At 40.2% G+C, this 70,877-nt stretch overlaps 5 protein-coding genes across 11 annotated transcripts; 4 read left to right on the top strand and 1 right to left on the bottom strand.

Annotated features, from left to right (window-relative positions):
* Positions 1-10,554: 10,554 nt before the first annotated feature.
* Positions 10,555-14,656, top strand: LOC131699061 (uncharacterized protein C22orf15-like). Of its 2 annotated transcripts, XM_058994659.1 has the most exons (5): positions 10,555-10,729; positions 11,323-11,409; positions 12,842-12,964; positions 13,080-13,154; positions 13,667-14,655. In XM_058994659.1, exons 1-5 carry the CDS (start codon positions 10,705-10,707, stop codon positions 13,828-13,830), a joined length of 474 nt encoding a protein of 157 aa, XP_058850642.1. In that variant the 5' UTR covers positions 10,555-10,704; the 3' UTR covers positions 13,831-14,655. The 2 variants fall into 2 exon arrangements, with proteins under 2 accessions (XP_058850642.1, XP_058850643.1); XM_058994660.1 differs by lacking the exon at positions 11,323-11,409 and having other exon boundaries at positions 10,557-10,729; positions 13,667-14,656.
* Positions 14,657-16,583: 1,927 nt separating this feature from the next.
* On the top strand, positions 16,584-33,931 carry LOC117428154 (beta-ureidopropionase-like). The gene is made up of 10 exons (XM_058994657.1): positions 16,584-16,915; positions 18,335-18,506; positions 20,387-20,474; positions 22,537-22,631; positions 24,129-24,290; positions 28,910-29,079; positions 30,213-30,294; positions 30,962-31,004; positions 31,331-31,485; positions 33,604-33,931. Exons 1-10 carry the CDS (start codon positions 16,812-16,814, stop codon positions 33,685-33,687), a joined length of 1,155 nt encoding a protein of 384 aa, XP_058850640.1. The 5' UTR covers positions 16,584-16,811; the 3' UTR covers positions 33,688-33,931.
* A 107-nt stretch (positions 33,932-34,038) lies between these two features.
* On the bottom strand, positions 34,039-43,186 carry LOC131699060 (protein GUCD1-like). The gene is made up of 6 exons (XM_058994658.1): positions 42,731-43,186; positions 39,428-39,506; positions 38,722-38,887; positions 38,067-38,158; positions 37,295-37,536; positions 34,039-36,867 (listed from the first exon to the last, which is right to left on the bottom strand). Exons 1-6 carry the CDS (start codon positions 42,735-42,737, stop codon positions 36,776-36,778), a joined length of 678 nt encoding a protein of 225 aa, XP_058850641.1. The 5' UTR covers positions 42,738-43,186; the 3' UTR covers positions 34,039-36,775.
* A 430-nt stretch (positions 43,187-43,616) lies between these two features.
* LOC117963205 (small nuclear ribonucleoprotein Sm D3) lies at positions 43,617-46,044 on the top strand. Its single transcript, XM_034902393.2, has 4 exons — positions 43,617-43,759; positions 44,746-44,887; positions 45,172-45,364; positions 45,831-46,044. The coding sequence occupies exons 2-4, from the start codon at positions 44,762-44,764 to the stop codon at positions 45,893-45,895; spliced, it is 384 nt and encodes a 127-aa protein (XP_034758284.1). The 5' UTR covers positions 43,617-43,759; positions 44,746-44,761; the 3' UTR covers positions 45,896-46,044.
* Positions 46,045-47,356: 1,312 nt separating this feature from the next.
* Positions 47,357-70,488, top strand: LOC131699059 (calcium/calmodulin-dependent protein kinase kinase 2-like). 6 transcript variants are annotated; one of them, XM_058994650.1, is made up of 18 exons: positions 47,395-47,471; positions 52,414-52,430; positions 54,562-55,158; positions 57,177-57,224; positions 57,662-57,715; positions 58,361-58,412; positions 58,871-59,004; positions 59,761-59,797; positions 60,851-60,872; positions 61,196-61,284; positions 61,477-61,676; positions 62,239-62,292; positions 62,971-63,044; positions 63,880-63,967; positions 64,058-64,186; positions 66,213-66,313; positions 66,813-66,863; positions 68,845-70,488. In XM_058994650.1, exons 3-18 carry the CDS (start codon positions 54,586-54,588, stop codon positions 68,915-68,917), a joined length of 1,779 nt encoding a protein of 592 aa, XP_058850633.1. In that variant the 5' UTR covers positions 47,395-47,471; positions 52,414-52,430; positions 54,562-54,585; the 3' UTR covers positions 68,918-70,488. The 6 variants fall into 6 exon arrangements, with proteins under 6 accessions (XP_058850638.1, XP_058850636.1, XP_058850632.1 ...); XM_058994655.1 differs by lacking the exon at positions 52,414-52,430 and having other exon boundaries at positions 47,357-47,471; positions 54,562-55,035; XM_058994653.1 differs by lacking the exon at positions 52,414-52,430 and having other exon boundaries at positions 47,357-47,471; positions 68,849-70,488.
* The last annotated feature ends 389 nt before the right edge of the window (positions 70,489-70,877 follow it).

The raw sequence follows: 70,877 nt of genomic DNA, 5'->3' as shown, positions 1-70,877 counted from the left end.
CCATTCTACTGTGCCGAACTTCCAGTATAATGTTCAAGTGGAAACAGGGGTGTCTTGTCCAGTGTTGAAGGTTTCTCTGATTCGGGTCACTGTAGCACATCAGTTGCTTGACAAATCCATTGCAAACATTTCCACTGCAAACCCAGGAGTCTATCTTGAAGGTCACGGTGGTCAATGCAGCCACTGGGTTGAAGGATGAGCTGCTTGCACTGCTTAGTGAACTCACTGACCTCATTCTGAGTTCCCATTATTGTTGTTGAATAGTTGTACAGAACATCGCTTTTTTATATCTAGTGGGCACGGCACATACGTTTGTATACAGACTACAGTATGTTCTAATTTTACTGACATTCTCCATTAAAGCCGGTACTTGGATCTCCCTGAAATTGATGTTGGTGGTGTCTTCTTGATTCAGAATCAGACCTCCAGCCAATGGACCATGATGGCTGCCAGGGGACCGTCACAAGTGATTAGACATGGGATCTTTACAACACACTCCAGCACCAGCGGGAGGTTTCACACCTGTAAGCAAACGATGCTTGTGAAAGTCTGTGAAGAAGATGAATTCTCATAAGGGTCCACAGGAAATGATTGAAGATTGTTACACAACGCCAAAGAACAATCTTGAAGTGACAGCTCCTGCTGTTCTATGAAAAGACCCCTCAGACCCATCTCTATGACACTATTCTTTTCAAATGCCTGTTATCTGTTCATCCTTGGATATGAGGTTTCTTGTACTGTAGATGGTGCATTGACTGGAGTAAGCATAACTTATATGCTCAGCAAATGTTCTACTTACAGCTGTTTTGTGTTGTTCCAATGTACATTTTATTGCATGTTTTGATGGTTGCACTGTTGTTTACGAATATACAGAGAATATCAATGTGAAACATGCTGCCCTCCACTGTATACATCATTTCACAATGGACCATCATACCAGTGAATATTCTCAGATCAAAGGAAATAACATTATAATGCAGATATATATATTTTTTGCACCTAGGATATGTGTAGTCAGAGATTAACAATGGCTGAATATATATGTTGCCCTCTACTGGTTGACCACATTTCCAGGTTGAGACACCACCGTAGTACTGCTACAAACCCTTTCATAGCCTATCAAACATTTGGAAAAAAATGTTTGGTTGTAAACCTAACTAATAGCCACCCCTGTCCTTTCCTGGGATAGGATTGACAGCATCCTTCTTTTAGTCCTAATATTTAGAGTAACGAAACAAAAAACAGGGATTGACTATGGTGTGTATTCTTACATATGGTAATTTATAAATGCATTTCATTGCTGGGAGTTAATTATTATATGATTCACACTTCCCAAAAAGCTGTTATCGCATCATAACGTGTACACCTTGAAAGCTTAGTCATCCTCTCTCTTATACTGCCAGACACTTTGTTTTATCTCTTTCAAAAATATCTGTAAACTCTCACTCACCCTTACTGTAAGAAACCTTAACATGAATTTACAGCAATCTCAAATGGATCAATAGCACCATTCATCACTCTTCCTCTCATGTAGCCCTTTAGAATATACAGTAACTTCTTTTCTCTTGGGAAACAGCTATAGGGAAATGTTTCGTAAATTATTTTAACAGTAAAATCCAAAGGAAGCAGAATTGAGTTATCTGTCAAAACGCAGTGGTAATGTATAAAAAGTACGTGCAGGCATTCACAAGCCTGTATTAAAAACATCAATAAACTGTAGAAGATACTTGCTGAAAGGTTTTTCTGACAGATTGCATTTGGTCTTACTCACATTCGATGATTGCGTACTAAGGATTAAAACAAAAATGTTTTGCTTTCTAACCTATACAAACTGTTTAAAGATATACAGACTACTGCAGCAAGTAGTAGCTACAGCGTGTCTGTTTGGTTCTCAGTTACACAGTGGCAAGGTTTAAAATGGGACCGTTGCGTACTGATAGCTAAAACTACCTTTGTGAAAAGCAAGCAAGCTGGACTGTCATCAAGGACATGTTCATAAAACAGAGTGAAGAACAAGTTAGATTATGGAAGCATTGAATAAAGACCAAGGAATTATGTTATGTAAAACGGAATGGGATTGTGGGATGTTTAAGTTTTAAATTAAGTTTGGTTCACCTTTCTTTTTCTATAAAACTGAGGGAACACAAAGCCACTTTGTGGCTTGGAACTTGGTTCAGGAGACTAGAGTTCAAGCAACTGCCAGGCACACCAGGGGAGACTTGCCTCAAACTAGGTCTCCTGGTCTCCTGGAACCAGGTTTCAAGCCACTGTTCCTGATAAAGTGGCTTCGTGTTCCCTCAGCTTTAGAATGACTTCTCATCCATGCTGTGTAAACAGACCACCATTCCTGATGAAGAGGACCCAGAGCAAGCTCACTCTAACCAATGGATGAGAGAGGGAACTACATGCTACTTAGAGTCCCCCAACCTCCCTTCTCCTTGAAGTAAGCAAACAAACATTGTACAGCACATACTGGAGAATCAGGCCAAAACTTCAGTGTGGGAACGTATGAATAGTTCTGTTCTCATTCATTACGTTTTGCAGTGTTTCCTCTGCCTCTAAGCTAAGCTGTGACTCTCCAGTCTAATCTAGATTCATACCGCCTGTCTGGCTTTAAGACTATCTTGAGAGTCTGTCTACAGCAAGAATATCTGGAAACCAGCATGTGCGGGTTTAAACTTGTCACCCTGTAATACGGCTGCAAACAAAAAGGCTGCCCTTAAGAATGAATTTAGTTGAACCCAATGATCCTGGTGTTTGAACCGCCTTGAGAACCATCGACTCGTTGGTCCAACAGGTAACAGAATATAACTCTGTAAAGGCGAGTTCAACCCATCCTGAGCTTGTGACCAACCATCCTCAAACCAATACATCAAGATACAGCTACAGCATCATAAATATACACTACATAACATTCACCTCCAGCACAATAAAACAATGTGCGTATATGCATTTAAATATAACAAGTATTAGTCCCACAGTCAGGGGAGTGCGGCTTCACATTCGGGTAGTCTGAAGTCGCTGATCTTCGCCTGTGGATTTCACTGCAGTGGATTAAGATGGCAGGGCATCGGATTTAGATTTCAGTGTGTAGTGTTGTCTAGCCTCTGGTTTTGAAAAAGCTGGAGCTGTTAATGTGACTCAGCTGATCCAGTCACACAGATAGCGCTGAATCTACAATAAAAAAAATACCAGACCAAATTTTGTCTTAAAAGCATTTAGACAAAAAGCAACGTACAACGACCCAACATGGATTCCAGTAACCGTTGGTTCGCTGGTAAGCTGTGATAGGAACCAGAACATGAATTTACTGCTTTCTTGTTGAATTATTACACAGCAACCTAGCACTAGATACAGCTGCAGGAAATTGATTAATTCCTCAGCAGACAACATTAACATTAATGATTAAAGGGACTTTAAATGTATTTCCTTGATTTATATGTGTCATTATACAATGACCAGTTGAAAACCCGCAATGCCTGGTATGGTGTTTCTGGAGTTGAAAACACCTTGAAATCTGAACAAGTTGTCTATTGAGAGATGTCTAATGTCCTATGAGAAGGAGGTAGGTGTTCAACCACAGGGGAAAAAACAAAACATGAATATACTACCAGGAAATCATTTGAAGGAGGATAAGGAATGTGTAAACATGAAAGTGGCTGAGCTGTCTCCATTAAATGAATCAGACTTTTAAAACACTAAAAACGACCACTTACATATAAAATCAAATAAAGACTTATAAAAAAAGTAAAAAACAAAAAAAAACAAAAAAAAACAGTATTTAAGTAATTGCTATAAGAATGATTCTAAACATTAACAAAGGGACAGGGTTCCCCAGTGGAGGGGGCTGCTTTGCTCTTAGATGTGTCTGCACAACGACCCCCACCACGATCAGCCACCACCACTACCAGGCTGGGAAGTTGCTGTCGTGCAGATCAGAACGCTGTTTATGTTCTGTGCCTGCAGTCACTCTTCAGTTTCCACACAGACTTCCTGTGCGACTCGTGCATATCACTCCTCTACCCCCCCAAGGCATGTGTGCGAATTCACGTGCGCAACAATAATTCAATCTGTCCAGCCGGAACAGGATGCAAATTGGAACACCGTAAAAAACTCTGTAGCCTACTTTAATAACAGTGCAGCGATTACAGCAACATCCTACACAATAAATATTGCTGTATCATAGGAGTCGCATTCATAGGCTGTAACCGAGGATGGGGATAATTTAAAACCCCTGCTTAGCAGTTTGTGCTCATTCCAGGTTATTGTGTGTCATGCTAAAAGCTGGAATGGCTCAAGCTGCTGTGCAATGGGAGTCTTATGTTGATTTTGTTGGATTAAATAAAGTTTAGAACCCATTCAACTTTTTTTTACATTATTAAAAATAGTTTGTTTAAGGATTCTAAACCGGCTTTTAAAAATACCTCATTAAAGTTAGAACCTGGTCAATAGGGCCCATAGTACCACTTTAAAGGACTAAATGCTGATAAATGAAGTGCAAGGCATATATTTGCTAGGCTTGACTCAAATTCATTGGAGAAAGACAATTCGTAGGAAACATGCACAGCGGACAACTATTATGAGCACAGATAGGAAGGCAAATAGTGTTAATAGAGAGATAGTCCACCAAATCGAGGGAGCTCATTGCAATTGAAAGGGACTGACAGGATTGGTTAGTGTGCTCATCTGTCTCAATGGGGAGATTTATAGTGTTTACTATAACTGTTTTCAAGCTATGAAGCCCATGCTTTCGGATTGCCTGTGACTGATTGATAATAAAGTGACTCACCAATGCAGTCAGCCACCAGGTAATCACTGTGCTCCAAACTTTATAAACATGCTAGACAGAACTTGCAAATCCTGGATTTCAAGAGCTTCAAGAAGAGCACATCAATCATGCCCTGTCTTAGGCTCTCTTTATTTCTACAGTGGCCAGTTAGGTTGATGCTCTCAGTAAATTCAGAGCACATACCTGAAAGCTGTACTCCTGTTCCCTAATGCACAGTTTCTTTCGTGCTCATGCATTAGACAGTGTTATAGATCAAGGAAATCTCTTCTGGCTTTGATTCAAGGGCTTGGAAACACATTTGGAAACTGAAAAACATATTTGTTTACTGATTAATTCAAGCATATTTAGCGTAGTGAAAAAAAAAACAGTTTTATTGTGAATGCAGATATGTATTACTTTATTCACTCTTTCTTAGAATATATATATATATATATATATATATAGAGAGAGAGAGAGAGAGAGAGAGAGAGAGAGAGAGAGAGAGAGAGAGAGAGAGAGAGAGAGAGAGAGAGAATTCAAAAACAGTAAGGAGAATCAGGATCCAATAGTATCACTACAAATACTTAAGGAAATAGAAAAGTCATTAAAACACTAAAAATACTAATACTAATAGCAGCTAATTACTAAAATAGTGAGTTTTCAGTTTATCAATTACTTTTTTTGTCATGTTTTGGGCAATGAAAAACAGACGTGAATTTGTATTATATTCCCTCTAGAAAACGTGAATAAACCATCTGTTCATATTTATTTATTTTGTCAACTGGGGGGAAAAAACATTGCGAATCCTAGCTGGTTTTGAGTAGTGTCCCGGAGGAAATCATTACTACACTGTCTAGGGCCAATGCAACTGTTAATAGCTACAGAGGAAACATTACCTCGCTCCTTTCGTGTGACTGAAATGGAAACATTCTATTTTAGTAAAGGTTAGCTGAAGTTCCTGCTTACGGGTATCACTTGCTGAGAAAACCTTATTAAATTCCAAATATTTGTAACCAGTCTGCCCTGGATTAAAGTGTGTCTGCTGTGTATAGTGCTTACATAATTAGAGAATCAATATCTATGCAGTGCTTGGAAACATAAGAGTGCTATGGTAAGGAGCCTGCAGACAGGATGCTGTAACTTTAAGAGACTTCAGGCAAAAGTTTGGATCCTCAGGTCCCTGAAGCAAAACTGTATAGAAATGGTTTCTGAGCCCTGAGAGAGTACATAGCAGGGTTCTGGATAAATATTGTTGTGCATCTCAGTTTGTTACAGGCAATTAGTACAGCTGTTAAAGTAAATGAAGGCTTTATGAGTTATATGTTAGGCATTTATAGCAGAGATTGCAGCAGCCTTATCTGAGTGTTGTGTTTAAGAGCTGGGTTTTACTCTGCATTGTGATTCCCAGGAAAACGATCCAGTTTGATCCTGCATCAAAAGTGCATGATTTTTTTTTTTTTAATCTATGGATATATTAATGAAATGTGATGAGTGGATCTACATTTGTTTTTGTAAATATGTTTCTCTAATGTTTCTTTTTCACTCCAAATCAGTATATACCAGAGCATTTTACAACCACACAAAAATAAAAAAATCCTAAGAAAGATAAACAGTTTTTATACAGAAATGCGTTTTGGCTCAATTCAAAGAACACATCAAATCAGAACATAGGTGCTGTTACATATGAAAGGAATGTATTTTTTTTTTTTTAAGGAGCAAATGAAGACTATTTGAACACTTTCCACCATCTCATTCCCTCCCTTGCCCCTCATTCCATCCCTCTGTGCTCGTAACCTCGGCGTCATCTTCGACTCCACCCTCTCCCTTTCTGACCATATCTCAGCCATAACACGCACCTACCGTTTCCACCTATTCAACATCCGCTAAATACGCCCCTCCAGTTCCTTTTCTGCTACTAAACTCCTTTTCCACTCTCTCATTTTCATCCGTCTCGATTGCTGTAATTCCCTCTTCCTTGGCCTCCCCTCCTATGCTTTTACACCATTACAACAAATTCAAAATGCCTCTGGCCGTATCATATTCAACCTCCCCTGCTCCGTCCACACCTCACCTCTCCTCCTGCAGCTACACTGGCTCCCTTTATTATCGTTGCCTGTTCAAATTCCTTACCCTTGTGTACAAATTTATCCATGGTCTTGCCCCACCTTATCTGGCTGCACTGATCACCTACTATGTTCCTCCACGTCCCTTACGCTCTCAATCCCTATTGTCCCTCTCTGTCCCACCCTCACCCTGTGCCCAATCCCGTTTCTGTTCCTTTTCCCTTCTTGCTCCCCTTCAATGGAATAGACTCCCACTTATCATAAATCAGTCACCCACACTGTGTAGTTTCTGCTCCTCTCTCTAAACGCATCTCTTCTCCCTAGCCCATACTACTAATAGTCCTGGCCCCTGACCTCCTGCTATGACCCTGCTTGCCTGACCCTGACCTAGCCTCTGACCCTCTGCTTTCACACTAGTAATTAATCAGTATCTCTCCACCTCAGCCCAATAACTTGCATTCTTTTTTCACCCAGTATTCTTGATTGTACCATTTTGTCTAAATTTGTAAAGCATCTTGGTTAAAGGCGCTATAAAAAAATGTAAATAAATAAATAAACTTTCTGATGTGGCATCAGCCTTACTATCCAAAGAAACACTTGTATGTCAGTGACATAAGATTACCTGAACTGTGACCCCATTGATCTAAATTACCCATCTTAATGTCATATGAGCCAATGCTGCAGACAAGGTAACCTTATAATACAAATGGACAACTTTCATCAATAGTGTTATTATAGCTGGTACATCATCACTTATGGATATTTTCAATAGCCATTTGAGGATCATGTAAAACTATTTTATTGTATTTAATGGTTTCATATTTACCAGTAGATCTGATAATTGCATTACCAGTCATTAGGTATGCTGGTAGAGCATCTCTTCTGTCTGCACAGGAAAGGGCTGGATCTCTGCACCTTTTCCTTGCTTTCCAAATGAGGACAGATCATCCTATTGGAAAGCATGTAATCACTTATGTAAGCAGGCACAAATACCCTGAGCTGTGTTTGTCTTACAGCTTTCCTAGTCATTATGAAGCATCATTGGCTGCTAGTTCTCCATAATTATCAACGTTTGATTTGCATAGCGTTTAAGTTGATTATTTCTTCAATTCATTATCATACTGCACTTTGTTGGTAATTAGTTCTTGACATGAGTCAGTATGCAAAGCAACCAATGCCCATACTATTAGCAAAGCCATATTGAGCAGCAGATGCACTGCAGTGCATGTTAGTGACCTGTGCAAACCCTGGCAGAAGGTGTTAATTGTCTGATGTACAAAAAAAACAATTGTCCTTCATTTAGCCTTCTGTATGTGGGCTGCAGGGATAACAACAATCTATAAACCATATAATTGCTCAGAAAGTTTGCCTTTTGAAAGGGCTGAGGAATGAAGCAAAAGGCCACCAGAATCTCATTAATAATGCCTTTTGAGAAGCTGGCCAGTCATATAAACCATGAACAAGAAATACTGGATAATTGTTTCTCACTAATGGTAACTACAGCAACAGATTTTCCCCTCTAACCATGTAATATAATATGCCTGCAATACACATTTAAGGGATAAATAGGATGACCTTTTCATTAAAGTACTATCTGCCAATGATAATAACACTAATGGTACAGTGGATGTACCACATAACACTTGATGCTGTGGCTGATAACTTTTAACACTGTTGTTTTTTATGTTTACTTGAAATGGGATGGATGGAAGGCAGAAGGTCAAAGTAAAAAAAGCTGCCATCTGCAGCTGGAGGTAATTGGCACCTCAATTAGCCCCCCATCCTCTGACGTGAGATGAGGCATCAGAGGCTGTATAACAGAGCCTCATTAGCAGGGCAGAGGAAGATGGGCTGCAGCAATTGTCACTGCTGCCAGAAATACACTGAACTGCTCTGAACTGCGCCTGACCTTGACAATATTACTGAATCAGCGGAAACATGCAGCTGAAACATTATCGCAGCTTAAAGGTCTGCCTTGGAGATCAGCAATGTCCAAGTAAGCACTGTTCCTGATGAGGGGTATAGTGACCAGGGTCTTCTAAAGAACACAAAAGATAGTAAATATCATGGTAGCTGCAGAGGCCAGCTCAGAGTCATTCGACTGCTGTATTCCACAGCAGATTCCACAGCCTGCTTTGCACTCAGCAAGCCTAGACACTTTACTATGACTTGAAATACAAAGGGTGATAGTAAAAGGTAGTCTCTGTCTGAGACAATGGTCACCATGGATACGGCGAACGACAAGAGACAACAAACTCCTAGGCCCCGCTCAACTCAGACTCCACGGTGTCCCAGATCGAGGAGAGATATATTTTCTTTTAAAACATGTATTTGCAATTAGCACATTAGCCTCCAGTGAAGTATTGGGACCACAAGCGCCCTAATTTGAAGCAAGAGCAAAAGTAAATTTTCTGAAAGGACTACAACTATTTTTAATATTATAAAATTAGCAAGAAACAACTTGTAGGTTGTAGGAAGGAGCGGTATAATTATTGTTAGGGAGAAGTTTTTGTTGTTCTCTAAAGTGCATTCAAATTGATTTGCTTATGTGTGTGTCATACATTTGAGGAATGTAAACAAACCGTCAACAAGGTCTTACAAAGCACAGAGCTGAGAATGTGAAACTGTAAAGGAATGTAGAAAAAAAGACATCAAGGAATTCTATTTTAGTGGACTGGTAAAAGTGTAGATGATTGCAGAGCACTGTAGCTTTAAAGTGTCTGTTTCTAAGCTGCTAGCTAGCATTGCCGCTTGGATGTCATGATGAATTTTAATGATAGCAGTATTGAAAAGTGCACTTAGACTTTATTGTAAAGGTGGGTTCCTCCCACTAAGCATTGTTTAATTGCTGGCACCAAGACTGCCTCTGTGTGTGTCTGACTGATTCTAAAAAACAGTGCTCGCTTCGGCTGATGGAGCCAGGTCAGGCGGTAGTGGAGAAAAACACAAAAGACAGCGATCGATTATTAAAAGCTGAACAGCTCATTTAGTTTCTCCAGCCACACACTTCCCTCTGTATTGTTATTGTGAAAGCAATCTGTATTCCGGAATGCTTCTGCCATTATAACTTCTTATTCAATTCTTTTCACTCAAGAAACTCACACTGGCAAAGCACAGAAAGACTCTTTGGAAATATGTATCAAGGCCTTTTCTCAGAAATGAAATTCAAACTATTTTTGTTAAAAGGAAAAATAAAATAGTGTTTTCCAAATTGATTGTTACTAGTTTTGACAGTTTGGTTTGTGCAAGCGGTAACTTTGCGTCCTTTAATGGAAAATAAACAACTAACTGAGTTAATTTAAACATTTGCATTGTTTCTTTTTAGTTTTCAAACATAAATAAGTTCATTTTGTGGAACATTTGTTAGTACATGTATTAAAAATATCCCTTACGAAAAATCCTATATATTATTTGCTATTTTCATATATATATATATATATATATATATTACTTGTTTCTATAGATTTTTATGCTTTCTATAGATCTGTAAATCATGTCATACATTTCTTCAATTTTCTGTAAATTTCTATAGGATTTTTTTTATAAGGGACCCTAAAAAGTAATATTTTTCTGGAGGGAATTTGTAAGAATGCAATAAACTTCTTATTGTGCACACACACACACAAATACACTCGCTCACATGTATAATTAATCCTCTTTCACAATAACAAAGCTTTGTCACTAAGCATGGCTGTAGTCAACAACACTGATTTAAACCCCTTTTGTGAGCTGTGTTTAGGAGACTGGGCTGGATTTTGAGCTGGGAAGAAAAGACAAGAAAAACGTGCTGGCAGTCAGTGCAAAGGAACAGCTTTCTGAGGGAAGAAGTCTTTCAGCCTTGGGGAATTTTTTTTTATTTAAATCCTGGGGAGGATGTTTATCACAGTGAAGTTTGGGGGTAAGTTTTGATTGGAATTATAAAAGTTTTTTTTCGAATGAGTTTTTCCCCTCTGTCTTACTGTTTTAGGCATTGCATGTCTAGCTATCCTCTCCTCATGCTGTGTGGTTGTATAAGGCTTTCCGCGTTCAAACCAGGATTGCACAGTGGGCGGCTCCACTTAGAGAGCAGGTGTTTATTGATTAACAGGAACATTCTGTGTTTAAAACAACCCCATTTCAACTCTCATGTTGTAACACAAGACAATGTTTAAAAAAAAAGCACACGTGTCAGACCTATAGAACCGGGCATTTATATATACTGTGTAACCCTACCTGTGGAGCTGAAATCTAGCTCTGGGGAGGCAACATGACATTTAAATTATTAAATGAAATTAATGCCAGCTTTGCATCGTTCTATATTCTCTTTTGCAAATGCACTATAGAGCATTGGTGGATCAAAGGAGAACTCATGAGCTGCACTTTGCGATGTGTCAGTAAGGCTGTTATTTGTATATTGGACAGCTTTTATTAATAATTGACAGAGAATTAAAGTAAATACAGGTTTCTTTTTATAATAATCTATACCCCCTTGTTTGTTGCTTTTATCTACAGAAGACCAAAAGGAGATATTTAATCCAAACTGTAGAATCATTAACTTCATCCACTCATTGAAAGAGAGATGTAACTGTAAGGAAGAAGGTACATGTATTTCTTTGCCAGTGTAAAACCTTTTTCTTTTGTTCAAACAGCAACATTTATCAGGGGAGTTGATAGAGGAGGGTTGTGGGGTGAAAACAGACCCACAGTAAGTATTGATGTTTCCCTTATAAAGGTCACAGCAAAAGCATAGCAAAGTGTAATAAAGCACAGTGAAAGCATGGTAAAGTATAGGCAAGGATTTGTAAAACCAAAAGAGGTATGGTAAAGCATATTGATAAACATGGCAAACCAGGGTAAACTATGCATGGTATAACCATGGAAAAAGTATTGGAAACTACAAAAAATACTGTGCAAAAATGCAGCGGAAAGGGTTTTTATGGTTAGATTATTATAGAAAATAGGTGTAAACTGTCTAGGGCCTAGCAGGTAGCTATAGAGAGAAACTGAGATACAGTTTTGACTTCTATATTTTAACTTGCTGTATGAAATACTACTGTGTTAGTTAAACACCAGCTGAACACCTGTAGGTAGGTAAACCCTTTCCAGTGTTTTCAGGTCAGGTAGGGTTTGCATGCAAGCTATTTTAAATGTGATATTTAATGTTAAAAAAGGTTTACATGCTGTGAAAATCGCCGCAATTCTCACATCTTAGCAATGGCATGTTTATTGACCTGTGAAACTCACTCACAGCACCCACCACAGTAGCTTCACCTAGGTGTGTGCAAATCTTAAGCAAAAGGGATGCTGCACTGTGGGTTCACAGTGTCACAGTGGGTGAGATGGGATCTGAATCTAGGATCTGCAGACTCTTCCGAACCATCGCTTCTCAGGGCTCAAAGACAATGAGCCCTGTCACCAAAGCGATCTCCTGCTGATGTCACCAGATGATCTGACAATAGCTGCCCCCAATAATAGCACTTTGTTGCCATGCGATGTATAAAATCCTTTATTTTGAAGCAGTGGGGTACAACGCTTTTACTGTCAAGACTAAGCCCTTATTTGAGGTTAGAGGGATGTCAGTCTACAACTGCATTGCCCGCACTGTTGACATGATTGTACACACAGGAACTACTTTTAGGAAAGGTGCACAAAGAGAGAGTAAGCCCTAAAGGACTGAGGACAGAACATGGCAACTGACAGTATAAAGGCCAACACACTGTCTCTAATGGTCATTTAAAAGTAAAATCTGCTCAAGTCAAACCTGTAAATATTCTGGTCTTGGCTTTATCATACAATCCTCAATAAGAAAAAGCTATAGCACTACTTCTGTTAAAAATTCAGTCTTGTGTAATTAAATACTAAAAGAATGTTGCTTTTGCGCTTGTGACGTTACCGTTTGCCAAGCAACCAGAAAATGTGTTTAATAAACCATCCTGAATTAAAAATATGCAATGTGGGTTTGATTGTGTATCTGTGTATTGAATATGCTATGTTTCTGTTTTAATGAACCAAGACTCCTTCATTCCTGTAGTTTGCATTGACCTGCTAGATGAATCGGGAGCCCTGATGAATTTGAGCGAGCGTGAAAACTCGCCTGACTTCGCCAGCAGCTTCCTGAAGGAAAGGCACAGGTACATCCTGCTCAAAGTCATCAGTGAGTCTAAAATATAATCACTATTATATTTCTGTCTAGACTAGTAACAAGTGCCATTGTTTTAAACCAGTTTTCATTTCCCAGCTTTGAAAAATGCATTGTGTGTTTGTTTTAGGAGGAGATGGTGGTGAAGGGAACAAATATGAATCTCTCTTACTTAACCTAGGAAAATGCCACCCCGATTTAGCAGGTGAGAGCTTGAACAGGATTTTTTAATTTTTGTATTAACTTTCTACATTCCTTGTTATGAATCTGATGGATTATTCCCAAGGTAAATACAGTGGTGCCTGTTCACAGCATATGGCCTTAGTACATGAGTATCTGCTCTGTCTTCTATATAATTGCAACAATATATTTCTTACTGCATAAAAACGTTCTGTCATCTACCTCAATTGAATATATATATATATATATATATATATATATATATATATATATATATATACAGTATTATTGCTGGATTTTAATCCAAATTGAATATAATTCAAAGTTGTTTTGTCTGAATAATAGTGGTTTCTAATGCACTCTGAATCTGAAGTGAATAACAATCCATTATCACTCTAATTGCAAAGAAATAATTCTGAACATAGTTGTATTCTGTGTACTCCCCTACTGGCCATTCCATAGACCTACACTCTACTTTCTTAGTGCATTTTGTAGTTCAGTTTCAATGCACCCAGTAAATAAACCTCTGTTTCCCAGATGTCCTACAGAAGCTGTCAAACCCACAGAGAGACCGGGAGAGGAAGAACTGTGTCTCGAGGAAAGGCCGTCAGCACAAAGAGCCTCCGTCCACCCACCCCCACACTAAGAACAAAACTCCCTCCACCAGCAAGAAGAATTCCAATATCAACCACAGAACTTAACAAGAGAACTCCTGACATGCACTGAGAGGGAATAGACCGTATCTCAGAAATAACTGCTTAGAATGAGACATTTGCAAACAAAATGTTGCCTTCAAAGTCCTTACAATGTTACATATACAGTGTATATACATTATATATACACAGTATATATAATGTTGGTATTTTCTATTGCTCCAGTGAAATATTTCAATAATAGAAAATAACTCATGATTAAATGTATCGTGACATCACCTAAATTGTTTGCAACTAGTTTTGTAACAAGCTTCCTTTTTGAAACTTTTTGCTGAAAATATACAATAGTAAATGTATAGATACCCTTTAAGAAATATATATAAAAATAGTAGTTTTGGACACATAATAAATATATTTTTCATTTAAAATTGTTTTCATTATTTTTACATTGCTGGGGAAAAACTGGCATCCTCATATGAGGCTATCATACGTTTGCATCTTCCATACGTCCCCATACAAAGACTAGAAGAGATGTTTTTTTTATCCATCCATCTGCATTAAAAGGGTTAGCATTAACTGTGTCTGCAAATGAGCGAGAAGCAAAATCTGATGAAAATCAAGACACAGTGAACATAAAGCTGACTTCGAATCTTAAGGAAAATGCTGTGAACTGCGCAGTCACAAAACAGCAGAGAGACTGCAGAAGGATCATTTAGACATTTTTATAACAGAACCAACCAGTGATACCTTCTTTTTACAGCCAGAGGAAGCCAAGGCAAACTAGAATCTGATCCCAATGATGTGTGAAATAATTGCACTGGAGCACAAATCTGCCTAGTCTATTAAACATGAAATACTGGGCTCTGTTCATAAAGCAGAATGCAAAGTGTGGTCTTTGAGGATTACTGTGGGGGTGTTTGTAACCCACACCCCCCCCCCCCCCCCTCTTTTGACGCCCCTTCCTGCAGACTGCGTGACACTGAGCCTGGAACTGGTTTCCAGTAACACTCATCATGACCTCTGGACTACAAGGTCATCCAAGTGGACACAGTTCTGTTTTCAGAAACAGAAATATATATATATATATATTTTTTAAAACTGCAATGCTTTTCCAGATATAAGTTCCAAAAATAAAATCCTCCAGATCCGGTTTAAAAGTTCATGTGGTAAACAGGAAACTCTTGGAAATAAAAAGAGGAATATTCTCAAATATATCATTTTGATTCCTTCTCAGCTGCTAAGGGAAATGTTCTTGTACGTGATAAGCAAGCATAAAAACTGAGATATACACTTACATCTGATCCGTGCTTACAAGGGTCTATATTTATATTTTACTGATGAAAGATCTGTAAACAGGATAGCTCCACTTCAATACAACAGGGGTCATGCCAGTCTGATCATTCCTTTAGTAAATGTCACAAGGGCATCCAGCTAGATCCATTGTGAAATACATGCCTAAGCAAACTAACTGAGCATAGTAAAAACAACCTGCTTTTGAAATCCAAATCAGCTTGCTTCCCACCGTTAACCTGGACAAATCATATTTCATTGGATTTCATTGTAAACCAAGAAGAGATTGATTCAGGTTCCAAAGGAATGCGATTTGTCATTTGAATCATCCTTGAAGTGAAGGTTGCATGGTGAACACATGTGGAGGTGTGATTAAAGGTCTTTACTCTTTATCAATAACATGTTTAAAAGGCATTCAATCCCATCTGTCTGCATTTAGTGATAAATCAATGCCATGCTTGGTAGTTACAATCAGATAAAGATCTGGGAGTTACTGCAGGTACATTACTTCATTCCTAATGATTTCCTGCTGCAGTGATTTGAAGCACAACCACAGCGTGATGTGTAAAGTCTACTCAGCAACAGAAGCAATGTGTTTGTACACCTGTTGTAACTCAGCTCAGTAAGGAAGCAGATAATGTTCCATTCAAATTCAAGAACAACAACTTCCAAATCATTTATCATTAACATTATAATAAAAAGTAAATATTTTAAAAGTCATCATCATTATGATTATGATTATTATTGAATTATTAAATTCACTTTCTCATGATGTTGCCAATAGTTCCGATGTTCCAATACTGAGTATTACTCATTTTCCCCTATAACTGTTCTAAGAAGTTTTTACCGAAATTCACTATTAAGATAACATTATCTTTTGATTTCTTCAAGCCTGTAATTATCTGCTCAATACAATACAGTTTGCTTTATTATACTTTTACTGTACACTTATTTGTGCAGTACACAGCACAATTAGTAAGTAATATGCCTTAAAGTGTGTAGTTTTAGCTTTTAATAAACTAGAAGGAGAACATAAATAGAGTTACTGTACAGAGAATGAATTGATTGTGTCAGAGCAAGGTTGACATTATGGTCTAAGAGACAGGAGCTAGGGAAAGGGAAATGGGACAGCACGCTATCAAGCAGAACATGCACTCAGAAATGACAGCGTGCATGTTTGGTGTATGTTTTCTGCTGTATCCCATGGACTTTATTTGGAAGCGCAGTAAAACGAATCAAGTTACAAATTATGTCACAAGTGACATATAAATAAATATGCAGAGCATTGCGATAAAGTACACACAAGTCTAATGAGCAACTTGTAAACAGGCCCTGCAGGTGTGTCCAGACGGACGGCAACACTTGTGTCCCTTGTTATATGGGCTCATTTAACAAACCAATGTAGCGCGATGTTTAATACTCAACACTAATTAATTCAAACGGGAATCGTACTATGTGTACTATTTACCAAAATTATTAAATTGTAAAGATAATTGAAAAAACAAACAAAATACAAAAAACAAAAAAAAATTATTACAGATTTAAGAAGACTTTTCTTGTTAAAAACGTTTTAAAAATTCGCCCCTAGACATTGGGCCGCCTCTAAAATAGTTTGGGATATGGTCAAGTATTAACCAATGAAGCAAAGAGGTAGTGCCAGTTGAAAGAGGGTCGTGAAGTCAGGGAGTACGCGCTGGACTCGGCTGGTTAGACGAACCTTGTTGCAACCGAAGTTTACCATGTCTGCGACTCCGTTTGAATCACTGGAGAAGACGCTGGAAAAACACATCCCCCCCGAGGAGCTTAAAGAAGTCAAACGGATTATGTATGGGAAAGACACCAAGTAAGAGCAAACAAAACAAAGCTGTCATTCATTGCCTTTACTTTTTACGGGCCCGGGTTACCTCGCCTGTCACTGAGTGGAAAAAATAGACTACACAATCCCAGCACACACTGCGATGTTTTTCACTTGTTTAAATTGTCAGGACCTGTTTCGATGTCTGAGAAATGTGGTTGACTCCTGTAAGACACCTTCTTGCAGTTTGTAAACCTTTATGAAAACAAGCGTTTGTTTATTTATTTACAAGTAACGTTATTAAAATATGTTGTGCATCAAAATACATACACGGTATATACAAAACAAATACATTGTGTGTGTGTGTGTGTGTATATATATATATATATATATATATATATATATATATATATATATATATATATATATATATATATATATCGCATAATGGCTAGCCTGCCCACTGCAGCTTTAATACAGTATGTGAAAAAAGCGTTTCCCCTAAAATTTGTGCGGAGAATACCCTATTTTGCTATGGTCAGACATACTGCATTCCACCAGTCAATCATTTACAGAAGAGCTTAACCCTAAGGCTTGAGGTAAGACGCATTATTATAAAATAGTGTAAACTATTTACTACTGTATTTAATGTGTTTATGGTGAATACAAGTTTGAATATTTTGTCCAAATAATGAAGATAAATACATGTCATTCATATATAGTTTTCATTTGTTGTTTGTTACACTTTCCTGGTGAAATGACCTAGGAAGTAGTGTAGGTATAACATACTACCTAAAAGCAAGGCGTGCAAACTGAGAGATTATTTTATTTAGTATGGTTACAGCTATCATACATTGTATGATCTTACATTATCTAGCAAATAGACTGGCATTGCAGGTACAATGCTTGGAATTATTATATAGCTATAACTACTTTATGTTTTCCTACATTTGAAACATCACTGAGGTACAACACCAGAGCAAACCCAGTTCTTGGTCTATGGGCATTCACTTATGTCAGTGAAGCAGCATGGCATAGCAAGGGTTAAATGGAGTTCTAACTGGAAAGTAACAGTCCAGTAAATAAAGCTTACCGAAGGGGCTTTACTGGGGTGTGGAACAACATGGCGGAGGGTGTCTGCATACAGTATAGTAGGATAGTTCAGCTAAACAGTGATGAGGGGACCCATTGGAAAGAACATGCTTTTGCAAAAACGAATCTCTTGAAACTGTAGGAAGTGCCTCCCAATCCACCTAGTTTTTGATGGGGGTATATCTATCTACCATTAGACATAAGATCAAAATATAAATTCTCCAAATTTCTTATTTACCATAATGAATTATTTCAGGCCTATCAGAGTTGGTTATATCACAGTTTTTTTTCTGAAAATGACATGGTATGACCCAAATTCAATCAACTGTGTGTTATTTGTTTGTGTTTAACCATCTCCTGTAATTTATGTTTGAGGACAATAGAGTTGCCTCAATGTGCCGTGGAGGCTGCTGCAGAAAGGGGCTTCGATCTCCAGGGCTCTGCATTCAGTGCTTCTGTGGAGCAGCTGCGTCAGCCCCGCATCGTCCGTGTGGGACTCATTCAGAACCAGATCGTCCTCCCTACTGATGCACCTGTTATAGAGCAGGTAAGTGTGGCTCATTCAGAACCAGATCATCCTCTCTACTGATGCACCTGTTATAGAGCAGGTAAGTGTGGCTCATTCAGAACCAGATCATCCTCTCTACTGATGCACCTGTTATAGAGCAGGTAAGTGTGGCTCATTCAGAACCAGATCATCCTCCCTACTGATGCACCTGTTATAGAGCAGGTAAGTGTGGCTCATTCAGAACCAGATCATCCTCTCTACTGATGCACCTGTTATAGAGCAGGTAAGTGTGGCTCATTCAGAACCAGATCATCCTCTCTACTGATGCACCTGTTATAGAGCAGGTAAGTGTGGCTCATTCAGAACCAGATCATCCTCCCTACTGATGCACCTGTTATAGAGCAGGTAAGTGTGACTCATTCAGAACCAGATCATCCTCTCTACTGATGCACCTGTTATAGAGCAGGTAAGTGTGACTCATTCAGAACCAGATCATCCTCTCTACTGATGCACCTGTTATAGAGCAGGTAAGTGTGGCTCATTCAGAACCAGATCATCCTCTCTACTGATGCACCTGTTATAGAGCAGGTAAGTGTGGCTCATTCAGAACAAGATCATCCTCTCTACTGATGCACCTGTTATAGAGCAGGTAAGTGTGACTCATTCAGAACCAGATCATCCTCACTGATGCACCTGTTATAGAGCAGGTAAGTGTGGCTCATTCAGAACAAGATCATCCTCTCTACTGATGCACCTGTTATAGAGCAGGTAAGTGTGGCTCATTCAGAACCAGATCATCCTCTCTACTGATGCACCTGTTATAGAGCAGGTAAGTGTGACTCATTCAGAACAAGATCATCCTCTCTACTGATGCACCTGTTATAGAGCAGGTAAGTGTGGCTCATTCAGAACCAGATCATCCTCCCTACTGATGCACTTGTTATAGAGCAGGTAAGTGTGACTCATTCAGAACCAGATAGGCCACCCTCAATGCTTCTGTAATTTGGCATTACATAGCAAACATATGTAAGAAAGAAAATGTTTACTCTGAAGCCATGGTTATAGGATTCATTGTTGAAATGACAGATGCCTGAGAGTGGCACCCAAGGAAAGGATGCCGACCTGGGGCTTTTTGATTACGTCTATTGACATCAGCAGGTCCCTTTGGATGCATTACATCTTACTATTTTATTTGCAGCTATGTTATTATTACTTGTTCTTATATATTGCACATGCACTACATTTACGTATAGATTTCCCCGGACACTTGTAAATGAGATGTTGAATCTCAAGTGGTTCTTTTGTTTCTCTGAAAAAAAAAAAAAAACTTTAATAATAATATAAGTACAAATTTAAAATAGTCAATAAAATATACTGTTCAGAATAGAATCCCACAAACAAACAAAAAAAACATTTTACAAAAGGGAAGGAGGGATTCCATAGAGAATAGATGTCAACATTGAAAAACTGGATATTTTTTTCTTAATAAATTCAGTTCAAGTATTAAGACTGAAAGTATTCGTGAGAAGGATTCGAGAGATTTCTAACTTTTCAAGAAGTACATCTGCTTTAAATGAGTGTTTGCAATGTCTGGGTACAGAAACCCCCCAAATGGAAAATACTGTACAGCACTGGATACTGCACCAAAACATTTATACTTGAACCATAAAAACTTGAATAAAAATGTAATTGATTATTACATTAAATACATGCTGTACATCAAATGCAGCGTACAGTACAGTGTAGCGGGTCTGATTCTAATTGGGTGAATATCTGTCCTAAGTTCATCCCATAATAGGCAAAGGAGCTGTGACCGGCATTAGCAGTTGCATTGGCAGCGGCTCAGAGTCTGTAATTATTAATTATAAGTTCTATAGATACTATGTTCTGTAATCGCTCCCTGTGTTTCTTCTGCACAGATCACTGCCTTGCACAAGCGGGTAGGAGAGATTGTCGAAGTGGCCGCCATGTGTGGGGTCAACATTATCTGCTTTCAGGAAGCCTGGAGTAAGTACAGTGCGCTTACTGTACTGTAAGTGCAGCACAGACAGTCACGCTCATCCTTGTGTCTGCTGCAGTATATTAGAACATAGTAGTGCTAAAAAAAGAGAAAGATTTCTACATAGATCTAGAGAACCGCTAATGCAATTGTGACAGAACTTGGTTAGGACACAAATGAATGTGTCAGCACCTGGGGATATGTGGACTTGTCTGTCTGTCATGCTTACTTTTTTGTAAATACAGTCATGTACTTGTTACTGTATTTCGCAACCTGACTTACACATCAAAAAACTGTAAATATTGAAAACACTGTATGAAGGGCTCTGCACTAATTCACTGAAGTATAATGTCTGTGCAATTTACTTTCAGCAGCTGTGAATTAACTTGAGCTTGTGAATTATCGAATAATGAAATAATGAGAGGACACTGTACATATTTTTTTATGATTCTAATAGTGCTAATGTTGTATTTACCGCTGTGGCAAGGGATGTATTCAGTACATCTTTAGAAGTAAGATTGTAACATTTCAACCATATTTTCAAGGTAAAATCAATATGGCCCACTGAAAAAAAGGTAATGCAATATTCAGAGACAACCTTGTAGTTGCATCAATGCATTATGCAGCTTGTGTGGTCTGAACTATTTAGGGATCAAAGCCTGGTTTTCCTGTGTCCCTGGGGATAAGGCCAAATACTGTCTTCCAACACAGAGGAAGACAACGCTCAGGACAGAATTACTGGGAACCAGGAACCCTCAGCGTTCCCATCAGTCCCTCTGCCACCCAGGACCTTACAAAAATACCATTAAGATACCATTACAATACAGGTGCATTAAGCATTACCAGCAAGCCCGACACAGTGGGTGTGAAACAAATATTGCACATTGGTCTGGTACTACTAACATGGTACCAAGTGTGTGTGAAACTATTGGCATGTCATATGGAAATAAGACTCCCATTGTATAGAAGTGTCTTCCATTCCTGGTTTCACTATGAGTTAAATAAGACACACCTGAGCTTGTTACCTATACACACTGTGGCTAATCAAGCTCAAAATAAAACCTGCTATGGTTGAAACTGCTATGCAATAGGAGTCTTATTTCCATCCCTGTAAAATGGTAACAATTGTGGTGCAATTCTATCAGTGTCTCCTAGCATTGTAGCTGGATGCCCTTGTGCTACCATTTCCCATTAATATGGTATCAGTGATACACAGGGCACACTGTGTGTGTGCGTGTTTGTGTGTGTGTGTGTGTGTGGTTAATCAAATTGTGATTGAGGTGTTAGGGGGACCTTGAATTGACAGTCAATTCCTGATCTGAATGAACATGTTAGTTGGCTTGTGAGGATTAAACCAGCTATTTTACTCTCCACGGCTGCTCGTAAGGATTAGGGACTGCCCTTGTTTTGTATTTTAATGAGATTTCAATGTGCGTGCATAAGAAAGGTCCCATGTCCTTCTCCTATTGACTCCTGGAGCTGCCTCTGGAGAGCCACAGGACAGCAAGGCCTGAGAAAAACAGAAATCCCAAAGGACTTCTGGTATCTGGGATTTACAGTCCATAAAAAATCTTGTTTTAACAACCACGGGGGCTTGGTCAAGATTCCCCGAGAGATTTGCATTACAGAGGGTTGGAGTTACAGGCTTTCTCTGGATAAGGTTTGTGAAAATCCAAGGAATTTATTGTGTTTGCCATTGAGAGTGTGATAGACACAATCAATGGACAGGGGTCTACATTTTGAATGAGGACCCTAAAAACACTTTGTCTGTTGTTTTTAGAAGTACCTTTACTTGTGTTCATTGCTATCCTCTGCAGAGCAAGAGAGATACCATACAGTATTTGCTTTGGCAGCTTAACTGCATGAGAAACATGAACACATCTGTAGCTGGAGCCTGGGATATACTACCATTTTGAAAAAGCTGATAATATCTAATATAGCAATAAGGCTATAGTTTGTTGTATAAAAGCATATCTGTTGAAACTGTAGTAGTCCTTGTAAAAGGCAGTGAACCACTGTTTAAACCATTTGAAATCCCTGATTCAGGTGTTTGCTTCTGTTTTTGTGCAGCAATGCCCTTCGCCTTCTGTACCAGGGAGAAGGTGCCCTGGACAGAGTTCGCTGAGTCAGCCGAGGAAGGACAAACAACACGCTTCTGCCAGGAGGTGAGAGGCTGGAGGCTAAAGGTTAACGTGCAAGCTGCATGCATGCCGAGCACATGCCTGATTATATAAGAAATGAAGAAGAAATTAAATCTCCCGACTACCCACAATGCAACATTCTTTTTCAGTGAAGCCAATTTGTTTCTGCAATGGTTTATAATCCATTTATCAGGGTGCTTGTAGACAGACAGATCACAATAAAACAAAACAGATTTTAAGCATTCCTCTTTACAATGAAGTTGTGTTCATCTGAATAATGAGCATGCATCTGAGAGGCAACCTTACGAATGCATGTAGCTTTCTGCTCATAAAATCGGTTTAGCTAAATTCTCTAGGCGAGTCAGCTAGAAAGAATCAGGAACTGAAGAGAGCAGTTAAAAAGCAAGAAATCACCAGGTGCATTTTTTAGGAGATAAGTGCGATTTACAGAAGACTGGTTTATGGTTGTCTGTCATCGCAGCCACACAGATGGCATTTTATTGATCCACCTGACCTGTAAAAGACTCCAGGGTTAAAGTGGCCATGCTTCAGTATGTATGTGCGTCACACTTACTTTGAGTGAATGGAGAGAGCTGCTTACTCAATTGTGATGATCAGCTTGGTTTAGGTATTCTTTAGATGTGGATTACAGTGATGTGTTGGGTATTATTGCTTCGTTGTTGTTGTTATAATTATAGAAGGTTGAACAACATATTTTTTTACTAAGCATTGGCTTCAGTTTTAGTTTCATTTTTTCAGCTTCATATTTTGAGTCACTTGCAAGTCACTGAGATGTGCAAACATGTCAGTTTAATACAGTCAATTACAATGCCCGCACTATTATTGTGGGCTTTTTCTTCTTGGAGTAATGATTCAGTTCACTTAGTCTACCCTCCACAGCTACTATGTGCTATATCAAGGACGTAAATTATGTTTTGCTGCATTCCATCAGTGGCCGCCTAAAACACATTGAATTCCTAATGCCAGTATTAGGAGTGTAAGCACACCCAAGTGCAGGATGTGAATGAGTCTATAAATCTCAGCAAGCGTCAGAGCCACTGTTGTTGAGATGATTAAATCTTCATGTGACATTCGCCATCATATCTGAAGGTGATGCTTTTAAGGAAAGGTTTGTGATTCATATTACAAGTTATATTTCAACTTGCTTTGGTTCCTTCTGGCTGTAATGTATTTGTAAAATATGACAGCATGGGCAATAATATATAGGAGTAGGGGTTGGGGGTTTGGGTTGGGGGTTGGGGTTGGGGGTTGGGGGTTGGGGGTTTGGGGTAGGGGTTGGGGGGTTGGGTGTTTGGGGTTGGGGGTTGGGGGTTGGGGTTGGGGTTGGGGGGGAGGGGGAGTCCTTGGGGAGCAATTCCCCAATTATGACCAAAGATCAAAATTAAGGATTTTATGATTAAGAAGTTCTGCAGTACGGTATACAGGAGAAGTAAGTAGTGAGGCTGGTTTGGAAGTCAGAGGAAAACTCCAGCTGGCTTTGACTTTGTGTCTCAATTCCAGCTTGCTAGGAAGTACAATGTGGTGGTGGTGTCCCCGATACTGGAGCGTGACGAGGTCCACGGAGAGACCTTGTGGAATACCGCCGTGGTCATCTCCAACTCCGGCAGCGTGCTGGGCAAGACACGCAAAAACCACATCCCACGTGTTGGGGACTTCAATGAGGTAACAACTGTAGAAAACCACTTCATAGATAATATGTGACAGTGTTACTAAAGGCTGAATGAAACTTAAGAAAACAGTCCAGTAGACAAACGTTTTGACAAGGCATCTTATTTAACGGCATTTGTCATTTTGCCTTAAGTTTGCCATGGTAGATTGGCCCCGTATTTTTTCCCATGCTTTTCTCATGATTTCCCATGCTTTACCATATTTGTATATGTTATACTTTCTTTATATTACACTACTATCCTTCCCTATGCTTTTACAGCGCTGCACAGGGATCATGATTGATAGTCTAATTCATAGACACTTTTACAATATGGCTGATTCTCTATGAATAATTTTTAAAATCTCAAATAAATGGGTATACTTTCGAGATTTAGAAACACAGAATACACTGATTGTGCTTCAGAATCCACAGCAGCCATTCACCGGGGGCAGGCTAGTTCACACAAATCCAAAACAGGCATTCGTTGGAACAGAGCCTGTCATTAGGAAATTATACAGTATTTAAGAGAGCAAATAAAAACCGCAAGAACAATTTAAGAAGTCATCAAACGATGAGTAATTGTGCTTTAACAACCAGGACGAGCATTTTAGTGCATCATTCTGTGGGCTGACTTGAGATCTGAGCTGATTAGCTTTAAATCTGCTCTGTTTTACTGTGACCTTCCTAATCCAGCAGATATAATTGCATCAGGATGACAACTCAAGTCTGTTTGTCACCGCAGGATATATTGACATTATACAGAAGCTCTGTCTGTGTTGATCCAGTGATTTCAGGCTTGAGAGAAGGTCCTGTTTGAGGTGATCGTGTCCAGTATCAGAGGGGTCATGATCTGCTCCTTGGGGTCAGTGTGTCAGACTTGGAAACACCAAGGCGTCTGTCTGTTATTGGTGAGGGTTGATGGATACTGCTGTTTACGTATGGCCAAGTAGAACGGAAAGTGTTGACGGCTCAGTACACTAGAGCACAATGAAGGACTGGTAAAATGTGATCCTTTTTTAACAAGCCAACAGGATAGATATGCAGATTATGTTACTGATTTATTAATTGATTAAAGGTGTGAACGGATGCACAGTTTCACCCATTCCACATTTTTCTATGAGCTTGATTAGCCACAGTATACAGCATTGTATATGTAACAAGCTCAGGTGTGTCTTGTTAAACTCATAGTAAAATCAGGAATGGATCAAACTGATATGCATTGGGAGCCTGTGTGAAGAGTCTGAGGACATTTGGACATGTTCAGTCACTTTCTTGAGTTAAACTTGGAGAGCCTTGCTGTACATTAATGTTCATTGTGGTCTATGCACAGGCCAAGGCAAACCATTATTGTCAAGGCTGTCAAAGATACTAGAGTTTGCACATGGCAAAGACAATGGAAAACCATCACCAGAAAGAGCACAGACACCTACCTATTACAACAGGTAGCAGTGTTTTCAGCCGATTGCTTTGTTTTGAGCAATTGACGGCTTGCCTATGCGTCACACACTGCTGTCATGGCGACTGCTGACCCCTACAGATGAGACCAGATAACAGGAGCTTGGAAAAGTCACTCCTTTGGGGGCCGCGCCCAGCTTCTGCTTGTATTTTCGATAGATTGCATTGACCTGCTCAGTGATTGGCCCGATGATGTCTTGAAATCGCAGCAGAATTAGATTTGAGTTTGTCAAAGGCAGGATAACAAGCACGCACAGGTTCTGCGTGCTCTGGAAACAGAGTAAGTGACATGGCAAGTCAGAAAACTTGCAATCCCAGCGCTGTCACAGCAGGGAAAGGTGTCTGCATGCTCCTTAATAAAACAGATGCTTCATTGAATTAACAAGGAAGTGAAAGTAGGACAGTGTGCATGCATTTTCAGTGTCACTGTGCACCCAGACACCCTGATATTTAAAACATGACATTAAGAAAACCAGCTATGTACTCTTCAGGATTGTGACATGCCAGTAAATTCTGACAGTTTTGTGCATGATTCTACTGTTACCCTTGCTGTGAGAGGCAAGGCTTTTGAGAAATGACAATGCCTTGCTATCAGCAAAAAAAAACTTTTATCACTGCAATGAAGCGATGTGTTGACAAGACACCAGTCATTAACAAATGCACTAAATTACAAAGCCAGATCATTGTAATTAGTGCTTTGAGAGCTCTCCCATTCTTTGCAATGTCACCCTCTCTTAGAGCATTAATTTATTTGTCTAAATATTGCTGCACACCATCAAATATCTCCCTGGGGATGACAGACTAAGTTACGGTCTCATAGACAAGGGGAGCACTTGTCAGCATTGGGACAATGCAATACATGTGCTATATCTTGTGGTCCACGCCAACCGATAATCTGTTTGACTAATACTGTGACACAGGTTACCAATAAGCAAGCTCTGTATGTTATATCAGTATCCTTTTTCTATTGTATGTTCTCCATCTATAACCAATTGATGATGTATTTCTCAAACTAAAACCTGCAATTCTGCCTCTAGTGGTGTATACCGGACATGTGATTGATTGCTTTAATAAGTATTTCTTCTGTTATTACTTGTAGTACATACCGAGCTGCCTCTCTCTCCTCTGTCCTAATTCTCCTCGACCTCTCTGCTGCCTTTGACACTGTTGATCACTCTATTCTACTATCATCTCTTGCTGACCTGGGGATCTCTGGCACTGCTCTGGCCTGGTTCTCCTCCTACCTCTCCAACCTCCACACCTCACCCTCTCTTAACTGGAGTCCCCCAAGGGTCAGTCTTGGGTCCTCTCCTGTTCTCTCTCTACACCCGCTCCCTGGGCCCCCTCATCGCATCCTATGGTTTCTCATACCATTTCTATGCTGATGATGCTCAGATTTTCCTCTCCTTCCCCACCTCTGACTCCACCATCTCCTCCCGTATCTCTACCTGTCTGTCTGCTATTTCCTCCTGGATGCACTTGCATCACCTCAAACTCAACCTCTCTAAATCTGACCTCCTTTTCTTTCCCTCCTCCTCCTCCCCCTCCTCTGATCTCTCTATCTCTGTTCCTCTGGAATCTACCACACTCTCTCCCTCTTCCTCAGCTAAGAACCTTGGAGTCACCCTGGACCCCTGCCTCTCTTATTCCCAGCACATCTCCACTGTGGCACGCACTTGCCGATTCTTCCTGAGCAACATCCGAAGAATCCGACCCTTCCTCACCAACTATGCTACCCAGCTCCTGGTCCAGGCCCTGGTACTCTCCCGCCTAGACTACTGCAACTCCCTCCTGGCTGGCCTCCCTGCGTCCGCCACCCGTCCGCTCCAGCTCATCCAGAACTCTGCTGCCCGCCTGGTGTTCTCTCTGCCTCGCTTCGCCCACGCTACTCCACTACTCCGCTCGCTCCACTGGCTCCCGATCACCGCTCGCATCCAGTTCAAGACTCTTGTACTAGCCTACAGATGCCTTGACCAGACTGCACCCAGCTACCTCCAGACCCTCATCTCTCCCTACACCCCCACTCGACCTCTCCGCTCCGCCTGCACTAGAAGACTAGCTCTACCTCCGCTACGCTCCCCTGCCTCCAGAGCCCGCTCCTTCTCCACCCTTGCTCCGCAGTGGTGGAATGACCTTCCTACAGATGTCAGGACTGCCCAGTCCCTGACCACATTCCGTCGCCTCCTCAAGACTCACCTGTTCAAAGAGCACCTGTAGAACTCCTCTGTTTGTATCCTGGGACACTATCACCCTTCATGTAAATGTGCTTTATTTTGCTCTTATCTGCCCCCTATTTTACTGCATTTAATCCTGTACTTCAGAATACTGTAATCTGCCAAGTGTTTAACCTGTAGTACTTTGTATTTAATCACATCCTGATGTAACTATCACTATTTAATCATATCCTGATGTAACTATCACTATTATCTGCTGTATTATTGAATTGTGGTTTGTCACACTTGTACTTTGCTTGAACAAAAGTTATTGTATTTCTTGCTCTTATTGTATTACTTGTATTGTAACACTTGAAATGTATTTGCTTACGATTGTAAGTCGCCCTGGATAAGGGCGTCTGCTAAGAAATAAATAATAATAATTAAATAATAATAGTACGATTCATTTTGAGTGTCACAGCCTGTCGGACTGATAGGGTTTGTAACTAAACGGTGTGAACACCCTCAATCAATATCTTTTAGAAATACTGTGTCTGTGTCTTCATTGTCTTCCAGATCACACAAGGTAACCCTGCACGCTGTAAAAAACCGCTCTGCATAGCAAAGTTCATATTGGCAGATCATTCTGATGAACATCGTATCACTGTTGGTTATGAGGCTGAATACCTTTCGGATTACCCAAGCTGCTTTCAGTGTGACACTCTGGCTTAACAAACACGAGATCGACCCCCGTTTTCTCCTACTGTGTGCACCATGTAAATAAAAGAAGGTGAAATTACAAGAAGCTAAGTCTAGTAGATAGGTTAACGCCTTAATCAGTTAGACTGAAACAAAACACTGTGTAAGCATGGGAAAAGCATGGAAAATACAAACATTACCATGCAAACTTTGGATCAGTAATAATATAGCAGTGACGGTGATGTAAGCTTTTATTAAACAATAGTTGCATAGTTCTATAGCAAGTCTTTTTATCCCTTTCCAAATTGTTTCTCTTTTTTGTGCAGTCGACCTATTACATGGAGGGGAACACTGGACACCGAGTGTTCCAGACCCAGTTTGGGAAGATCGCTGTGAATATCTGCTATGGGCGGCACCATCCACTCAACTGGTTCATGTACAGCCTGAACGGGGCCGAAATCATCTTCAACCCCTCCGCCACTGTCGGGGAGCTCAGGTACTGAGGTGGGCAGGGGGGCTGTACCCAGAAACTACACTGAGTGCTGCTACTGAAGCCCGCAGTGCATAGCTACTGCCTCATTGTTTCGAGGGGAAACAGGCATGTCTTGTCCAGTGTTGAAGATTTCTGTGATCTGGACCTCATGCTTTCCCATGATTGTTACTGAATAGTTGCACACCGCTCTCACACACGTCACCACATTAGTTTGCATTAAATTTCAGACTAGAAGATTTTATAATTGTATATTTTCAAATTCTTTGGTCTGTTAGTGTAGGATAGTATAGGACACCCCTTGATTCTCTGAAATAGTGCCAGTAATCTTTAATGTACAAAATAGTAGTAGACCGTGCCTTTGTTTGAAATCATACAAAATGTAGCCTCAGTGGCCCCCTATTTGTTAAAGCTTCATTACTGTGAAAAATAAACCTAGTATGATGATTTAGGAGTTACCAAAGCTGCCTCATTTCTAAATTAACTTTTCAATATGTATCCTTTTACTCCTTAACCTTTGCCTTAAAACAACTGGGAACAATGCTAGTTAATTGTAGTGTTGGTGAGTGGTTTGTCTCAGTTGTGTCTTGGCACTGTGGAGCATTTCTTCAGTGCCAGCTGGCATTGACGCCCTCTCTCAGAACTCTGGCATATTGCACAGGAAGACTCGTACTGTACCCCGTTATTGCCATGTGATATACAAGCAAGTGGATTGAGCTGTCCAGCTGACGTGCAGCCAGTCTTGTCCTTGAGCACGTAAGCCTGTTTTGGCCTTGTTTAGAAATGCAGTTGAACAATTTGAAAGCGTTTTCAATCCTGATCGGCTTAAGTGAGGGTGAAAGGTGACGGTTGTTGTGGAATGTTCCACTGCCTGGGCCCTAGTGAGCTGGAGTTTCTCCAGATCAGGAGATGTATTTTAACATTGTTTAAAACAACAACAAACAATGCTAGCCATATTGTAATTATTGTAATAGGTATGCTCTTGTCAAAGCCCCACAACAGTTCTGACTGGACTTATAAGGGTCCTTGTGGCTCTTGTGGGTTTTTATATCACCAGGATCCCTCTATGGAATTGGTGTTACTATATACAGTTGGACTGGATGTACATTATTTCCTTTTATTATTATTTTCTCTTTCAGTGAACCAATGTGGCCAATCGAAGCAAGAAACGCAGCTATCGCCAACCACTGCTTCACCTGCGCCATCAACAGAGTGGGAACGGTGGGTAATTCACTGTTAGTTCTGACTAGACCGTGATGGCAAACATGTTTTCATTAAAAAATATATATATTACTAGGTTAAAACAAAGCTTTCGGTTTTACAGGGTCTCTTACACTTGCGCTCCATAGATCATTTCACTTCAGCAATGTCAGAGCATGTCACAGGCTGCTGCAGGTGTGCTAGGTTAACCTACAATGACCCTCTGCCTCAGAGAGAAGCCCTTGAATTTGACAGGCTTTTCGCTTTCTGTACATTGCACAGTTCTGGTTGGTTTACATACAAATTCCAGATAGACTGACAGGCTGTGTGTCTCCTTAACATCTGACGAATACCAGGTTTGGAAGTCCTTGAAATGCAAAAATAAAAGAATAATTCCAAGCAGTATTCAGTCTAAATTCCATGTAGACAAGTTTGTTTTCCATTACTTTCATGTGAGTGCAGCAGCTTACTACTGTTGCTGCTGCTTGTGGTGATACAGTGCCCTCTACAGAATACAGTGGGCTAGACTCACCAGTGCAAAATCCTAAGGAATAAAATGTTTGTTTCAAAACTAGAATTTGAAATTAAAACATAGTAGATCAGTATGTCAGGGATCCACTGACTTCATCTATCAAATAGCTAAACAATGTTTTTTTCTGGTTATTCTGATTTCTGTGCCTATCTACAGGAGCATTTTAAGAATGAGTTTACATCAGGAGATGGAAAGAAAGGTAAATATCAAGTACTTAAATATACTTGTCAGTTGGATGATACAGTACTTAAATAAAAAGAGGCAATACAGGCAGAGTCACCAGGGATTAGGGGTCAGTCTGTCAGTAAGGGTGTATTATGACAAACGAATCTATTAATTTTGTTTTTAAAGCCAAATTCGATCAACTTTTTAATGGGGAAAATCGCAAAATGCTAATCCAATCACAACACACATTTGCTCTGCATCTATTGCATGAATGTAAGATTATCCAAAATGTTGCCCAAGAAAATACATTGAATGTGCCCATTTGCACTGTGCACAGCATGATGCGTTTCTGTTTTTCAGCACACACGGATTTTGGCCATTTCTACGGCTCTAGCTATGTGGCCGCCCCTGATGGCAGCCGCACCCCTGGCCTGTCCCGTACACGAGACGGGCTGCTGGTGGCTGAGATGGACCTTAACCTGACCAGGCAGATCAGTGATAAATGGAGCTTCAAAGTAAGGAAGCTCACACTGCTTTTCTTTCTTGCATATATCATATTAATACCCTTGTTGTTCGTATCTTTTTCTTTCTTCCAAAGAAGGTATGTAAATCTGGGAAACAAGGAGAAAGCAAGAATATATATATTCAGTATATTGAAAGAACAAAACTTGCATAAGTATTGTGGGCTGAATGACTGAGTTTGGACTGAATGGGGGGACTCCCGTGATCTCACCTTCCGGGGTGCCAGGAGCCTCCCTCAATTGAGGTGCGACCTCTGACACTGTCAGGGGTCAACCAAGGTTGGCTGGTGGAATGCCCTTAAAGGGAAATGCCACTGCAAAGGAGGCGAAGGGGAGGAGAGGAGAAAGAACTTCAGGACGATTTTATGAAAAGCAAGCTCTGTAGGAGTAAGCAGTATAAGTAGTAATAGTTTTCGCCTCTAGAATAATGGCATGCCTTCAATGTATTAATTGTTTGTTAAGTACTTTTCAAATTCTCAAATTAGCACCCTTGTTATCCGTCTTCACCCCAGTTGCAGGGACTAATTGCACAGCGGATATCCTACACTAATAACATTTTACAGAAGGGAGGTGAATTGATCCGCTCACGACCTCAGATGCGCTTCTACAGCGAAGTCAGAAATATGTAACGTGTCACTTTTGTGATCGCTCTATATACCCGGTATGTTGTCCAGAGTACCATGGCTGGGATTACATTTCAGTTACGGCATCGCTATCAAAACAACGGAAACTGTAATAAAGATGATTGCATTTGAAGCCTTGAGAGCAGGTACTTCAAAGTCACACTTATTTTGATACTGGGGGGAAAAAAAAAACGGTTTTTAAGATCTTGCTTTGACATGAAAAAACGTGGAATTGATGTTTTGTGCAAGCCAATTACTAAGGATCTTTATCACAGTTCTTCTTTGCAGATTTATACAGTCAATTCTTTAAAGCTGCTAGGATATTGGCACCATAATTAAAATGTAATCCCATATAGTTTCAGCCTGTGCTGTTTATAGACATATTGGTCTTATTTTCTCTTTTGAACTTGCTAAATAATTCATTGCACTGTCATTTTCACAATGGCTTAACATTTACAAAATGGAATGGTTTACCAGGGAAATGCTTCCTGAACGACTATCTGTCATGTTAAGGGCATCAGAATCATCCTTCACTCCGGACAAATAAATCTTCTGGAAGCTGGCCTGTAAAATTCCACCCGTTTGTTTTCATACAAGGTTTGCACAGAATTGCTGACTTTGTCAAAGGTTTTAGAGAACATGGATCTACTGTGTTCAGTCTGTCTGTCAATCTTAACAGCTATGAATAAATAATCTAAATAAGCCTGCTGTTTAACCCTGTATTGAAGAGCTGTCCAACTATTTTGGTTAAGAGACAAACCAATTACCATTGGTTTCTTATACTGCACATATAAAGTTTAGTTTACGAAAAAACCTGACTTAGCAGTAGAACTACACTTAGCCAGTGCTTCAGACAAGATTATTATAGCATCCCAGTACCAATAAATGTGACCTTCCACCCACTGTTAGTGAGGACTTGCATATACAGTGGTCCCTCATTATTTTACAATTCCATAATTCACGATAAGGCCATATGGTCACTGTATTAAGCCCCTTCCATTAATTCACAGTTTTCAGTATTTCACTATTGTTAAGCCATTATTTAAAGGCTTAATAGTAAGCACTACACAAATAGACAGCGTATGTGGATGAAAGGCTGCTTATTATTTTTTTACGATTTATTACAAATAAATTGACAGCGAGCAAACTTTTCACTCCTTTCCAATTAGTTTGGGACAGCTGCTGTTTTTCTATTTATAAAACATACAGCAAAAGGAAACTGCACACAAAGGAGACTGTTTTAATCACGGATCTACAGCGATTCACATAGTTTAATTATTTTTTGCGGTAGGTTTGACAAGTATTTGTGGATTTAGCACAAGGGAGGATGGATTAGGCCATTCCCCAACAAGACATGTATTGTTCACTTTGACAGGGTCAAGCTTTTACTTTGACACTCGCTCTCTCGCTCGGCAGAAGCAATCTATAAAACGTCCCTCAGCCTTCCCAGCGCACTGACAGCCGCGTGATTCTTCTGTGTGTTTTCCAGATGACAGGCAGATACGAGATGTATGCGGAGGAGCTGGCGAAGGTTGTTCAACACGACTTCAAAGCGAACATCATCAAGGAGTGATCACACGCCCATGGCTCTGATTGGATAGCTACCCAGGACACACGGCCAAACCTGCCTTTTACAAGTGGTGTACCGCACCAGTTGTGCAATGACCAACTAAAAAGGTTACAGAACATGTACAGTTTACCTTTGCCGTGTACTGCGTGGTCTGTATCGTAGTAATATTTGTTGTAACATAATGTCACGGTTGTCTTAAAGCAGGTGGAATGAAACCAAACAGAATAAAGAGTTGTTTCCCAAGTTATTTAAAGTCCCTCTGCATCATCAGTGTTACAGAACTAAGAACAATTTGCCCCATAAAACTGGGTATTGAGCACCCTCTAGTGTACAAACTGAAGAGCTGGACCAGAGTTGAATACTATACTTTATTGATTACGTGAATATAATTCCGTTACATTTCCTCGTGTGCTTAGATTCAAAACGCTTTAACTTTTCTTTAAAATTTACTGACAGCAGAAAAAAAAAAAATTAAATAACATACCCATTTATGTGAACTTATGATAATGTGCATGTAATACAGTACAGTTATGGCTGTCGAAAAACCTTATGGTGTAATACCTTTACTCACTGCATAACACTCTGATGTATAGAAAACCCAAAACACTATGCTACAGATACTCTATAATAAGGAGTGATAAGCTGGTTTTGAAAAGTCATTATTCTAAAATGATGAAGAATAAAAAGAGCTACTTTGTTAAGGGGTGTGAGATACCCCTGCAGTGTTTTAATAAATGCATTTGTGACAAAAGTGTGTGTTCACTCCAGTGCAGTGTTTTAACCAGTTTGTTACCATATACAAATCTGAAAAGTCCAACACTGAAAGTTTCTCACACCCCTGACTCTATTAGTGATGTAAAAACAAAAACATTAAGGATGTGATCTGGAAATGTGTGCATGTTTATATCCCAGAATGGGATACACTTCCATACCATTTGAAGAGCACAAACATGAAAAGATCAAATCTCTCTGATCTCAAAATGTACAGTATGATTCTGGATTGCTTCAGTTTCTTAAATGGGCAAAATAGAGGATTCTGACCATTATCAGGTTGCACTCACTTCTCCACTCTAACACTGGTCAATCACAGGGCATGCTTATCTTCACTTCCATTTGGATCTTTTCACTGTTGTTCTCTTCATTTGTTTACAGACAGTCATAAACTGTACTTGCAGTCTTCTTTTCTAGCACCAGCCAGCAAAACTTTATATATAGCTGCACCTCCACTGAACTTTGGGGCAAACTTTCAAAGTATCGACTCCAGTGTCAGGAACAACACACTTGAGAGTGTTTACGAGATCTTCAGTTATATTCTTTCTTTGTTTTGTAAAAAGTGTTTGCATTACGACTGGAGTAGATGCTTTGAAAAACATGCTCTTTATGGTAATATTATGGTTTCAGGGTTTAAGGGATGTATCCAGATTTGCCATTTGGGGTCAATTCACAAAGCTTAACTAACAATTTAATGAATCAAACAAACTGTTATTACCATGAGACTGTTGCTGGCTTCTTAAATAACATTCAGAAAAAGTTTGACGAATGTTAACTTTATTTTATAAACTAAGCTTTGTGAACTGGGCTCCAGGATTCTACACTGATCCCAAATCCTTATTTTAGCACTGCTTTTGTTACAATGAAAAACATGCAAGATAATAATAACACACTTATTAATGAGAAACAGACATTTAGTCTTACAAAAAATAATAATAAAAATAATAACACCTTTATATTGCATAATCCCCGGAAGTTATGAAGCAGTTGATTAAACAAAATGCATGTTAAAATAAACACATTTCATTTCAATTTCATCTTCAAGGAAAACTGATTACCTTTACTTTTAATTTCCTGTAAGTGTGACTTGAGAATGGATGAGCCATGAGTAGACAACAGGGGGCGCCGCTAGCCAGGCAGCTGACCCAGTCAGTGTTCCGGTCCCTGTGAGGTCACTTTGTATTTCCTGATGTTTTACACCATTTTTCTTCCCATGATTAGATAGCAAGTTTCTGCACAATCTATTCCCTCTAAAGCTCTGTTGCGTGAACAGAAAACACTACGTTCCTTGAATAGTATTTATAATGCACTAGTTACCTAAATGCAGTACCTGAGATTCACAGTGAGGATTTCCCCAAATAAACTCCGCTCCAATGCAAAAAAAAATACAGATCTCACAAGATGTTTTACCTCCCCCCCTCCCTCCTCCAAAAAAATAAATAAATACAATATTGCCCTTTTAAATCTTTATCACAGCACAGGCGGAGGTCTCCCAAATCTAAAGTGCGGATCAAAATGGAAAAGAGAAAAAATAATCTCTCACTCTTCTCAAAGATCTTCAAACGGTTGCTCTTAGAAACTGCCTGACACAGAAACACCTCAGACTTCATGCCGTGTCTCCATTGTGTCTCCAGAGAGGTGTCGGTATTGAATAAACATTATAGGACAAGGCGGTGAAACTTCGGGACTACAGTTTCCTACCTTCCACTATTTTACAGTGTCCGATAAGCCAGGCATCAGATGTTCTCTATTAAATTGGACGGCCATACCCAGTTGACTATCTGAACCACGCATCAAAATTATCTAAAACCTGAAAGAAAACAGAGAGACAGCCAATATTAACAACTATGCAAAAGGATAGCCAACTTATGGGACACCCTGTATTTCTATTCTTGGGGTGCACAACTGTCCTCAAGGCCACCCTCTTGGTTATCCGGTTTTAAAAACTGTGTTTGCATTCCTTGGCTGTGGAACGTCACAACCTGGGTGATCTGAACAGTAGCCTGTTAAGGTAGTTCATTTAGTAATCATTCGACTTGTTAGGCTTTAGATTTAAAACGCTGGTTGTGTTTTTTTTCCCCCCACGTCTTGTCTTTAACCTTAAATTTTCCCTTTTTTACCCAGAATTGATGCGAGAGAGAAAGAGATGAAAAGAGAGACAGTCACGGATCTCAGGGTCTCAGTCCATTGTACAAATTTTTTCTTTGTTTTTTTTTTTTTAAGCTGTTGTGCAAGTCATGGTTGAGAGCCACGAGCCCTGCCGTGTCCGGGGCTGCATAGACTGGTGGTCACAGTGAGTGTCCAGTGCTCCGCGCGGATATCAGCTCTCCTTGTATACAAAGAGAATGTCTTGATCCGTCCCGTAGCTCATCCGTGCCTCCTCAAAGGTGCTGGTGCTGGTGCTGCACACTCCTGGGGGACACACAGCACACAGGAAGGGGTTTTACAAGAGTGCAGCACGTGATCCATGAAATGAGACCTGTGCTTTTCTCCCAAATGTGGTACTTCTGATAATACAGATTAGTCTAATTTGGATCCGCTAATGGGGGGAGAATATCCCAGACAGCAAGAATACTGTAAACATAGCTCTTTGAAAGTCATAAGAACTGAATCTTGAGAACTGAAATAAAGCCTTCTATTTGCCGACCTCTGTAGCAAATCAGCCTCAAAGAACATCTCAGCATTGCACATGTTTTACATTGTGTGCAGCTGGCTGGATCTGTTATGTTTCATTATGGCCACAGGGCTGTTGTCTACAAATAAAATTCTAATTGATTGCCTCTGTCCTGGACAAGGTTTTGCAAACCAGTGCTCTTTGCTGTCTGAATGGATAACTCACGGTCAGAGTAGGCAGGGTTGTTGTAGAAGATGCAGCCTGTGGCCCTGTTGAAGCCGCAGACCACCACAAAGTGCCCCTGATAGTCCGGCTTCCTGCAGAAGCACTTCTGGCCGACAGGAAGGAAGCAGCAGTACTTGACAGGGGTCGAGCAGAGGTCACAGACCAGCAGGACCGCGTTCACCAGCACAATCGCCACGTGTCCTTGAGCCAGGTGATTCTGGATCTCCTGAATAGTTACAGAACTGGGCGAGACGAGAGCACACAGGAATTAGGAATGGTAACATTCAATTCATTTTTGTATGTAAAGGAGGCAGCAACAGTGAGAATGCTGAATCATGACACAGGGAACATGTTATTCAATGGGCTTAGCTCATTGTTAAGTGTTGAATGGGTAAGGACCTAAACAGCAATATATCTAAATACTGCTGTTGTTTCACTAAATATTAATTGCTTTCACTTCAGCTGCAATTTATTGGCTTAGTTATACATAGAATGATAATATGTGGAAAGAGGGTTTAGGGTGGTAGTATTAGGATCTGCCACTGTTAAAGATAAATAAAATGACCATGACGTGTTCAAAACCAATAAATAAATAAATAAATAAATCTATTTACTATTATTTATTTCTTGGCAGACGCCCTTACCCAGGATGACTTACACTACGAGTACAGTACAATTAAGAGCAAGACACATAATACAATGACTTCAGTCCTAATAACAGCATATTTATATTAAAAGAAAAATGCTGAGTAACTAATAAAATGTTTCATACCGTTTCTCCACCACTACACCGTTGGCTTCGGCTTTGGCAAACAGCTCATTGACTCTGTCCTCTTCAGTACTGAAATGCTTCTTATAAAACGACTAGAGGTGTAAACAGAGAGATAATCAAATACCCAACACACACGTACAAGCTGAACTCAGACGATATCACTAATCAGAAACACATCACCACCTGGTTTCCAATCAATCACACTGTTTGGAGAAGATGTATCTAAATGTTTTGCTACAATGCTGAATAATGTATACAGTGCTCCCGGTTATAACGCTCCTACAGCATGTCCCCCAATTCCCTATACTAGTGATTCAATCAAACATCACATCTGGTTAGCACTATTATTATTATTATTATTATTATTATTTATTTCTTAGCAGACGCCCTTATCCAGGGCGACTTACAATTGTTACAAGATATCACATTATTTTTTTTTTACATACAATTACCCATTTATACAGTTGGGCTTTTACTGGATCAATCTAGGTAAAGTACCTTGCTCAAGGGTACAGCAGCAGTGTCCCCTACCAGGGACTGAACCCACAACCCTCCGGTCAAGAGCCAAAAGCCCTAACCACCACTCCACACTGCTGCCCCACTCCACACTACTATCAAATTAACAAAGACCGAAGGCTGTTGGTGACCCACTCGCCTGGTTTCGATAGCCCTTGTCCACGCCCAGGGTCTGGGTACAGAACCTCTGCCTCACCCCCAGCTGGCACATCAGATAGGCCAGGTCGATCGTCCACACGCTCTCCGTCAACTTGAGCTCCCAGCAGGCATTCTGGAACTCTTCCTCACTCACTGGATGCAGGTACCTGTGCAAGTTGATGGTGGTGGCTGCCATGGACAACAGGGGCTCCCAAACTACCTCAGCTCAGGACTCCCACCCATGACATTAGGCATCCTGACTGAGGACCCCCACCCCCCCCCCAAATTCTGATTTTACATTGCTTTCTTTAAAAGGTGTAACATGTTGTCCTCTGTCTTCAGTTCTACCTTATGTCTACAGCAATCTCAGGAATCCCTTTCATTTTGCTGGGGCTACAAAACTTATTACCACACTGTTTCCTGTCCAAGCTCAAGGTATCAAGAGAGAATCTGATTACACACACAGCCCAACTTGCACAAAAAAGTATTCTCAGTTGCTGAAGGGTATTGTACATGTGGCAGCAGTTTCAAGTAAAACCTGTCTCAGCATGTTTTCAAGGGTTTTCGTGTTCATTATTGGCATCTTTGGGTCTCACAGTTGCAGTTCTTTTGTAAATGTAATTCTGTGTGGACCCTATAAACAGATTCCAGGTAAGACGACATTATCTCTGCTACCCTAACGAAACAAGAACAGTTGAAATACTTACTTCAAAACCATCCTGGAACAAGCCAGCCCACAGTCCCAGTGATACAGCTGCCGAATGACAGGTACTTTCAGTTGGACATCTAGGAAACAAACCACACTATTACAGCACTGACATGCTCCGACTTGTGAAAAGGGAAAACCACACGTTGCAAAATTAAATAACAAACTTGAGTCCGTAAGAGATGTTAAGGTGTTTGGGTCTACTTTTGTAAAATGTAACAGTTGGAAACACACTTATTAGTTTAGCCAATAAAGCTGTGTATAATTTACGTTGGATTTGTTCTGCCGGACAGGGCATTACTGATGAAAAACTAAAGGGCACGGATCTTTCTCAAGCCCGGATTGTGATGAAGGACTTCAGAGGAACAGATAGCAATTCCGTTTTCTTATTTTTAGCTTGTGTACATTACAGTCTCTGGGAAAACTCTCAGGATAGCCTGGTGTGCCGTTACTATAAATGGTCAGACTTAACTTCTGCTGCTAGTATTACACTGTGTAACAATTTTTTTTTTTTTTTTTGTTCCTGGGTAGTAAGTGTTATTTCCTAATTGCTTATGCCTCAAAAGTATAGAAAATGGCTATTATTCCCCACAAACTTTGCTTTTGTGACCAGGACAGTGATATTTTGAAATTTACCTATTTTCCAGAACATTCCAGATAGATTCAGTGCTGAGTAAACTTGGAGTAACTTCTAGAACTTTCTAGAACTTTCCAGTAATATAAATAGTAGTATAAATACAGGGGCCTTAAGCCCACCAGTTCAGTTTAGTTCCAGCTGCCTAAGTGGATACATATCTGCATTTTTCTGAGATGGCATCAAGAGGCTGCAAGCATCCGGCAGACGCATTTTGCTATGTCTGCGGCCAATTTATCAAGACAAGAGCAAAAAAGTTCTCAGTGGAAGCATCTGCTAAGATGTGTGAGGCATACAAGGCATATTTCGGCATGCCTGTCGTGGATCAAGACAAACCCTGGGCACCTCATTTCACCTGCGAGCACTGCAAAAAAACTCTGGAAGGTAAGATGGACAATTGTTGCTCGGAATTTTATGTTATAAAATTTGTTAACATTTTTTAAATTGTAAAAGTTTTTAATTTTAAAATGTTTTACAATTTTCAATGTTATTGAAAAAATATATCATATATGAAAAATGTTGCGAGAATCTCTTACACATTAGTCATGGGTGAAATAAATGTATTTTTGTAGGGTGGTACAGAGGGGAAAAGAGAGCCATGAAGTTCGCTATCCGAAGAATTTGGCGGGAACCCACTGACCACTCAAGCAACTGCTACTTCTGCATGATGGACCCTTCCAAGCGGACTGAGTTCTCTGTGGGGAGGAACAACGTCAAGTGGGAGCCACTGGTGGACCCCCGGAAGGTGCTGATGCCACCACTGCCCATCAAATTGTGCTTTATGAAACAATTTGTCAGAGCTCTAGATAAGGAGTCGGCAGCCTTCAAGTACCTTCAAGACTTCTTCCCTAAGCTGTCTGAGGCAAAGGTCAAAGCCGGTGTCTTCGTCGGACCACAGATAAAGAAGATCCTGGAGTGCAATGAATTCCCCAAGAAGCTCACTAGTAAGGAGAAAGCGGCTTGGAACAGCTTTGTCGCAGTGGTTCGGGGCTTCCTGGGCAATCACAAGGCCGAAAACTATGTGGAGCTGGTTGAGACTCTGGTGAAGAACTACGGCACAATGGGCTGTACGATGTCCCTTAAAGTCCATATCCTTGATGCTCCTCTTGATAAATTCAAGGAGAACATGGGAGCGTACTCGGAGGAGCAAGGCGAGCGCTTCCACCAGGATATACTGGACTTTGAATGCCGCTACCAAGGACAGTATAACGAGAACATGATGGGAGACTACATTTGGGGGCTGATTCGTGAAAGTGATTTACAGTATAATCGTAAATCTCGAAAAACTACTCACTTCTAAATCTTTTGTAGTCATTTTTGTATTACTTTAGTATAAATACATGTTAATTTGGATTCATATGTTGTTTTTTTCTGACTTTATGTGAACGAAAAGACACAAATTTGCCCGTTTTCTCATTGGAAATTAGGTAAATTTCAAAATATCACTGTCCTGGTCACAAAAGCAAAGTTTGTGGGGAATAATAGCCATTTTCTATACTTTTGAGGCATAAGCAATTAGGAAATAACACTTACTACCCAGGAACAAAAATTGTGTTACATAGTGTTATTAGTCTCAACAATGGAGATATAATGGAAGCCATGTACACCCTAGCTATGTATGTGTTCTTTGCACATAGTTATTAGAAAAAAAAAAAAAATCATATTTATTTATTAACTTTTTTTTAACTGACATAAATACAATCTAATGATCTAACAAGTTGTGAATAGAATATCTTGAACATTCTTGATTCATGTATCAAACTACATTCAAATATAAATATGTCTTCCTTATAATACCTGTGATTTTAATATTTTGTTACAATCCCTATATTTCTACTTTGTCATGGTGCTGACACCTGATTCGTTTAGCAATTGAAGGATTTATCAAGGGAAACGTCTTCTTCTTCTTCTTCTTCTTATTACTACACTAGGCATGGGACCCTGGCCCTGTTTTTTCTTATGTGTTTGCTTTCAACTTGACCGGCTCCAGCTGCTTTTCTGTAGTGTTATTTGTTGCTATATGTCGTTCAAATACAGGCGCTACTACAGAAAGCTCACCACAAATACATACTGGAAATGGTCTCTACATTTGTTTTAATACCAGCCAGTTACACACATTAACTAATACAGTACTGCACCTAGATACTGAGTAACGTGAAAACAATCCGCACAGATGATTAACTGTGTTAAAATAACAGCACACCGCAGTCTATGAGCGAGATCAAAGGGTGAGCTGTACAGAAAAGACACCGTCCAAATAAACGTCAACTTATTATAGTTGTGGTCCAGCTGATATTAAAAATAACGCGACAGTTTTAACTATGAGACGTTCTGTGACAAGCATAGACTGTGGTGGCTAAGTCTTAATGAAACTGACATCAATCGCATTTTACTGTACTATACAAATATGAATTATATTACTGTAACCCCATATGAACACTGCGGTACAGCGTTACACCATGCAGCACCCCTACGTTCTGGAACTGCTAAACCGGCTATAGTTATAGCATGGAGATCTCAATAGCAAAACTGTATCTTAACTACATGGTTGCCATATGGTGCACCACAAAAAACTAAAAAGTAACGCAGTTTCAGCTGGCCCAACGACAGATGTCTTGCACTTCTATTAGGGAGCTTGTTTTGGTCGTAAAATATATCACTTTCTCTTACCTGTCATTCTGTGTTGATGTTGTTGTTGTTGTTATTTTAATCGTGCTATACAGTATCACTTTTGCTCGCTTTGAATGATTTGGATGAAGTTTTATTCATGCATGTCTTTGTTTTGTTATAACGGGAGGTTCAGGTGCCATCGTATCGATCTTATTGAAGCAGTTTTTTTTTGTTTTTAATTTCGGAAGTACCACTCTCCCTCCGGCATTTGCCTCCCCTCCGCCCCCGATTGGGATTTCCTGCACAACTTCCTCCTGATATTCGAAGAAGGATTTTTATAAATAAATAGGAAGTACTTCTAAACAGAGCTAGTGAGAGAAACAGAGAGAGTCTGGTTGGAAGTGTTTATCCCACAGTGCCCCCTAACCTGGATGAAGCGAAATAACAAGATGCCAAATCTCAATTTACTACTGGACTACCTCACTACCACCACAAATTAACATCACAAATGCTGTACATTGTACGGTGGGCTTATCTTGATATATTGCTTATGCTAGAGTCAAATATGTATTCAATGTACTACACGTGCTTAGCAAATGATAGAACAATACAATAAGTTTCATTACCATTGTGTGCTCAGCAGCAAGCCTGCATCTTTACCTACAACCTTGACCCGTGAACAGATATTCATTCGCGCTTATTAGGTAGCTGGTTTCAACTGATCAATTTGGAACATTTTCTAGTTCTGATAATTCCACCCTTTACCGTAAACTAAGGCGACTTTAGAAAACATTGGTTTCTGTAGATTGCCTAGCTATGCACACATCCACTAATGTAAGAGATATGAATTGACTATAATAACATTTTCTCCATGTTAAAAAAAAAACTCCTAGTCCCAACATGCATCACATTTGTCGTATGAGGGGGTGGGACTCAAAACGGAAGAAGTTTTCGAATCCAGGTCAACGTGGTGCATTGTGGGACGTGGGATACGTACAAGTTTGCTGTTTGAGGCTGTCTTATACACGCTGCTACCGAACACCGGATAGACTGAGAACAACAAAGAACACAACGTTTAAGGTTGAAAAGGTACGTTTTAATTCAATTTACAGACTTTAATAACCATGTAGTATTATTTCTTGCAAGTTGAATGTTTCCTCCGTTGGTGAAAATGTGTCTCTAACCATGAATGAACGGTTGTGTTTAGGCGCTTGTGTAACACCGGCTTACCCAGAAAAATTGAGTAAAATTAGTGTCTGGTAGGGTAGGATGTTAATTCAAAATGATGAATATTTTTTTTTCTAACACAGATAATGGCTTTAGAATTGTAATAGGTACTCTGCGTTTCGTATGATGTAGCGATATATAATCACATGCATTTTTATAGGGGGCGGGCAGATGAGGCCATAAATCCATACAGGGAAATATGTGCAGTCTGGGTGTAAATAAATATAGCACTTATTTTGAAAGGACACAGGTACTCTAATGTATCCTGCATCTACTAATCTAATTAAATAAAACTAACCCATTTGCCTTGGGAGGACTAATTGTATTGTTACCTGTGTTCGTCAGTGATCAGGTTGGGCCCTTTTATTAACAACAACTTGGTTCTTTTTCTTGTACCGGGAGTTTCGAACTTGCCTTGCAGAATCTTTTGTTGAAGCTGCACAATAAATCGAGTCTAGTAAGTTCAGGCTTGTAATAACACATGCAGATATGCTGGCTTTTTCATTATTATTTATATACACGTAAAACCCAGCAGTGGTTTTTCAAAGTGAGTAAGGCACTACAGGGATGGAAATAAGACTCCCATTGCTTAGCAGTTTCACAATGTTTAATCAGACACCCCATAATAAAAACTGGAATGGGTGAAACTGCTATGCAATGGGAGTCAAATTTACACCCCATCCATGCTCTAGCTGGAATATTTATCTAAGGTTATTTTAGTGGCTGACTTGCTGTGGGAATTTGTGTTTTGTGGTGAATTCTTTGCTCTGTCTGTTAAGAAATGCTTGCAGCTGTGTTTGTATTGGCACTATTTTGCTGTGAATCTAACCTTTACTTTTGTCCTGCAGCAATCGTAGAGGAAAGATGTCTATCGGAGTCCCAATTAAAGTTCTTCATGAGGCGGAGGGTCATATTGTTACCTGTGAAACCAACACCGGTGAAGTTTACAGAGGGAAGCTCATTGAAGCCGAGGACAACATGAATTGCCAGGTGAGGCAAAATAAAGTATTGTTGGTCCCCCTTGTATCAACAGCTCACTAATGTTATCCTGACTTGCATTTCAGTATTTCTGTTTTCTGTAAAATGGATGTTATCTGATGCACTTCAACAATGTTATATGCAGAACATAGAGAACAGCAGGGTCACGCTCCACAGCATACAAATAAGAATAAACTGCTAATTTGTTTCAAACATTTGAGAAGTGTGTAAGTTGTGATGCCTAGCTGCTCTGCTGAAGCATTTGATACGCTCTGACTTTTTGTGCTTGCTTACAGATGTCCAATATCACTGTGACGTACAGAGATGGCCGCGTCGCACAGTTGGAACAGGTCTACATTCGTGGCAGCAAGATCAGGTTCCTCATACTACCAGACATGTTAAAAAATGCTCCGATGTTGAAGAGTATGAAGAACAAAAACCAAGGTTCTGGGGCTGGAAGAGGAAAAGCTGCGATTCTCAAAGCCCAAGGTATGTAGTTGGCTTAAACCAGTTCTGCTTTCAGATTGAGGTTAAGCAAAGATTTGCACACATATATATATTAAATTGAAATTACTGTCTAACAGCACACTAGAAAACAATTGCTGCACATGTCTTGTGTGGTTGCTTTGTCTTATCAGGACTCTCCTTGTCTGGAGGCTGACTTGGTAAGGGTTTAATTGCATAGAGGGCTTGTAATTGGATTAGCTACTCTGCCACATACTGCATGTTTCATATTTACCTACAGGGCTACACGCAGCTTTAATGCCTGTCCATGTTTAAATTTATAATCTGAGCGCTTGCCTTCAGCTGTTCTGCTTCTTTGGTTATTATGCACTCCTGACTAGTCTGTTTTATTTACCATGTGTCGGTACAAGGAGTTTGTGTATCATTTACTTGCTGTTCAGGTCCACTTGTATGTGTGAAATGTTCAATAACCTATTTCTTTTCTTTCCAGTGGCTGCCAGGGGAAGGGGTCGTGGAAGTATGGGTCGGGGGAATATTTTCCAAAAGAGACGATAATCTTTACTCTCCAATTAAAATTGATTTCATGGAGTTTTGTTTTGATTCTTTTTGTACAGTTTTTATAATTGTTGGGTGCTTCTAGTGGGATTGCAGTTGCATGGAGGCTGCATTGACTGATGCAAGGCCATAATAAATGTTTTCCAACACCTGTTTGGCATTTTGTTTTTTACTAGCATGGATGATAAAACAAAGTCATGGTGGAACAATGCTGCCAAAATATGTACATACACCTACAAATCTGATACTAATCAATACAATTGTGTACCCCTAACATGTTTAGTATATTATGTGAGAAAGCAAATGCTGTGTTTTTGCAAGCAATGTTTGAATTTTGTCAGTTAATGTTCAGTATAGAGAGTGTAACCAACTTTCCGAAGTCTCCATATGGCTGCTAAGATTGTTAATGGTAAGCAAATGGTTACCTCTGTAAATGGTTATATAGTGATCAAAGTCTTTAAAACAAACATAAGATGTACTTGGCTGCCTCCCTATAGCTAAAGTATATTTAAAAGGTAACCAAAAAAATATCTTTGCTACTATAGCAGCAAAACAGTGTTGTATGTTATTGAATGTAAATGCAACCACCTGAAAAATGCATAAGTGTCTGTATTGGTTAAGCTACTTTTAATCAATTGATAACAGCACAGCACATGTATAGCTTTAGCTCTCTTAAAAAGCAAATGTTAGCCTTTCTCTATTAGTTGTACAGCTTTCAAAACAGGCTATAAACTTTGTATAGGTCTGCAACCTACATTTAACAAAAAAAAGTGCAATGGCAGGGTGTTCAGTATATGCTTGTCTTCTGTGCAGAATAATCAATTGGGCATTTAGCCAAGGCTGCATTGTTTACACAATATGAAGGTAGTGGTTTTTGCTAGAATGTTTTTGTGCATTTTGTTAAAAATGGGCAACACTGAACGGTGAAAGTTTTAAAGTTACGGGAAAAATGTTGTATTTATTTGTAACAATGTACTGTATATGGAAACACATGATTAAAATAGAGCTTCACGGTATATTGGTGTTTTTAACAAGCAAACGGTACGATACCTGGGCTGTTTAAAGTGTAAATGTGTTCTTTTTTTTCACCAGTTAATCATTTATAGTGATATGTTGCACAAGTAGATCAATATTACTGTTGCATCAAAGCCAAAACCCCAGATGCTACTGTTAGTGGAATCAATACATTTATTTTGGGCTGGAACAAATTAGTGTGCCCTAGTTAAACTATTATGATAATAGTCGTGCATGGTTTCTTTAAAAATATATATATATTAAACATAGCAGTGCACCATTCTGCTGTTAAGTCAAACGAGAGGACCCTTTCTTTTGCATTATTACACATGTACTTGGACTCAAACACGGCCACCTTTTTGTCAATATATGGTATATGATGGGGAAAATGTGAACCTGATTCATTTTTAGGATTGGTCTGTCACTTCTGCGCTCCAGCCAATCAGCGCCGGGAGTCTTCTCCCCGAATCTGCAGCTTTATTTGCAGGCAAAAGTCGAGCGGAAGGGTAGAGAGAAGAAAGTGAAGAATGCTTGGTATCCTGTTCACGTGAAAAATGAAACGGTAATGGCTCATTGTTTTATTTTGAATCTTGAAATTGGAAATAGATATAGGAAATACAAAATGCATTTTGTAAGTGCAAATGTTCATATGTTTAGATTTTTTTTTATTTTATTTTTACAATGGAAACAGCTGTTTCTTGTTCATACATTTATGTACACCTTTTTTCGAGAGAAAAACAGGCACATGTTCTGTTTCTGAATGCACAGTGTATTTGGCACACATCGGATGTCTTTTCTGGTAGACTAATATAAAAACATACTTGTATTTATTGCGGTATGTTGCGTTTGCTATAAGAGAAATGTCTATACATGATAGTATGCCTCCAGGGAGAAGAATAACGTGGCCTCAATTCGTTTGCAACCGAAGAGGCATTGGTTGTAATGGAAATCTAGGGCAGATGCATGATATTTTATTTCTGGTGATAAGCACAGTGAATCAGTCGTCTGCACTAAAATGGTGTTTTCTGTATAGCAAGGGGGCTACAAGGGCCGCGATCTAGTACATTAATATAAAACCGGATAATAAGAGGCCTGATCTTTTCCAGTCTGCATGTTTTGCATTATTAATAAGCACGGCCCGAGTTATAAATGTACCGCGGAGCAGACACACTATGAAGGTTATCCTTTGAAAACCAAAAGGAAATTAAAAGTGCCGTGTGTCTGCATCCCACTCGAGTTGCTTGTTTTACTATTGCTTAACTATTTGTAGTCCGCTGGGTCTTAAAGCCGTGTGTGTTTGACATGTGCAGAAGAAGCGGGTCATAATAACCGAGCCATGTAAACCCTCAGTAATCTAAATGTACCATGCCTCTTTAAAAACCTCTAGAACCGAGTTCAAAACGGGTATCTGCAGAGTCGCCTGTGAGAGGTCTCAGTAGGAGACTCGCTCTGCCGCGGAAATGATACTTTTGTGTAATACTGTACGGATGGTCAACATTTAAATTCTATATTTATTTGTTACAGTATTACATATTTTCAATGTGACGGTAATGATCTGTAGTGATGGAAATTTACGCCTATTACATAAGTTTCAGCCATTCAGTAAATAAAATTAAACAGGAGTCCGTCCACACATGTTAGCTGGGTTGTGTCTAATTAAGACCTGAAACGATTTGACCTACTATGCAATGAGTGTCATTTGTCCACTCACGTTTTGCAAAACAATCTGACTATTTGATTTGCTGATTCTAACATGCGATTCAGAATCACAGAATATAATGAATGCTGTGCTGTAATTTTACATCATTATATGATGGATATAATGTGTGAGCTCTTGTCACCACAGACAAATGCCATACTGGTTGCAGAATACATACCAGTGCAACAGAAAGAGGCAGGTTCACTACTCAGTGACATCCAGAAATGACAGTCAGGTTTTGTCATTTGAGTGTACCTGTTGTAGTGGAAGTTCGCTCTTGGATCGAAGTCTAAAACAGAGCAGTGGGAGGCTGTAAGCATAAGATCCTGACTTTGCTCCACCAACACACCACAGCAGAACTAGTTATAGGAAGAATTTTGTAAAGGCAGGCAAGTACAGCTTTAAATGAATTACATTTATTTCTGTGCTTTTGATATTGTGCATGCATGTCAAACTGCTGTAGATACTAGAGTCCAGATGGCTTTGATTGCTGTTGTATTTTGTATTCAGCCCGTTCCAGTGCTTTCCAGGGTGATAAAGGCTGGAGCATGTGACATTGTTTTGATTCACAAGCCCTGGTATCAGGAGCCCCATAGACCGACATGATGGGAACATCTGTTTGTTTCTGGGACAGTGAACGCTGCTCGAGTACAGCAAGCAATTCCCATGAGAGAGCAAAGCAGCACTGAGTTTGAGCAACTAATGCAATGCACTGGGCTTGTACGGTTTCTTGTATACAAGAAGAGGGGAGAATAGTGACTGTCAGCCAGCCATTCCAGGGTTTAATACTTTAATAGTTAGATTCTGTAAATGTGTTCAGCATTGCCCTTGGAGTTATAAACTTAAGTACTGCTTTATAGAATAGTTTCAAATGAAACAGCTATAGATCATTATACATTTTGGAGTATTTTTTTCCGATCATGTCTGTCTGTCTGTCGGTCACACTCCACATGGTGAACACAATAACTGCTTGATTTTGCATTGCTCTTCACCTGTCTTGTCCTGCAGATCTATCAGATTGCATTTGGTCCTTTCAGGTACTGTGCAGTTCCTAGGACCCTCAGCATGTGCCTGCACTGTGGTTTCTAGACCTCCTTACAGGTCTGCAGTGTTGAAGGAGTGTAACGGCTGTGTAACGTGTAGCATCCCTGTTTCCTACCGTGTGCAGTGTGTGGATAATTGGGAAGGAAGTGTGTAGGAGTTTGTACAGTACAAGCATCAGAGATATGAAGTGCTGGGACAAATGTTTAAACAAACTCAATGATTCAAATGTATTCAGAGGCAAAAACAACCCTGGTCGTGATTGCAACATACAAATTACCACTCTGTATTAGTCACCTTTTGACAACCTGGTTCAATGCCTGTTGCTGCATTTTCCATTTCGGCTGTGCCTTTATGCAACTAGATTCTGGCCAGCTATAATTGACCATTTATGGGAACATTTACTCACTCGGCCAGTGTTTGGAATAACAAGTTGTTCCTGTGATACATCACCCACACGTCAAAGATAATATTCTTAGATTCGGGGGCATTCCCTTGACCTAGCAGAGTCCTGCAAATTACTGGATTGTGATGTTGTGCCTGTGGTTGCCTAGCCATGTTTTTATTGTGGTTTAGCTATAGCATGAGTTGTGATCTGTAAATCTAACATTGGAAATATACAGGGCCTTGCCACTTAATTAGGAACGCATCCTGGAGATTTACTTTAGACGAGGGCCCTTCTGTTTATTCTGTATTTATATCTTAGTCATTACAGGGAAGGTGTATCCCTTTCCCTTCCAGCTTTGACGAATAACCCCCCACAGGGACCACCAGGGATGCTGAATACATTAGAAGCAGCTCAAAAGCAATCTGAAGCTCTGTTTCAATCCAGATTCATTGGCACACACACATTGTAGTGTGTGGTTGTATCCCTGAGTCCCTGTCATTGTAGAATTAAAATAGAAGCTTTTATCAGATGCCAGCTAGCCAGCTGTTTGCTGAAGTCTGTGGAATTTCTCCATTGGTAACTTCTACCATGTCATCATACACAAGATATAGTTAGAATTAAAATGTGTGTTTCTATACAGGGCGTGAGATTCCACCGCTTCTCCCATATCTAACCGTGCACGGCTGTTTTCATGCATGCAACAAACAAGTATGACATCATTATTTTAAATCTGTCGACTGGATTTTTGCATCTGTTTTGATTATACGGTATGTTCTTGTAAACTGGTTGCTTATAAAGGTACCCGTTGTCTTCCCCATCAATGATTTCAACACTCAAGAAGAAGCCCCCTCATCAGTCCCTCCAGACTATTATTTGCTTTGATAACTGAGTAATTACATGACTTGAGTCGTGTTTATAAATGTCTTCCTAAGCAGTTTGCACTAATTACTCCTGGTATTTTCACACTGGCAGAGGCGATTTCGCCAGTTCAGTCTTCTAGCTAGTGCTGTGTGAAACATGCCTTTCTTCATTAGGGTCTGTTTGTGTTGCTGGTGGGAAACAAAACGAACACTATGTGGCAGAGCTGCAGTCATTCATGCAGAAGGACTATTGTACAACTTACTTTCTAATCACCCTGTATGTGGATGTGGGTATCAGTTGGCAGTATTTGTGCAGTGAATGTACAATATGTAAAATAAGTGGCAGAAGCATTACATAGCAGATGTATCACATTTCCATAAAACACATTTCTTTGTTAAGGTAATTCAAGTCATCAAGGGAACAACTCCTTCAAATAGAGTAGGTTTTAGACATTTACTTGAACTGGATTCTGTTGAAGGAAAATGTGCATTGGTCCTGTTTATTCAGCCACATGCTTAATTTGTCCCAGGTTCTGATGAATACTTGTGTTTGATAAAGAAGATTTTTCTGGTCCTGTACATTAGCTGAAGCATCATCAGGACAAATGTGCCTTGCCAATTAGGAAAGATCATTTGTGGGGGTAGAAGCAGCACACGCAGCAGAGCACTAAGCCTGAAGCTTCAAGAGGAACGAGAGCACGGAGGAAGAGTGTGCAGAGCAGCACAGCGGTAATCGGCAGGCTGCACTGCTGTAATAAAAAAAACCAGCCTCCAGAACAATACATCACAAAGAGAAGTGCTTCCCACGCAGAGAGTGGCTGTGGGAGGCAGAACATCCAGGATGACCTTCTGTGAAGATTGTTGGGGCGGTTTACACTTAGAGGGGGTGACTGAAAAGAGCCAGGGGCATCTGAAGGGGGTGTGAACGCCCACAATCATCTATTTTAGACAGTGGGTGGTGGGAAGAGGTTTTACTGTGATCATGCTGTAGTTCAGCTGCATTTCTTTTGGAGAGATGACGCACAGGGGTGCATCGTTTGTTCTTTTTTCAAAGAAAAGCACCCCTTAAATGTGCATAAGCAGCAAGAACTAAAGAAAGTTTAGTTTCACTAGTTTTGTTTTCCTTTTCAACAGTATGGTGTAAATTGCACAGTGGATTAAAAGATGTGATCAGTACTAGTGACATTCTGTGAAAAAAATAACATGATGGAATACAGTATATGATACAGTATATGACAACTACAGAGGGTGCAGTTAACATACCCACCAGCAGGTAGTCTTGAATCGGGGGGCTTTTTCCAAAGCTTGCGTTGAATCTGTGGCACTCTCTCTTCAACTCTTACAGCACTCCCAGTGAAATGAGATCTGGACAATGGATTTCAATGTACTGTCAAGGAAAGGAAAACCAGAACAGTAATGAGCGCTCTTTCTGTGCAGCATGTTAAGATACTGTGCACTCTTAACTCAAGTGATTGTTTTTTCTTCTTTCGGCTTTGTCTCTTTGGCATTTGAGCAGCAGACTAACCGGGGCAGGTAGGCGATGCACTGCACCCCTCTTTCGCATGAGTCCCATCGCTGCTGCAGTACAGCATGGTAACCCTCTGCAGACCTGCACACTGAACTACTTGATAGCTACTGGTTGCATGCATGTTGAGAGGCATTATTAATAAAAATGATCCTTTCCCACAGGTGTGTGTACTGCTAAGCAGCCCTTGCAACATGAGCATGTGAACTGTAATCATTGACTGCTTTGTCTCTGGAATTGGCCCTCCTGTGTGTCTTCCTGCACTACTGTAGTCCAGGTGTAATGGTTCATCGTGTATCGATCATTCGTGATGCTTTCTTTACACGATATATCGTACAGTAACAGAGATATGTATTGTAGTTCACCAAGTGGTTCTTGAATGAATAGGTGTATTTTATAGTTAGTATAAATACATACTCTCCCTGACTCATTTAATTGGTCTTTTAATATAATAGTCCACCATTGATCATTTGCTCGTATTATACATCATGCAAGTACCCTATCCGGGCCATCACGTGTATTGCGTGTTGTGATACGTAGTGTATCGTTACACCCCAAGCCAGGGGTCTATCTTGGTATTTTCAGTCAAGGCTTTTGTTCCAGCCATGCTGTTTAAGAGTAAGTAGCTTCAAATGTCATGCTAATTGCTATTTTTACATTTCCCTTCCTACTTCAGGGTGTATGCCATCCTTCTTAGTGGCTCTGATTTATGGTGCTCTATTATTTTCTCTATATCCGCCTTAACCTAGATTTGAGATCGTCTGGAGAAAGTGCCTGCACTGAAGAGCGCTCCTCATTCAGTTTAAATCATGTGACAGTGTGACCTCTGACCTGCTCCACATTTATACACACACAGAGGAGTAGGCTGGGCTAGAAGAGTTGAAAGGTCACACCGTGACAGGATTTTAATGGCACGAGGAAGGCTATGCAGTGCTGGCATTTAGGATTCCCCAGACAAGCTCAAAGCAAGTTCACAGCCAGGTGAAGGCAGATTTAGAGAAATATGATAACTCGGTGTTGAAGCAACAAAACCCAGAACCATTCACAATGGTTATAAGCTCCAAATAGTAAAGGAAGTGTACAAAATACATTGCCATTTGACGCTGCAGTGAATTGGTTCAGGTAAATTTAGTTATTCTATTGGACCAAGTAAACCCCTGTCTAGACCCTAAAGCACTTTGTTATTGAATTGCCTATTAAAACCTATAGTGGGTCAGCATCCCAGCACTGGAGTTGTCTGGACTGCTGTAGACCATTCTGTACTCTCTCCAGAACAGGAAAGACAACAATGTAATTGGCTGATGAGGTTAAGAGATACTACGTTACCCCTAATGCCTTGCAAGTGAAGTGTTATCCCCGTGTCAGAGCTCATCATTAATTTGATAGTATCATAGACAGCTGTTGGGCACCAAGGCAATTTAAGGGAATGCAAGTTATGTTTTAAGGCAGCGCAAGGTTTGTGATTAGAGCCATAGGGAACATCACAGTGCCAGTCTCATGCACTGCAGACTTGAGATGTCAAACTGAAATATTTCTTTACTAAACTGACACTGAAACTTGCTTGTCATAATTCTATGGCAGGGGAAAATCAGCTGTACTTGCACACCAGACGGCCTGAAGATTATGTTTCAGGCACTGAATTCAGACAGAAATGGGATTAAAGGGGTAATGAAAGACAACTCTAGGACAAGATCCTATTTTCCAGGGATGACCAAAAACAGGAAATCAATTAAACAAAACACAGCATGGAGGCGTGTGCATCAGTCAGATACGTAGATCTGAATAAATATGCAGACAAGGGGTATCCACAGACACAAAGAATACATATTAAGAGAAATTAGAAGGATGGCTTTGAAAATGAGAATGCATTCTGAAAGAGATTTCAATAGCAGGAAGGGAAATATTGAAAACAGTTCCTTACACAGTACAGTACGATTTACTGCCAGCAGTGAATTAAACAAATATGAATGACCAATTATAGAATTGAGAAATAAAAAGTACCGTATGTTCTGTATAAATATTGAAAAACTGTCTTTTCTTTAGGGAGCGAGAGAGAGATAGCTATATATCAATTAAAAAATGTAATAATACAAATACATAGAAATGCGAGACCTGACGTTCTGCCTTTCCCTCTTACAGCCTTGTTGCCTGAAGGGCTGATGGATGAGCAGTCTGGCGGCAGTTGGGACGATCGCCATGTCATCATGTGTTTCGAGTCAGCCTGCTGCTGAGAAGACTCCAGTTTGCAGGGATGAGCAGAGCAGCACCAGAAAGACCAAGCAGCAGCAGCAGCAGCAGCAGCATCCCCCGGACCTCGTGTGCAGCATCTCACTACTGAACCTGGACGTCGGCATGGAGTCCCTGATTGTGGTCACAGAGTACGACCCAAGCTCGGCCGGGCAGGGTGACGGCAAGGACATGGACAGCTGCAATTCCCCCGAGCTTCAGCCCGACTGCGGCCAGCTCACCGAAGCGGGGGTCTCCGCGCCCCTCTTCAGGAACGAGCAGAACCAAGGGGGCCAGGAGGCCAGAGTCCGCCTCAACCTCTCCGACCGCAAACTATCCCTGCAGGAACGCTCCCAGACTGCCCAGTCTCCGGGCAGCAACCCAGGGGTAAACGGACGCTACATTTACCCCTCCCTGCCCTACTCGCCTGTCACCTCGCCCCACTCCTCCCCTCGCCTGCCACGGAGACCCACGGTTGAGTCTCACAGAGTCTCGATCACTGATCTGCAGGTAGGACTGGACCTGATGTGTCTGTATTGCTGCAGTTCTGTATTCCCAAGGAAACAGAAAACATGGCATTTTTGATGATGGTGCTTTGACCTTTTTTGAGGGTATTTATGGTTCTTCTGTATGCTTTTTAGTGACATTTGTAGCTGTTTTTTCTTTGGTTAGGTTCACTAAACTTGTTTCTAAGTTTCTAATCAGCCAGTACAGGATTTGGATCTATAACAAAATTAAGGGGTTTCAGACAATCTAGTTTCACAGGTTCAGGAACATGTAAACACACGTTAAAGTCTTGAGGTTTTTTTTTTTTTTTTTACTGCAGAATCAAGTTGATTTGTCACACCTGTCATGGTCATTTCATCTTTCTAGGGCATGTCGCTTTCATTATAATTATTATTTTTTTTAACAGAAGAGGCAATGAAGGGATGGGGTTTAGAAAGGAGGTGTGACATCATTCTGTGTGAAAAGCAAGCTCATGTGAAGTGGAAAGCTTTCAGTTTGACATCTCAAGCCCGCTCTTAAAACCAGAGAACTGTTTTAAAGCCTTGAAAGTGTGATTTGTGTGCTTCTTGCTCTTTATTTTATTTTAAAAAGGCTTGTCGACATGGACTGTAACACACACAGAGCTGTTCTATTTCTGTTCCAAAAGCAGCAGTTGGAGCTCCTTGCGTGTTTCCTGTGTTTCACTGGGCGCCAGTATTCGGTGCCAGTTACACAGGGCAGATTTCAATGCACTGTGGACTTCCATCTGTTGCATTCACAAATGCATGTCCCCCAAAATAAAAAAAAATTCCCTTGACGAATCGTAGCCCTTAAAACATACTGACATCATCATAAATTTGTCAATTTGTCATTTCTATAAATTCATCATCTGCAAATGCAAATCGGTTTATGTATCATCCCAATCCTGGAGACAGTAGTGCAACTGTCTTTGAGTTAAATATCTTTCTTTACAAGGCGGGATCTTGATGGCAGGCCAAAATGTTGGGAGCCCTTGAGCCAGCTACCCTCTCATCCTCCAGTTCCACCCCAGCTCTAACCAGCAGGACCCCACGAGCAGTGAGAGGCTGCCTCCCGGTTAATTAAATCAGGATTAACAGATTCAGGGTTAATGAAACAAAAGCACGGCTGTTCTGAGATGATTCAAGAGCTCTCAGCTCTAGCCAGAAGATAGTCAAAAATTAAAATAAAACTTGTGTGACTACAGTGAAGGTAAACATTATCATTGTTAATAGCGTGAGGCAAGAATAAATATTTAACATTAATATGGAGCTCTGTTAGTTTTATATTCTGTGGCTTGAGCAGGGCACTTTGCTTGTTGTATTTAAATTCGCAGTACTGTTAGATTTTAAAATCCATTTCCATGGAATTCCCACAGCTCCCTTTACCACTGTTAAGACAAAAGTTTCAATAAAATAAGAAAAGAGTATTTTCTTCATTTTGAAACGTCACAGGATGCAACACTGGAAAGCACTGTCTCTTCCCTGCTGGTCCTCAGCATTACAGTGAAGGAAAGAATGCCTTTCCAGTTGATCATAGCTTAGAGTTTAAACATTTAAGCATTGCATAGTGTGTACAGTGGACGCCACTTTATTTCATGTTCAGTATGTCTTCAAAGTCTTTGCCATGTATAATATGAAATGCTGTTCACATTCAGCTCTATACACAGCTTTATATACTTGCTTAGAAAGTGATTGACTTCTTGTGATGGCTTTTCTGGTTTGCAAACATTCCAAACAGATTCAAGTTTAAACCTTTAACAGTTTTAATACTAAGGTTTAAACGTTAATAGAGGCAAAAGAAGATGCGGTGAAAAAATAACTGGACGTATTTAGAGTTGAGAATAACTACACTAATCATACTACCTAAATAATGTTTTCATTCACTTCATTCCAAGTCTTCTTCTCCACATTTATTTGGCATTGTAAATAGTGTTTAAGACCATTACCATTACATTGTATAGCTTTCTGCTAAATTGCATACCCTTGTTCTCATTAGCCATGTTTTTTGTTTTGTTTTTACAGGACTGTGTGCAGCTCAACCAATACAAGCTGAAAGATGAAATTGGAAAGGTACAGTAAGAGAGAAGTTGGCTTCCGAGGCAGAAGGCAGAGTGGCTGAGTTGTTTCAGCTAAGGACCAGGGGTCGGGGGATTGTGATTTGGATTCACAGCCAGACATTTCACCTCCACAGTCCAGTCCAACTGTAAAATCAGTTACAAACCGCAAGCAGGTCCCCTGCTGCCGGTACAGTCTGGCAGCTCAGTTGGGAATGTAATATAGAACTGCCTTTCGGGGAACAGACTTGAGCACACATCACAATGACTGCGTGCACAGCAGTAGGAGCCATGTCCCGTTTTACTGCGAGCTTATACAGACAGATACGGTATCTTTTGTAAACCTGCAATAGCAGTACATGGTTTAGTAAGGAGCAGTTATATGTTTGTAACTGTAAATTAACTGACATGCAAACATGTCTTCCTAACGCTTGTCTGTCTTGTTTTGACCAGGGCTCCTATGGAGTTGTCAAGCTGGCTTACAATGAAGATGACAACACCTACTATGTACGTATGGGTGCATTGCATGGCTCGCATAGTGTGGATACATTATTTCAAAAAGATGTCCAAGATGGATATGAGATCATTTCTCATTTTAATCAATGAACATCTGAATGACTTCGTGGCTATTCTAAGAACTCGATTAACAACCTAGGGTTTATAGGCTTTTAGTTTTTTAGCTCTTTCACTTTGGAACTCGCTTACAAATTTCATCCGGAATGCTGAGTCAGTATTTTTACATCTAAGCTCAAAACATTCCTCTTTGATTTGGCCTTTCACTAGCGAGCTTGTGCTTGTTTGGTTTGCAGTTTATTTATTTTTTTTAATTTTTGGTTGCCCATGAAGGACACTATATAAATGAAATTGGTGTGGGTGGGTATGGCAACAGACTCCCAAAGTTAAGAAACGTTGTCCGTAATTGCATTATCTACAGTATTACAGTATCTACAGTGATGGCTTATGTGAATATGTAACACACTGCCCACACTAAGCACTCAATAGAGCTGTGAGCCCTGTCTGCTTCCACTCTGTTTTTGTTGACACAGTGGGGTCCCGCCCTCCAGTCCAAGCGAGTTATTTACAGTTATTTGCAGAGTATAAAAGAGGATTTACTGTAACTGGACTCTTTCCTGCTGTTGTTTTGTTCCACAGGCAATGAAAGTTCTTTCCAAAAAGAAGCTCATGCGACAAGCTGGCTTTCCTCGTAAGTGCTCATGTAAAACTTTAAAAAGATCAATTACACACAGGTGGTGAACCCTTAGCATATGTAAAGGGTTGTGTGACGCACCATCGTTACTGATGCTGATAGAATAGAGAGAATTGAAAATCAGGATCAACTCATCCACCACTGGAAATACTTCATGAAGAAGTAGTAATTAATAGACTGAAAATCCACTATTTTAATAATTTGCTGTTCAGCTATTAAAATAGTGATTTTTCACTTTATCAATATATAAAACATTGATGTAAAACCCTCTGTAGCCTCTTGAATATCCCACAGTCAGTGGGCTAAATAAGGTTTTTTAAAAACGTTTGACAACAGCTTCTTTTTTACTTTGCCCCTTTTGGAAATCGTACTGATAACATGGCTATCTATTAATTATTTATTTGGCAGATATTTCTATCTAACAAAGCCTGTTATAAACCTCTCCCTTTTTACAGGTCGGCCCCCCCCACGGGGTGCTAAAATGGTCCCTGAGGGCCCCCCTCAGCCGAAGGGGCCCCTGGAGCGAGTGTACCAGGAGATTGCCATCCTGAAGAAGCTGGACCACCCCAACGTGGTGAAGCTGGTCGAGGTGAGGCTCCCCTGAATGCAAGCGGGAACGATTTGGAAATGGATGGATTCAAAACACTCCAATTAGAAATCCTTCAGCACCGATATTGTTTTTTATTAGTAACACCATATTCACGTCAAGAAGATCCATTAACATGTACAAGAAAGAAAGCCTGATAAAGTTATTGTGTGAAGGACAGATGTCAATTTTGGGCAGAATTATGGGTTTTGGTACAGTATTTAAGACAGAGTGCCTCTTTCAATCCAGACTAAACTGCCCACACACATGACAGATTGTATAACACTTTTGCCCTTCCAAAACACAGACATGTGCTCACACTGGTGGAAAGTATAAAGCTCAAATTCATGTGGCGGTAATAATCATAAAAAATCCAGGCCTTACTGACGCCCACTCTTTCCCGCTGTAAACTTCAGAAAGGCAATATTCGATAATTGTAAGCGTGATTTGAAATGTGACACATCTCTGAGCTGAAGTGACAGTCCGTGCGCTCTTCAAGTTAACCCACGGCTCTGGGTCTGTAAACTGACACTTCGAATCAGTTCAGGGGCTGTTGTCAACATAATCAACGCTGCTTTTCTGCCCACTAAACCACAGCTCCCGTGAACCAAGCACGCCTCACACACACCGGCAAACGGCAGCAAGAATTCACGTTTATATTTTTGCATATAGAACGTCTGGTGGTGACGTTTGGATTTGTTAGTCAGGACACAGTGATGCTTTTGTTCCTCTCTCCCCTCTTCTCTCTTTGCTGACCAGGTGCTGGACGACCCCAGTGAGGACCATCTGTACATGGGTGGGTGTGCTTGCAGTACAGCCGTCTGTCCCGGCGAACAGACCCAGGCAGGGGCTTGTCGGTCCCAGCTGTGTCTCTGCAGTGTTCACACGCTGCAGTCAGGCTGCTCAGCACCAGCACAGCTTGTTCTGGTGACCCTAGATACAGCTTTAACACTTTCATGCAGGAAATGTTGAAAATTGCTGAAGCAAAAGTAGTTTTGGACACATACTGTAATAAATATAGCAACCTCATATGAGGTCATCATATTGGTGACTTTCATGTGTTCCCATATAAAGACTACATATGCGTCCACATATGAGGTTGCCATGCATGAAAGGGTTATAAAAAAAAGTCTTGTTTTGTTGCATTTCTTGCAACTGTTCCTACATTCTTAACTAAATAACTCTTGATACCAACATAAATTATAATGATGAATCTTTTTTTGAAATATTTGTGTTAGTTAAGACCAGAATTTCAGTCGTGTACAGACAGCAAAGTCAGTATTTTGTGAGGCCAGGTGAGTGTGAACCAGTGCTTACACATACCTCATAATGTAGCTATTAGTAAATCCACAGTTTATAGGGTTATACCATAAGATAAGTAGGAGGCTGAGAAGCTATGATAAACGTTTGGGGAAGATTAGCACAAATTCAAGGCAGTTATGTTTGCATGGTCAGTGCATAGGGGTCCACATTTTGAGGATCCTATAGTCTTCAAAGACAACAACCAGACTTGTATGTCTTCCTGATCACTAAGGGTTAAGCACCCACCCTGTGTCTGTGTAACTAGTGGTGTAGAAACCTTCTTACTGCCTTTTAATTCAATCTCGACTACCTTTACAAGTAATCTTGTTAGTCTTGTATGATCTCTTTCAAATCTATCTGAATCGGCTGTCACTAGCAGGCTGTCAGTCCGGTTCATTCAGAGCTTGTCGTCTTGCTCAATAGCTTCAAGCAATATTGTCAAGTCCCGCTGTCAGAAAACATTCATGCATTGACCTCTATTTGATGAAAAACGGTCCTGAAAAAAAAGCACCACCTTGTATTAATGGTGTATTTCTTTCGCTTGCAGTGTTTGAACTGGTGAAACAAGGGTAAGCTGAGCAATGTGCATGTTTTAATTCATATACATGAAATAGGAATTCAGTAAAACCACACCAGCAGTACCACATAAAGATATATACGTAGACAAGTTCAGGCTTTTGTAAACGTTGTATGGTATTTCATTTTTATACTACCAGAGTCGACAGGCTGCTTCTGTTATATCCCAAAGGTACTCCACTACAGTTTTAGATTTTTTTTCGCAGGAAAAAACCTGTACCTCTGCTATTGCATTCAAGCACAGCACACTGCACCAGCACACTGCACCAGCACAAAATAAGTACATTTGTTGCTCTTTTTTTATTTATTTTTTCAGTGCTGTAATGGAAGTTACGACAGACAAACCCCTAACTGAAAACCAGGCACGGTTCTACTTCCAGGATTTGTTGCGGGGAATCGAATTTTGTAAGTGTCGAAGCAATTTTTCAAAACGTAACCAGGCTTAGACCAGTACTTCTTATCATTTTTTTTAATATAAATAAAAACATTTTAATGACTAGCTTAAAGTGCAGTCTGGAGCCAACAGAGGTGAAAGATCACTATATTAGGCTTCCAAAAATGGCAGGACACCTGTGTTTTATTATTCCTCCGGGCCAGTGCACTATCAGAAGATAATCCACCGGGATATTAAGCCGTCCAATCTGCTGGTGGGGGAAGACGGGCACATCAAGATCGCAGACTTCGGAGTCAGCAATCAGTTTGAAGGCACAGACGCCCTGCTGACCAGCACTGTGGGCACTCCAGCCTTCCTGGCTCCTGAGACCCTGTCCGAGACCAGGAAGAATTTCTCAGGCAAGGTAACCAAGCGCCATTATCCCTCGGAGCCGCGTAAGGAACATACAATCACCTGTGCATGTTTCCTGGCTGTGTACAGGGTGCAGTCCGCACTACGGCACTAATTTATATTAACACCATAATGCAATTTGCCCCATGTTTCATTTAAGTAAAATTAAACTGTATTAAACAAGTAACAGATAATAAAAATCAATTTAACTCAAAAGTGCACCTGCAAGTTATGTTACATTAACATGTTTTATTTTTCTTTCCCCCCAAAAAATGGTGCAAATTGCTTTTTATGTGATTAGATTTGGCTCTACAAGTTATCATGTGAGCAAACAATATAATCTACCAGCAAACTGAGGATAGGCTGGTGGACCAGAATCGTTCAGTGCATCACAGCTATCGTTAATTTGCCTGTACAGTGCATACTGAAGTACATTATTCCTGTTGGATTGTGGTACCAGTTTGGTTTGGAACCTAAGATTCGTGTTTTGTTGGGATATAGGACTGTAACTGCTTGTGTTGTGTTGCTTGCATCTTCTATGCAGTCCAAACCATTTTCTTTGCTTCTCTTTCAAGGCGTTGGATGTCTGGGCCATGGGAGTCACTTTATACTGCTTCGTGTTTGGACAGGTAATAAAACATATGAGGTGTGTGCTGTTCTCATTCAAGGAAAGAAAGTGAATGAATGCCATAACAATAATCACAGATGGTGAGATCTAATTTGTTTAAGTTTCTCTCTTTATGTAGGATCTTAAACTAAAGCTACAGTAGCTTCCCAAGAAAAAAATAAATAAATAAATAAATTAATAATAATATATCGCATACAATAATAATAATAATAATTCACAAAAAAGTCCTATTTTTTCGGCAGACACCTGCTTCTGTTAGTGTTACATTGTTACTTTGCTCGTAGTGAAGATTCCTTGTTTTTCATCGTTCTAACCTCTTTTGTTGTGCAGTTAATTTCCCTTTGGAAATTCCACTTCAATAAAAGCTCTAGTTGTGTCCTGCAGGTGCATGGAGTTGAATATTTGAATGCTGTGAGTGGGTGTACAGGGACATCTTTGTGAGCTAGCAGACGATCAGCCTGTGCAGTTTCATCTGTTCTTTTATTGGCATGAGTGTAAAGAACCACACCTGGCATCCTGCACATCAAACCCTCTCCCTCAAATGGGGTTTGAAGGGTGGGTTAGAAATTTTGAGCGTGTTTTTCAGTCTTGCTTTAAAGAGAAACGTTCTTGTGAACACCTGTTCCTTTCATCTGCTTTAGCGCTTGTCACAATGTGCCAAATTCCATTTGCATTTCAGTGTCCCTTCATGGATGAGCGGATATTGAGCCTGCATCACAAAATTAAAAATCAGCTTGTGGAACTGCCAGAGCAGTAAGTGCCAGGGATCTGCGTTGTGTTCTGTACTTGTGTTTTATTTAACCCCTCACTCGCCCTCTAATTTACCCTTCCAGTGGTAACTCGCATATGGCATCAGTCCCTATAGCTATGAGAAACAGTTTTGCATCATCTAAAACTTTAGGATTGAGACAAAAAAAAAACAAAAAACAAAAAACAACACAGTACAGTATTTCATGTTAAATTTCAATATGTCACATTTTTTAATTTGTCAGTTTTTCGTTAAGTATATGAAACTACAAAGCGGTATGTTATTCAATATGTTAACGTAACATTATGCAGCAGATTTCATTAAACTTTATGAAGCAAAATGTGTTAATTTTATAGAGTGATACAAAACCTTTGGCCATAGCTGTAAACAGTGCCAGATACCGCCACTCTATATGAATCTGGCAGCAATGCGAGAGCTTGAGACCCATGTATGTGATGGATCATTGCCTAGGGTTATAAGTTCGTTTCAAAGACCTTTCAGGGATGATTTAGACCATTGGAGCCCCCTATTAAAACACATCTGAAGGCATCAGCACTAATCTTGGGCTACCTCACCTAATGTTACCATACTGGGCGTTGTAACATAATACAAGACTAGAGTTAATCAGGATCTGTAAAAACCTTCCATACTCACATGTGTAAAGCCCCTTTAGCATATAACTAGTATGCTAGTATGAGGGGTGAGGGGGGGAGAACAAAAGTTATACCCAGTGTAGCTAGGGAAATGATTTCCCCAGCAGGCTTTCAGTTCTGAGGGGTCAGGAAACGTCAGTAATTACTGTGCCTCAGAAGCGCTGGTAACAATCTTTTGGGATTGCAGACGAGATGTATCTGAAGATTTAAAGGACCTGCTATTAAAAATGTTGAACAAGAACCCGGAGATGAGAATCACAGTCCCTGAGATGAAGGTACAGTGTGCTATTCTGGAAAGTGCATTACTGTGTGTCCCGGACTGAGCCGCGCGGTGTGTAATGGCCGTCCTCGCCCTGTCTGTGCAGGTCCACCCCTGGGTAACGAGACACGGGGCCGAGCCTCTCCCCTCGGAGGATGAGAACTGCACGCTGATAGAGGTGACCGAGGAGGAGGTGGAGAACTCTGTCAAGCACATCCCCAGCCTGGCTACAGTGGTGAGAAGCAGCTCTTCCCCCACACTCATTCCTTTATACTGCAGGGCTGGGCAGTTTATAGGGTTGGATGATTAAAGAGTAAATACTGTAGCTTCAAACATCAATGCTTTTTTTAAAATCTGAAATGGAGTTGACATAGTTAACCCAGACTAATACTCTAAGCGCAGTACAGAAACCAGTTTCAGTGGATGCAGTTGGAATTGAAGTAGAGATAGTCTTCGGACAGAGAGGAGGAGACACTTCTTCACACAGAAAAATCGGAGATCAATCAACTACTAGGAACCAGACAAGCTTAGATGGGCCAAATGACTTCCTCTCATTTGAACATTTTCTTACATTCTTTATATATTGAAAAAAGAAGAGCTTTCACAGGTGAACATTATGCATTCCATCCAGCCAAGGCACTGCAAAATACACTTGGTGAACTTCAAGTCCATTTCCTACATTTTTGCAGAACTTCACATAATTAGCAAGTTGCTCCAGTATTGAAATATTTGTTATTTGTTTATTTAGCAGGCGCCTTTATCCAAGGCGACTTACAGAGACTCGGGTGTGTGAACTATGCATCAGCTGCAGAGTCACTTACAATTACGTCTCACCCGAAAGACGGAGCACAAGGAGGTTAAGTGACTTGCTCAGGGTCACACAGTGAGTCAGTGGCTGAGGTGGGATTTGAACCAGGGACCTCCTGGTTACAAGCCCGTTTCTTTAACCACTGGACCACACAGCCAGCCTCCATCTGATCATTTCATCTGTTGGCTGTGGCTGTTCAGTCTTTGATGTTCTCATTCCAAAAAGCCATGTGCTTCTGTGATCTTAAAAGGTCAAAAGCATCACTATATTGTCAGATCCTCTTACACATAGTGAGTTTGTTAAATGTCTGGGCAGCCAAAGACTTTTTTTTCTGTAAACGTTTACTATTATGCTGGTGTAACCTGAAAACCTGTGTCTCTCAACATGACTAGTGAAAATGTATGAAAAATAAAACAAAGCACCTGGATGTGTATTGAAGTCTGTTTAGAGGAAAGCAGGATATACATATTAACATTGGATTTCCATATAACGACATGTGCTTGATCGTTATCTCGTGACTGTTCTGTTCTTTTTAGATTTGTTTAATTCCCTTGAGGCCTTACAATCTAGCTGCTGTCGATTTGGTATAGTTTTATTGGAAAGAAAGATCTGTGTGTTGGTTTAATTGCTGTACTCGTACAGCTAAACAATGGTCAGATTGGTACACAGTCATAAAAAATAAAAATCTGGCACATGGCTGAGATTTGAGTAACCATTTCAATAAGTGATACCTTTATAACAGGAAATACATCTATTTGTAGTGGACATTACTGTAAAATAAATGTGTTTGTGTGCTTGAATAGGAAGTCCTGCATGCCAAACAGGAACAGCTATTCTTAATAAATTCAACATCACTGTACAAACAACAACATATTTTTCAAGTAGAGTACTGTGGCAGAAGTCCCTGCTCAATGAAACCAGGAAGCAAGGCAGCTGCAGTGAGAACACTTGTGTTAAAATGTTACAGACCCCCTGTAGTGTTTATAAGAAACGCATTGCTTTACTTTTGCCGTATCTCGCAGCAATATATATTTTTGACATTCTTCTGCTTTTTTTAATATATTTTTTAACATAAAATTTCTCAACTTTTACTGGAGAGTGTTTGCCAGGGGAAAGAAACTTTCTCTTATAAGCATCGTAGCGTGTCCGGATCATGCTCCCTCCTGAATTTCATTGTTTTCTCTCACTTCAGTCAGAGCACCAACATTGCAGCAGGAGAGTCTGCAGAAACTACAATGCCTATAAAAGGAATTCTGGTAGACACACTCGAGTAAAAAAAATATTTTCAGCTGGTTAACGTGTGAGTCAAAACCATTTTAAAAATACAAATATATTGGTGCGATACGGACAGCACAGGATGCAGCAACGGTAAAGTCATGAGTTTCTTGTCACCACAGCAGGCTGTTTAGCACGCTTGTAAGACGCACTGCAGTGACACGTTTCCTTTCTTCAGATTTTGGTAAAGACCATGCTTCGGAAGCGATCCTTTGGGAACCCCTTTGATTGGAGCAGGCGAGAGGAACGCTGTCTGTCTGCCTCGGGAAACTTGCTCATGTGAGTCTGAACAGAACTTGGCTTTTAAGAAACACACTTAAAAGAACCCATAGTTAAAGCAATTTGACACAGTTACACTCTCTTATCAGAGCCCAGGCTGTTTTACCGGGACTGTTGCCCAGCCTGAGCCCAGCCAGAAAGCGCTGGGCCAGATGTGTATGTCAGCTTTATGTGTTTATTTGTTTGAATTTATTCAGACAAATTCCACTGTGCCAAGAAAGAGGAGAGGATTCCAGATCCCATATATAGGGATGATAGCTGTGTTATTTATGTATGTATGTATTTATCCTTTACTCTTCCTGAGTGGTTTGTTTTGCTATTGCTCATATATCCCGCTAAGCCATAGGGCATTTCATTTTGTTTTGAATTTTTACTGAAACAGCCATGGCATGTTCTAATTATCTGACCTGGGTCATTGAGCAACTTCCATTTGATGATCTGCGACACCAGTAACAATACAGCTTATCTCACTGTTCCTTCTTACCTTCCCACTTTCTAGAAAAAACAAGTCAGGAAATGTGAAATACTGCTACATTCACAGTAGCCACAGGTAAAACCATTCCTCTGCTGCAAATCTCGTTTGCTTGTAAATTTGAATCCAAATGCAACTAACCGAGGTGGGTTGCTCGAGAGCTGTGAAGTGTGATCCAAGGTGCTGAAGGTACAAACTCCTACGTCTCTGTCTGCGTCTGCATGGCAACAGTGGGAGCCTGCTCGATTCTGAGAGGCTGCCGCAGCGAGCAGTGATGTAAGGATGTGTGAATTTCATTGCTTTTGGGAAACAGCTTGTCAGCTCTGAAAACGCATTCTGAAACTCAGACTACGCATGGAATCCCCATTGATGCAATGTGCTACGATACTTGAAGGGCACACACGTAAAATAATTGGTCACATCTACATCAAAACTGAGGTCATGAGACACCTGCAAGTGAGTCATTGTTTACTGTGGAGAAGGGTGAAAAAGAAGTTGAGTTTATCTGGAGTGAGGGGGAAAAAATGTTTACCATAGTAAAAGCATAGCAAAGTGTAATAAAGCATAGCAAAAGCATAGGTAAGCCTTTTAATGCCCAGAGAGGTATCGTAAAGCATGCTGTATTTAAAAGCATGGAAAACCATGGTAATTAATTAATTAATTATTTCTTAGCAGACGCCCTTATCCAGGGCGACTTACAATTGTTACAAGATATCACATTATTTTTTACATACAATTCCCCATTTATCCAGTTGGGTTTTTATTGGAGCAATCTAGGTAAAGTACCTTGCTCAAGGGTACAGCAGCAGTGTCTCTCACCTGGGATTGAACCCACGACCCTCCGGTCAAGAGTCCAGAGCCCTCACCACTACTCCACACTGCTGCCCCCTACAGATTGTTTTATTTTTCTAAAAACACAATTCAGTTGTGTATGCCGCCGCCTACTTTGGATCACACTTTGCAAACAGCAAGTGAATTTTCTGACGAGAGTAACTTGCTAAACGAATAAATCTCTGCATGAATCCTGATCTGCATGAAATATCTAATAACAATCATTCTTTTTACTGATTTGAACATTAAAATAGCATGAGAAAATTAATGCTGGAGTGCCCTGTTAAAAATACCCAGTTTATTTTGCATAGGCAACTCCCCACCTAAAGTTGAGAACTAGTTTGTGCTTTTGCCATGTAAAAAAAACATTACAATTGAACAAACTAAATCTGCATACTGCATTTGCTTATTCCTGTAGCACATGAACTTATGAGTAAGTATTATAGGTCAAAAACCCCTTGCATGGTGTCTTGAAATTATGACTTTACAAATGCTACTGACAAATAAGCAGAGAACTGATCATGCAAGATAAAATAGCTTTTAACTTTTATAATCATTTGTGTGACGTTTGGGAACTCCTTGGTGAATGCTGTATGCAGTTAAAAGACATGAGAGCAAGGCAAAATCTGGAAGTGCTGAGAATTTGGGTCAGGCCGGTTCCCGATATCAACTGTGGGTGCTCTGAATTCGAAATGTACAATTCATTCAGGTATTGCAGCTAAAGTGCTTCAGGGGCAACACAGTTTGAGTGTAACAGAAGCCTAGTTGAGCATGTGTTAGAATCCCAAAGCTAGGCTGCCTCCCTGCGGAGTTTCATCATTGAATTGTGACTGAGAACAGAGGTGTGAGCACACAGAGGCGGAACAGTATGAAATCCTCCTGCTGTGCTGCAGTGTTGACGACGGTGAGTTCAGATCGGCGCTGTTGCATTGGAATCCTGCCACGTGTGCATGGGCACTACGATAGGGAAGGCATGCTGTTAACCATCTCAAACCCACGACGACAAAATCACTGCCAATGCTGTCCCCATATATTTACAATTGGGTGCACCCGATTTAAAATAGATGAAATATTTCACAGCGCAGAAAATATTTCAGTCCAGAATTATTTACCGATTTTAACATTGATTTCCCCCCCTCCTCCTCACTCTAAATGAATGGAGAGCTGTTTTTTTTTTTCTAACTACGGCATCCCTGCTTTGCTTTTCTGTTGATTCTCTTTCTCCCAGGAAGCAAGGCAGCGGGGACAGTATAAAGAGCGCAGACCTGCCGGACGTGGGGGAGGATGAGGTCCTGTCCTGAAGGTGGCTGTCGACTTTAGACAGCGGACGGATTGTCACGAGTCTCTGAAGCACTGGAGGCTAAAGCACATCTGCTGCCAGCAGCGAGGTCTCATGCAGTGGTTTGAAGGAGCCCCCAGAACAGTAATCTGTTTGTGTGCAGCTTTACAATAGGCAGGCGCCTGGCATGGGTCAGTCCTTGTGGTTTGCATGTTTTCAAATACAAGATAAACATTTCATCAATGATCCAGACTTGTACAGCAGATCAGTATCTTACCTACTGGTGCAAATTACCACCCTCCCCCAGCATGAACTGCTTTGCTATTTGTGATCGGTATAGGATTGGATCGCTTTTTAAGTGTACTACTTTTTTGGGTTTTTAATATACTTAAGAATTGTGGTTTAACAAAACCTGATACTGATATAAAGGTGCAGTTTGAACATTTGTTTCTTTAAAGTGTGTTTAAGAAAAAGATCATGTACAATGTCCTATAGTATAACATGTTGGATATCTGCATACAGTTCGGTGGCAGGAGCAGTACTGTTATTGTTGTAGCACACAATAGCATTCTTTAAGCGTTGTTGTGGAGTATTGACGGTATTTGTCACTGCGTTTTGTTTTCCAAGTCTTAGGAGCTTATAGCTTTGCTGTTAAATTTAACGGTCACTATACAGTTGGTACAGTAAATGTATTTACTGCTTTCAATATCGTTTTAATAAAACGGTAGTTTAGGCACTGTGCGAGTTGCCTGTTTTGATCAAGTGCCACATTATCACTAATCTGCTGATTCCAAGTTCTTTCTACAAACCTCTGATAAGCTATTTAATATAAAGATTGACAGCAATATTGAGAAACAACACATACACGATAGTGCTCACTTGATGGTGCTTCTTACTTAATTTGAAAACCATTAATTTAAGCATGGACTAACACCGGCGTGTTTCTGAATCCGAGCTGCAGCTGTTTTCACAGACCGTGATTACCACTAATCCTGGATTACCTAATGTTACCATAGGCAAGGTAGTCCGAGACCAGTGTTAATCAGGGTCTGGGAAACTAGCCGTAAATGAAAAGCAGGCTGAATTTTACTGGAGTTTGGTTGATGGTTTTAATGATTTTTGTGACGTACAGAGCAGCCTGGAAAAAAAAAAACGCTTTTGAGTGGAAAAAAACGCCAAACGGTTTTGCCTGTTTTGGTACAAGGGCTATGTGACCTTTTTGCATTACAAAGCATTACAATGTTTTACTTTAAACAAGATGGCCCTATTTTAGCTGAGTGACTTGAATAATGCATGTACCAATGCTTCCATAACCAATCCACTACATGGATGTAAAATATTTCAAATAGGAGCTTTGTGGTAGCGACTGCTTTCAATACACGCCTAGTAAATATACCCTGATTAACTGTTGGCTGTAAATAGAACAAAACTGAATCTCTACTATGTGATAGTCCAGTATTTTATTCTAGTTCCAGTTAGGGTGTATCGTAGTTGTTAGTTGCAGATAAATGGACTGAAACGTATTCAGCATGTAATGCAGTTGATTCTGAACCAGTCAGTTGATTAAAGTAATGCTTCCGTATGCTTTTTTTTACATTTTGTAAATACTGATTGATAATTAAACAAGAGGTTCTGGGGGCTGAGGCAAACCAGAACACTATACATGCATCTTTGGATAATATAATGGAATTCGAGGCAGGAATGGTTACAGCCCAATGTGGTCAAATACATTTTATAAATATATGTTTTTAAATGTACTCGACTTTATTTAGGTGCAGGTGAATCCCATTAGTAGTTAAGGGTAGCCCTAAAAGTGTGCAGGAACATGACATGCTATATGAAAGGTTCTGTGCATTGATTAAGCCTCATTGTACATTGAATAAAAAGTTCAATGTTCTTCTCTTTCAGTCTGTTTATACCCTCTGTGATCCTATGCACTGTTTACCCTGTGCATATCTTGGGAACAGTGAAAGTGTTTTTTT

The sequence above is a fragment of the Acipenser ruthenus genome, chromosome 21 (genome assembly GCF_902713425.1).
Source record: "Acipenser ruthenus chromosome 21, fAciRut3.2 maternal haplotype, whole genome shotgun sequence".
Lineage (NCBI taxonomy): Eukaryota > Metazoa > Chordata > Actinopteri > Acipenseriformes > Acipenseridae > Acipenser > Acipenser ruthenus.
This window is presented reverse-complemented; position numbering and strand designations above follow the sequence as displayed.

Bases quoted from the DNA above. Each gene is read 5' to 3' on its own strand.
- LOC131699061 (XM_058994659.1), top strand. From the start codon at position 10,705: ATGTTTATCACAGTGAAGTTTGGGG. The intron at 10,730-11,322 runs GTAAGTTTTGAT...TTTTATCTACAG, and splicing joins TATCACAGTGAAGTTTGGGG to AAGACCAAAAGGAGATATTT. The intron at 13,155-13,666 runs GTGAGAGCTTGA...TCTGTTTCCCAG, and splicing joins ATGCCACCCCGATTTAGCAG to ATGTCCTACAGAAGCTGTCA.
- LOC117428154 (XM_058994657.1), top strand. From the start codon at position 16,812: ATGTCTGCGACTCCGTTTGAATCACTGGAGAAGACGCTGGAAAAACAC. The intron at 20,475-22,536 runs GTAAGTACAGTG...GTTTTTGTGCAG, and splicing joins CTGCTTTCAGGAAGCCTGGA to CAATGCCCTTCGCCTTCTGT. The intron at 31,005-31,330 runs GTAAATATCAAG...TCTGTTTTTCAG, and splicing joins ATCAGGAGATGGAAAGAAAG to CACACACGGATTTTGGCCAT.
- LOC131699060 (XM_058994658.1), bottom strand. The intron at 38,888-39,427 runs GTAAGTATTTCA...CAACTTGCACAG, and splicing joins TGTTCCAGGATGGTTTTGAA to GTACCTGCATCCAGTGAGTG. The intron at 38,159-38,721 runs GCGAGTGGGTCA...TTACACCTCTAG, and splicing joins ACAAGGGCTATCGAAACCAG to TCGTTTTATAAGAAGCATTT.
- LOC117963205 (XM_034902393.2), top strand. From the start codon at position 44,762: ATGTCTATCGGAGTCCCAATTAAAGTTCTTCATGAGGCGGAGGGTCAT. The intron at 44,888-45,171 runs GTGAGGCAAAAT...GCTTGCTTACAG, and splicing joins AGGACAACATGAATTGCCAG to ATGTCCAATATCACTGTGAC. The intron at 45,365-45,830 runs GTATGTAGTTGG...TTTTCTTTCCAG, and splicing joins TGCGATTCTCAAAGCCCAAG to TGGCTGCCAGGGGAAGGGGT.
- LOC131699059 (XM_058994649.1), top strand. From the start codon at position 54,586: ATGAGCAGTCTGGCGGCAGTTGGGACGATCGCCATGTCATCATGTGTT. The intron at 59,798-60,850 runs GTGGGTGTGCTT...TTTCGCTTGCAG, and splicing joins TGAGGACCATCTGTACATGG to TGTTTGAACTGGTGAAACAA. The intron at 62,293-62,970 runs GTAATAAAACAT...TTTGCATTTCAG, and splicing joins ACTGCTTCGTGTTTGGACAG to TGTCCCTTCATGGATGAGCG.